At 50.9% G+C, this 72,089-nt stretch overlaps 2 long non-coding RNA genes across 2 annotated transcripts; both read right to left on the reverse strand.

Moving 5' to 3' along the window:
- Window positions 1–9,501: 9,501 nt before the first annotated feature.
- LOC123989094 lies at window positions 9,502–10,126 on the reverse strand. Its single transcript, XR_006830437.1, has 4 exons — window positions 9,973–10,126; window positions 9,814–9,903; window positions 9,668–9,731; window positions 9,502–9,568 (listed from the first exon to the last, which is right to left on the reverse strand). It is a non-coding gene; the product is annotated as an uncharacterized LOC123989094 (long non-coding RNA).
- Window positions 10,127–11,233: 1,107 nt separating this feature from the next.
- LOC123989095 lies at window positions 11,234–13,626 on the reverse strand. The gene is made up of 3 exons (XR_006830438.1): window positions 13,345–13,626; window positions 13,152–13,270; window positions 11,234–11,517 (listed from the first exon to the last, which is right to left on the reverse strand). It is a non-coding gene; the product is annotated as an uncharacterized LOC123989095 (long non-coding RNA).
- Window positions 13,627–72,089: the final 58,463 nt, after the last annotated feature.

Below are 72,089 nucleotides of genomic sequence, written 5' to 3' on the forward strand. Positions count from 1 at the left end.
CAATAAGGTCGCGCGTGGGGACTTGAATTCCTCCGCCAGGTCCTCAGGGTCCGGGAGGGACCTGCTACCCCGACTCGGTTCTACAGGGTCCTCGTTAGGATCGAGCACCCTCCTCTCCTCCAGCAGGTCAAGTTCCCGGCGCTGGACATCCAGGACTCACTGCTTAGCCGCCGCGAGCCACACGTACTGGCCCGTGGTCGGCGGACGACCCATCTTGCTCGTGCGCCGTGCCTCCAGAGATACTGCCGAGGAGAGTGACTCGTCCGAGTCCAAGTCCACCTCACTCTCTCTGGATCCGGGGGCATCAGAGGCCGCCGGGGAAACTCCGGCCCCTCCTCGTACCGGCCTCAGGGGAGGCCACTCCACATCCGCCCTAGTTAACCGGACGTATAGGCGGCGCGCATCCGTTACCCTGCTAGTGCTAGGCTGCGCCATATCCTCCGCGCCCGTTTCCCGTCTCGCGTCCTGTTGAACAGCCGCAGTCGTCGTCGGTACGTCCCATGCAGTGTTTGTTGTTGTTGTTGGCGTTTTTAGTTCCAAGTCATCCATAGTGTTTCCACGAGTGGGTCGCTCTGTGGGTCCAGCAGGGCAGAGCCGCCTTAGCCGGGTAAGGCTAGTACACCCGGTGGGTCGCCAGATACCCCGGGGTTGGCCGCTAGAGACTGATGCACCCATCAGCCACCCCTGGCGCTGACTCCTGGGTCGCCCTCATTACCGCGTACCACAGCTTGGGGCCAGAGATTTTTTACAGCGGTTGTCATCCTCGCGGGCCGGCCAATGAAGGCATGCCCCCCGTCACAGCGAAACGTGACCACTGGGTTACGGTGTAATTGCTTGACCACTCCGGGTTCGCTACCCGCACCCTACCGCCACGCAGCCTAGCCCCTGAAGAACTGAACGACGCTGCAGCCACCTTGTCGCCTCTCCGACCCAGGCCTTACCGGCAAGGGAGGCCCTGCCAGGATCCGTAGATCCCACCGACATCGCCCCGGGTCATCTGCGAGGCTACTTCGACAGCAGCAAACGCCCCCCTTTCAGTCGCTTTGTACGACAGGCAGGCGTTACCGTGTCTGTATTCTATCCCCCTGTCACAGGGGAGGTTTTGATGGGTTTTCCTTCCTTTGGTGTTTGGTCCGCGGGAGCTATTTTATTTCACTCCTACCCTCCATGCACTCCGAAAAGTGCATGGCGAGCATTCCCCTATCCGCCACCTGGGGAGGCGCCACGTCGGGATATCACCTCCCCGCCCAGCCAGTACACTTGGCCAGGTCCGTGGGTCCCCCTGAAACCTTTGTTTTTTTTGTTTTTTTTTTTGGTTCAGTTGGAAGAGGTAATGCGTTTGCGCACGCGCGGGTTCGTTCCCCTTTTCGTCTATTAGGTTAGAGGGGACCCAGGCAGTGTGCGACTCATGTCCGCCCTGAAGGGGCAGCCTGGCGCCCGTGAGGTGAGGGCAAACCCAAAGAGGCAACGCCAGAAAGGGGCAACCTGGCAACCCAACCCTTAAGCGTTGAGTTTAGCCCAAGAGTAGGCCACAGCCCTGAAGTGGCGACCTAGACGGGCAGCCCAGAGTGGGCACTCCCGAGACTGGACATACTACACACTAAAACCTCTCCCCTAACGTGGGCCGCCGGCACCTTTTCACTCGTTAGAATTCATAATGGAATACCAGCGTATAGCCACAACGACGCTTCGGCACTTCAACGCATTTCGCGTTATTGCGGCCGCGCGCAAAAACGCCATGCACTAGGCACATGGGGCATCTGGGGATACACGCCGTTGCACCTCCGATCCAGCGGTAGGACATTTTCACCCTGTACGGTAAGGCACAGGATTTTTCTTCGGCCACGACCAGGAACCGAAGTTAGCCCATTCCGGGTGGTCGCGCCATGTGTTCACCTGCCAGGGCAGGAGCTTGCTCTTCGACACGGCCTGGAACTGGGACATCGTGTCTCCACAGTTGGCCGTGTCCATCTTCGTCCACCATGGTTGGTTGATAATGATGATGTGGCTTATCCTGGCAGTCATCACGCCCACCTGACCTTCCACGAGGACAGGCCATTTTTCTTCGGCCACGACCAGGAACCGGAGCTCCTGCTCAACGGGTGGTCGCGCCATGTGTTCACCTGTTTTAACAGGGCTTGCTCTTCAGCACAGCCAGGGCCCGGGGCGAGTCCTTTCCCCGGTTGACTGTGCCACATCTTGGTAGGCTGCAATCCTCGATGACCTGTCCCATACATACTTTACACACACACACACACGCTCATGACAAGCATAGCGCTTCGAGTAGCGCTTCGAATGCCCCAAATATGCAACGATAAATAATGAATGAATAATGAGTAAAGAATAAATGAATAAATAAATGAATAAATGAATGAGTGAATGAATAAATAAATAATGAATAATGAATAGGAATTAATAAGCACATGAAGCCCATGAATAGAATAGAGGAGCCCATACATTCAATAACTGCTGTCATAATAAGCATACTAAACATACTAAACACACTAAAACTGGTTAAATCAAATCACAAATACAACGGGAAATAAATATATATATGCATCTAATGCATCTAATGCAATAGAGCAGTTAATGAACAGTTAACAGTAAAAGAAACAGTAAGCAATATGAGAACGTGAGAAACTGTGAAGTAAACATAAGTAGTATTGCACGCAAGCAGGCAAGCGAGCATATGTGAAATGGACATAAGCAAATGACCAACAAATCCTCCAAAACCTAAAACGTCAAACATGCATACATACAGCCGAGCAGCTAAATAGCAGAAGAGGAATATTTAACATTCAACACTAGCGCACAATATGATCACATAAAATTAAACTCAAGATAAACCATAAATTTGAGATGAAATAAACCAAGGATGTGAACCGTAAAGTAAAAAAACGCGCCAGACAGATAGCAAATAGCAAGCCAGCCATAAGAGAAGAGAAGCAAACAGAACATAACATAGAATGCTACTAATTATTATCAGAGGTAAAGGTAAATAAGGTACAGTATAAAATATAGAATATAGGGTATAACCAGAAAGTAAGCTGGGAAGAAAATAAATAGGTGAGCGTAATGTAATACTAATAATTGAAACCATTCATTGAAACTATTAAGTTACTTAAATTTACTTGCAGGAACATTTACGCGACCACAACCTCAACGTGGTTGGCAAGCGAACATGATGGAGTACGATCAATGATCAAATGAAGGCAATAAAAACAATTAGACATTATTGCGAGCAAATCATCAATAAAGATAAGTAGCAACATATACCTCATAATGAGAATAATAGGAAGAGACAGAACTGTTAACATCAGAAATTAACCATAGTATTAAATGTAAAATGTAACATAATCCTAGTCTATTTGCAGGAAGCCCTAACGCCAGCCAATGGAAGTGGAGGTAGAGTGTAATTAACGGATAACAGGAGAAGAGAATACCCATCTGATATAATATGGGGAGCACATGAGACCTAAATCGGCATAAACCATAAGACAGATCAAACAATTCAAATAGTTATAAATTGAGTAGATTAGATTGTTACTGGATTATAATACCGCTCCGATAAGTATGGTATTAATATTAATACTGATACAGGTAAGTCGATGCAATACAGCGAGTGGTGAAAACTAATCAATAATAATCCCCACATACAACCATATTACTACTAAATCATAATATAAAGGTACAAGAAAACTAAACTACACTACAATAGATCAAAATTACTATGAACATATGTGTATATATAATATGTAACGAAAACACTCCAAATATAATCAATTTAATAAGTATACCGATGTAGATAATTAATTAAACTCCTCATACCATAGTCAGTTTAAATGATGCAGTTCCATTAAACCACCTTTAATACCAATTAATAGAAAAGGCATATAGGTGCTAAACCAAGCCAGCCACTTCTATAAGAAAGTCATATGAGATCCACGGTCATGAAATTCAAAGAATTTAAGGAACCATAACGCATATATGTATGTTGTAACGTGGTGACACCCGTGCCCCCCCTTTACAATCGCTGCGCTTCCTCCACTCAGACACCCACCTAGCGATAACCTCTAACCCTCCCCCCACCTCACGCCTTTCCTCCCACCCACCGGTGTCGGACAGATGGAGGCGACGGACTGACACACACCGAGGACCACCCTCTCCAGGAGCTTCGAGGCCGGCGACAGACCCACCCCTCCAATAATCGGAGCAACGTGGAACTCCCAAGGAATCTCCCAGAAGCATGAGATGATGCGCCTCAAATTGACGCAAACGTCCACCCGGAGCCATCTGTCGCCGAGCCCGAAGACCTCAGTCCACCCGTCACCGAAGGAAGTCCGTCAGCCCCATCGACCCCGATCACCGGTGTATCGAAGATCGATAATCGATCAGTCCCGTGCCGAAAAAGGCCCGCTTCCAAAACCCCATCCCCTCCCCCCCCAAAATATCCCGCGACGGCCTCGTCGTCGCAGCGGCGACGACGAGCCATGATTGAGCCTTAGGCTAGCGATATAGAGAGTATAGAAATTTTATAGAGAGATAGCGAGCGTTAGCGAGAGTACTAAAGTGATTTTGAGACAGAGCGATTTTAGAGTATTGTGTGAGTGAGGTGCGTGAAGCGTGTTGGTAAGCCCTTTTGATTACCATTCTTTCGATAAGCTGTCCGAGTATTGGCAACGAACCCCTTCTCGCTTCGAACCCCTTTTTGTTAACCCCCCTTTTTTCGTAAGCTACGCGTAACGTAGAGACCTCCGCGAGAACCCATCCCGACCCTGTACCTTTCCACCCCTAGCTATTTCCTCCTTGCGTACTCCCCCGCGAAACTGTGCGGACGTAAGTGCCCGAGACCCCTCCGTTGTGAATCCCCCAATACCCCTTTCTCTCTCTTTTTTGATTTCGATTGCCACATTACGTGGCTGGCGCCCAACAAAATTGTATTGTGCGACACCCCTTTTTATAGAGTGAACCCCCGAAAGGGTCACAATGTATAGAAAACCATAAAGACATTGTATCATGCAGGACGGACTACTGCAGCGTATGCCTCCCTGAGCACCAGCCGTATTAACCAATACTGAACTAACACTTTCCAAATCAGAATCAAAATCAGAATCAGAATTGTAATGAAGAAAGGGTAATTAATGTACAAAAGATTGCATGATGTACCGTAAGTATTCAAAATACACAGATTCACAACTGTCACAGCTGCACTAGAATTGAATTAAACATAGTATGCAAAACATTATCCTGAGGGGGGGTACGAAGAGCTACAAAAGAGCAGTGAATAATATTCTAGGAACATGGAACGTAAACCGTAATACTCAATTGAAGAAGAAGTCACTGAAACATGTCAAGTGACCAAGAATAAAAAAAAGAAAAGAATAAGGATAGTGAATAGTGAACGGCGAACAATAAACCAATAAACCAATAAACCAATGTCGTTACACGTCATTCATATCTAAATTGCTAAAGGATATATCATACATCTTATAGTCTACAATTAATTAACAATGCCTGGGAGCCCAAATAACCCTCGAAGGCTTAGAAACAATGCATGGTACTACAAGAGGAACTAAGGAGCTAAGAACTAAGAAACAAGAAACCAGAATCAGAATCAAACCCACCCTTAAAATATGCAAAGGGATTATAAACGCAATATACGCATATGATATAAACTCATTAATCCATCCGTCCAGATAGACTCTTCTAAATTCCATAATACAAGACCCATTAAACTAAGTCAAATAAATATAACCGCAAATATAATCGCATATATAATCATCACAGATATAACCACAGCTATAATCACAGCTGGTAAAATAAAGCAGACACATATTAATAATCTGTATCAAGTAATTTAATTCAATGCAATTCGATATGCCATATGCCATTGTTAATTACTCTGTACATTTACTTACTCAATTATAATAATATAATGGAATAGAAAGTTAGGAAGTTATATAAGAATAATGCAAAACAATACAATTTAATACAGAATACTGGTTAAGTATAGCCTAACATAGCTAACTAATATAGCTGAATAACTGGACACAATCTAAGGTCTAAAATAATAATATTATAATATAACATATAATATATTCAATGCCTAAAATGGTCACAGATTGAACGCAGGCTGAACGCAATTGAACGTAGATTGAACGTAGCTTGGATGTAATAACATTAATAACATAAATAAAATAATACAATATGATCATGGTATAATACAATACAATAACAATACTATAATACAATATTATAACATAATACAATATAACATAATATAATATAACATAATACAGCATATAATATATAATATATAATAGTAAGTAATATAAATGCACCGAATGCATAAATTGCACAAAACGGAGCTAATGATACCACATTAACAAATACACTGCAATTACACTACAATACAATACCTGCGAGCGTAGCACATTAGTACGCGCACTGTCACAGCAATCACATCCGCCCGAATAAATACAAAATTTAAATTAGAAAATTCAAAATTCAATAATTTCAATAAATTCAATTCAATTAATTAATTAGTTCAGTTCAATTGACACTTATCACTTAACACTTCGTATCACATCACATCATAGATGACCGATGACCACGTCAACGTCAACTAAGATAGGAAACCGGGCGAAGTAAAATAAAGAGCGCGACCATAAACCATAAAGAACATAGATACCTAGTGTTCGAATTCCATAGTCGATACCATAATAATTATCGACCATCAAATTAACCACCAAATCATCAAATTAATCAACTAATTATACAGAATATATAAACGTTCAAAAGCGAAAAGCGGAAATAAAAGCGAAAATACTTCAACAACTTTCAATAAATCACAGCGATGAAAACCAGAAGTAAGGTACCTACGAAAGATAACGATAGCAAAACGCATCGTGATAAGTAAAGCATGCAATACTGCCCGAAGATAAGCCGTAAAGCTATCCCTAGTCGGTAACCAACCGCAGCACCAGAGATATTACCAACCGCAAATATTCTATCCACCACATAATACTCGGCCGCTCGCTCCGTAACGGTTCCGTAACGGTTATCCACAGACCAATTATCTGCCTCGCAGCAATTACCTACCGCGCGCCAGTTACCCGGTACACACAGTTATCGACTGCAAAACCATCCATCGTGCAGCCGCGCAATCCTAGGAATTCATACTTACCATCAAACTTATCATCAAAGATAAGTCTGATATACAGTACTTTCACGAAGGTATAAAGCACACGAACATCAAATCAAGCTTCCAGACAGATCAAGATGGAGGATAAATCAGTTAGTAAAATCAATACTACGGTTATTTATTATGTATAAATATGAATCATACGTTTGTAATAGGGTGGAATGAAATAAATATAAATTACATATAAATTACAAATTACAAACAATAAGGAAAAATAAAATGAAATCAAATGAATCAACCCGAATAAGATCCACAGATTGCGCAGATTGCAGGACACACTGTATTACTACATATCGCGCCGCAGAAAACAGATTATACAAAACAACAGAGCAACAGAACAACAGAATCAACGGAATCAGGAATCGCCACAGAACGAAGGGCCTAATAAATAAATAGAATAAAACATTTAACTTAGACAAAATCAACCAGTAAAGTCAAACAACGTCAACAACGCATGCGATCAGGAAAGTCCCGTGAGCCCAATAAAAACAACTCTCGGTCAAATAATATTAGTTAGTAAAATAAAATAATAAATCAATGAAACTAGAATAAATCATGGTAACAGGTAACTAGCAGAAATGAAATATGAAGCAGAAATGAATCAATAAATCAAGAAAAATCGAATCAGATCAATGTATAGCTTTAATCAATCAACATCAAAATGAAGGAATGAATGAATAATAAATGAATGAATGTACGTAAACTGAATGCAGGTAAAACAGCTGAGGATATTCACAAATTGGGAACTATAGAAAGTGTGTAACGCGCAACATACGTAACCAACATAACCGACATACATAGCCGATATAATGTAATGTAATGTAATGAAATGTAATATAATGTAAAATAATAAATACAGCAAATGAGTTATATTTCAACTGAATAAAACTGTAGGCCTTATTGGCTCAACCCCCCCTACTTTATAAATTATAGATTATACGGTTATATGCCATAGTGTTCGAAAATGCGTTGATTTCAACCGTCGCCGCACGAACCGCGGCAGCACTCTTCAGCGCGACCGGCAGCCACCTTGGATGCCGGTCAGGCTGACCAATCACCAAGCTTGACGTCACCGGCAAGAAGCCAACGACTCTTGCTACGACGAAGCCGGTGGTTCGGCCATTACGGTTTTGTATCATTACGGTAAACACGTGCAGTACTGACTCCGAGCTATGGCAAAATGTTAACAACCGTTTTTTGTAGGGAATTAAATTCCCTACTATTTATGTTCTATGACATTTTTTGATCAGATGCGTAGTTTTCGAGATATATCGAGATATTTAAAAGTTCCGAAGCCTTCCCATTTTATAAGGAAGAAGACACACTGTGGCCCCTTTCTTTGAGGTAACTCTGCACTATTCTAAGCTGTATTCACTATTCCCAGCTGTAAATGCCACTTCCAGCGCAGCTGTGCAGAAAAAGAACAAGAAGAAGAAGAAATATCTCAGAATATGTGCGTGACGCTCCTTTAGCGCCTCGCTCCTCATTGCCCGTTTATTACCCATCACCTACTTTATCGCCTACCCTACCCGACACCTGGTACAGCTTAACTCCAAATGTACCGTATGCCGCTTTACAAACTTTCCGCTTACAGCTGTTTCTGGCTGTTTTTCGTTGTTCTCTACCGTCCTTTTTCCCTATTCCTCCATTTATTTCTTTATTTATGTTTTTATTTCTCCACTATTTTCACCTTTTACATTCTGCTCAGGATCCACACCCATTCTTACTGTACACATCTGCTTCTACTTTTAAACTTTCAGTTTCTATGTGTTATGTTATCTTAATTCCAGATTCTCAGAACCCCCTTAATTTCAAGTACAATTCTTCTCCCTGATTACCCATTTTAGCCTCCCTGTTCACGGATGCGTCGCGAAATTACCACAAAAATTCTAATGCTCTCGGTCGATAACGAACGAGAGCGCCGTTAGCGACTTCACCAACATTTTAAAGATTAACAGTCGCAGCGGCGACTAGAGCGCCGCGATTACCGATTCCCATGTGGAACTGCCGAATCCGAATTATTAGTGTGAAAGCAATCAAGGCGATAACAGCGACCAAATATCCAAACCAATTATAACCAGTTCATCTTTAGTAAAGTTCAGTATAAGTTAACAGTTTTGTTTCAATCAACAAATAAATTGACGAATGGTAAATTATACGCACGACGAGTAATATCTTTATTAAATACACGAATTACAAGTGAAAGTGTTTTTAAATTCCTCCTCGAAGTTCCAATTCAGTGATAAGAATTTATCAGTGCCTTTCCACTACCAATTCAAACAAATTTTCCACTCAATCGCCTACATAAAATTGGTCCTTCGAGCCGGATTGGGATCGAGGAAAATCAACCAGGTACTCGTCCACCTACAATTCGAAAATTAAACCGTTAACGGCCATGAGCACTCTCGAAGAACTACTGCATAAGCAAATGCAAACCATGCGCTCAATTGACCGAGCGCTCACCAATTTCAAGAAGCTGGGGCAAACCAAGATGACCGCAGCAACAACCCAAAACCGGATGACCATGCTGAAAGAAGCGTATCAACAAAGTCAAGATCTGGACTCAAGGATCACCGCCTGTATCGATCAAAAGACGAGGTCCAGCCTACCGTACTTCGTTGAGAATCATTTTATCCAGGCCGAGGAGCGGTATCAGGAAGCAATGGACTTCATGGCGGAAATGCTAGCCCAGGTCACACCTACAACCGAGCCATCAGCAAACGTAAGTTTTTCAAATTCAGTGACGTCACGACAAACGGCTCACTTACCAAAGATACAATTGCCGTCCTTCGATGGAAAGTTCACGGAGTGGGAAAGTTACCGTGACCGTTTCACCTCCATGGTGATCAACAATGCTTCCTTAACGAACGTTGAACGTCTCCATTTTTTGTGCTCCTCGCTAGCGGGCGAAGCGAGCGAAGCCGTTAGTCACCTACCTGTAACCGAAAACAATTTTGAAGTCGCGTGGAAAATAATAACAACGCGCTACGATAACAAACGTCGGTTAATATCAACCCATTTGAATACCTTGTTTTCGTTACCATCTGTTTCGTCCGAAACACCGCATGATTTGAAAATGTTACGTGACAAAATAAACGTTTCGCTTCAAATGCTCCGAAATTTAAACCGCCCGGTTGATAATTGGAGTGACGTAATTGTTTTTCTCGGAGCTCAAAAATTAGATCGCGCGTCGCGAAAAGCATGGGAATTCACTCTCAGCGATAATACCGATTTTCCCACCTACGACGAATTCGATGCGTTTTTGCTTAAGAGAATTCGCGCTTTAGAAAGTCTACCGGAAACCAAACGCGACAAACAAAGCGAAGCGGAAAAATATAAATCGATCAAACCAAAAAATATATCTGCGCATTCCACGACTTCGACCAAAATAATCTGCCCCGTCTGTCGGCAAAATCATTTAATATATCAATGTCCGTCATTTCTTTCAAAAACAAAATCTGATCGCTTCAATTTTATTAAGCAACAGAAACGGTGCGTAAATTGTTTTTCAATCAAGCATGCTGCCGCACATTGTAAGAGCCCTCATCTTTGTAAAGAATGCAACCAACGGCATAACACATTATTACATTTTTCGACCGCCAAGGACGTTGCACCGCCAATACCGCAGACGAGCTCCGCTACTTCCGAAACCGAAATCGAGATAAGTACAAATGTCGCTTCTGGTACGCTTACTAATGCAAGTATTCTTCTCTCGACAGCACGCGTCCGAGTACATTCTAGCCAGGGCCGATGCATCAGTGCTCGAGCGTTGCTTGACCAAGGCTCAGCCGCGACACTCATAACGGAACATTTAGCTCAGTCGCTCCGTCTTGATCGCACTAGGCAGCACACACGCATTACCGGAATCGGTGAAAACCATTCTCATGCTACTCAAGTGGCTGCTATTATTATCACGCCGGCTGAATCGAATGAACCTGCATATTCGACCACCGCTATTATAATGAAATCGTTAACCAGGTATGTACCCGCGCGAACCCATGCACAAGCTAATTGGTCTCACCTTGCAGATTTGAACCTTGCGGACAAGGAACCGATGAGCTCGGACCCAATTGATATCATCATTGGAGCGGATCTTTATGGCCAACTTTTATTGCAAGGGGTGAGAAAGGGCCCTGCGTGTAATCCTGTCGCTCAAAATACCACGATAGGATGGATACTCTCAGGTCCGATCCAATGCCAATCCTCGTCTTCCACAGTCGGAATTCACCACCTTTCAATCCTCGAAAACCTCGACCAGGATCTACGCCGGTTCTGGGAACTTGAGGACGTTTTCACTCCTACGATCCTGACTCCTGAAAATAAGAATTGCGAATCACACTTCCAATCCACGCATTACCGCGCACCAAATGGACGCTATATCGTTCGACTACCATTTAAAACCAAACCTCCCATTCCGTTAGGAGAATCACGATCCGGAGCATTAAAAAGTCTTCATTCATTAGAGAATCGTCTTCGTCGCGACTCATCCAAAGCAGATGAGTATAAAACCTTCCTTGCAGAGTACCAAGCTCTCGGACACATGAAAAAAGTCAATTCTCTTCCACCAAATACTCGAAATTGTTATTATATACCGCATCACGCTGTTATTCGTGAAAGTAGCGCCACAACTCGCCTTCGCGTTGTTTTTAATGCATCACGCAAAACGTCTAACGGGACGTCACTTAACGATCATCTTTTCACCGGGCCGAAACTCCAACAAGATCTGGTATCCATATTAATTCGATGGCGTCAATTCCAATTTGTTTATACGGCGGATGTTGCAAAAATGTATCGCCAGATACTAGTCGATCCTCAAGACCTCGATTACCAAAGAATTCTTTGGCGCGATTCTCCACATGGGGCCGTTGAGGAATATCAACTCCTCACAGTCACTTATGGGACTGCTCCAGCTCCGTATCTTGCCTTGCGAGTTTTGCAACAGCTCGTCGAGGATGAGGGATCGAGTTTTCCCGACGCAATTTCAATAATCCGGGACCAAGCCTATGTTGATGATTTTCTTTTTGGTGGCGATAGCCTCGAATCAGTTCGCCAATTGCGAAACCAAATTAAAACGCTTCTCGCCAAAGGTGGCTTCTCGTTACGAAAGTGGGCCAGCAATGACCCAGCCTTGCTCACTGATATGAATCCAGAGGATCACGGCCTCGCAACCAGCAAATCCTTGCAAGTTCATGAAATAATTTCGGTCCTTGGAATAATTTGGAATCCCGCTTTGGATCAATTTCGTTTTAAAGTTTCAAACCAAATCCTTACAAACAACCCAGCCAACACTAAACGAACAGTCCTGTCAACGATAGCGAAACTGTACGACCCTTTAGGGTGGATCTCTCCAGTCATCATTGTAGCAAAAATTTATATCCAGAAACTCTGGTCACTTCGTTGCGATTGGGATGATATTCTTCCAGCTGCCATTCTCACTGAATGGCAGAAATTTTGTATTCAGCTTCCCGAATTGGAAAAACTATCCATACCGCGAAAAATCGCTCCAAGAACTATTCGAACGCAGAGCCTGCATGGGTTCTCAGATGCCTCAACCAAAGCTTACGCCGCGATAGTTTATTCACGAAGTATCCTGTCTGATGGTACCGTTACTGTCTCTCTATTAATAGCCAAAACGCGGGTCGCTCCACTTAAAACGATTAGTATTCCTCGATTGGAGTTGTGCGCCGCACTTCTTCTCGCCCAACTTTTAAAATTTGTATCCACCGCACTAAAAGAGCAATCGATCGAATGTCATTGTTGGACGGATTCTCGCGTAACTCTCGCATGGCTGAATCAATCAGCCACTCGATGGAAACCGTTCGTGGCAAACCGCGTTGCAAAGGTACAAAATCTTGTGTCACATGCGCAATGGCATTACGTGCCCACCAATGAAAATCCAGCCGATTGCGCTTCGCGGGGAATGCCAATCCAAAAATTAAAAGATTACCTGTTATGGTGGTCTGGTCCGCAATGGCTAAAAACGTCCTCGTGGCCCACCGACAGGAACTTATCGTCTCCAAACACGTCGCTTGAAGAAAAACAGTCGAGCCTCCAGAGCATGGCTACCTGTGTTGATCAATGGGAATTAACATTTCGATATTCTTCATGGTCGAAACTATTGCGAGTAACGGCATACTTACTTCGCTTCATCCAAACCCTTCGCGTAAGAATTAAAAGTCAACCTGACCAAAACCTTCCCACGAGATGTATTAAGGCATCTGCTTCATCAATAATTCTGACTCCAAATTTAGTTAAGCAAGCCAAATTGTACTGGTTAAAAAAGTTGCAACAAGAGGCCTTTCCAGAGGAGAGGAGAGCCTTAAGGTCATCCAAACCAATCCCAAAAACAAGTCCTCTCCTCTCATTAACTCCGTACTTAGATTCGGAAGGGTTAATTCGAGCACGGGGACGGCTAGCAAACTCCCAACTAGAAAAAAATGCAAAGACACCGATCATTCTTCGATCACATCCACTCCTAACCTTATTAATTGAGAGCACACACCGCAATTTGTTACACGCAGGTCCGAAACTCACGCTTGCACACTTACGCAACGAATACTGGATTATTCGAGCACGCGCTACAATCCGCAGTGTTTTATATAAATGCGTGGCGTGCACTCGGGAAAAAGCTGTAGTGCCGTCCGAGCTCATGGGAAACTTGCCCGTCTCTCGAGTCACCAAGGTAGAACGACCATTTATTAACACCGGGGTCGATTATGCAGGCCCAATTCAGGTCCGAACAACATCCGGTCGCGGTCACAAAGCTCACAAAGCTTACATCGCGGTTTTTGTTTGCTTGACAATTAAAGCAATCCACATTGAGCTCGTCAGCGATTATAGCTCCGCAGCGTTCATGGCCGCCTATCAACGATTTGTGTCTCGCCGCGGCCTTCCGAAAACAATGTATTCTGACAACGGAACCACATTTCAAGGCGCGAATCGTGAGTTAACCGCTGCTTTTCGCTCGGCAACTAAAAACCCCGATTTTGGCAACCAATTAGCAACCGACGGAGTTGAATGGCATTTCTTGCCCCCGAACGCTCCCCATTTCGGCGGATTATGGGAAGCAGCAGTGAAAAGCGTAAAACACCATCTCAAACGCACTATTGGCTCGCATACTTTAACGTTTGAAGAAATGCTAACCTTATTATGCCGAGTAGAAGCATGTCTTAACTCACGACCGCTCGGTGCCGAATCCGATTGTCTCGACGATTACAACACGTTGACACCGGGACATTTCTTAATCGGAACCGCTTTACTAGCGTCACCAGAACCGACCGTATTTGATGTCCGGGACAATAGATTATCGCGCTGGCAACTTGTACAAAAAATCACCGAAACATTCTGGAAAGCGTGGCGCAACGACTATCTACACACCTTACACCAACGACCGAAATGGAAAACTACGCAAAATCTTACCAAAGTAGGTCAGCTTGTCCTGCTTCGTAGTCAGAACCTTCCACCAAGTCGATGGGAACTCGGACGAATTACTGCGTGTCATCCAGGAGACGATGGCCTCGTCCGAGTCGTCACACTAAAAACAGCGAATTCCGAATATAAACGTCCCATCTCCAAACTATGTTTCCTTCCGATCGCGATCAACGCCGAAGTCACAGAATCTACGACGCCAAATAGTAATGCGTAGTTATATTTTCACGATACCACGATTAATATCAGTTAATGTATATCCGAGCGAATTCTTAAATTGTAATCACATAATTATTTAAACTTACCTTTATCGCCGACACCATAATCATTGTTAAGGTTCCACATTCCAATCACGAGTAATTTCCAATCACGTTCACTATATTGCATCACTCTTGTTGAATGAATTCATTCAACGGGGGGCGGCGTGTTCACGGATGCGTCGCGAAATTACCACAAAAATTCTAATGCTCTCGGTCGATAACGAACGAGAGCGCCGTTAGCGACTTCACCAACATTTTAAAGATTAACAGTCGCAGCGGCGACTAGAGCGCCGCGATTACCGATTCCCATGTGGAACTGCCGAATCCGAATTATTAGTGTGAAAGCAATCAAGGCGATAACAGCGACCAAATATCCAAACCAATTATAACCAGTTCATCTTTAGTAAAGTTCAGTATAAGTTAACAGTTTTGTTTCAATCAACAAATAAATTGACGAATGGTAAATTATACGCACGACGAGTAATATCTTTATTAAATACACGAATTACAAGTGAAAGTGTTTTTAAATTCCTCCTCGAAGTTCCAATTCAGTGATAAGAATTTATCAGTGCCTTTCCACTACCAATTCAAACAAATTTTCCACTCAATCGCCTACACTCCCCATAACTTTAATTCTAAGATAACGAGCATTTATTCGTCTACATCGCATCCGCACAAATTATATTTAATTACTTTTAGACTACGATTCCCGCGATCAACTCTACCCTCAATTTAAAATCCAAATCCAGAACTCCTCCCGGGTCTCAAGTCTAACATCAACACAATTTCACAACCCCAAATCATAAAGCTTAATTTGTCACTAATCTTAAACCCTGGAAACTTCTAGTTCTAACACATTTACTGTGGAAGACTACATCCCATCCTCCCCTGGAGGCGGGGGGTTACAGAATACGTCTCCAGTCTCCTTGGCTTGTCGTAAAAGGCGACTAAAAAGGAATCGCGCGCGAAGCCCCTTCAGATCGGCAGTATCGGACCCTTTGTACACGAACACGGTTCGTTCGCACCCCCTTTAGACGCCGACCGACGGCTGACCCATTGACCCAGTTTCGGCCGCTACCTCCGAGCGGGTGACGTAATCCGTGCATCACCCGTTAGTACGCGCCTTCCACCCGCCCAACGAGGCGCTTAAAACTGCTAGCTTTCGTGCCTAATCTAAAATTCAAAATTCGAAAATCCCATTTTAATACATGCTACATTTCCCGAACATCTACCGCTCTCTTCGACAATTAATCTTGAAAGCAATCTGCACCAACTTTCTTTCGCGAAAATTGTATTTAATTACCTTTAAAATTAATTTTCATGGTAAATTTAAAATTGAAGGTTTTGGTTCGTATGAATTCCTAATTATAATATTAATGTGGTTCTTCAAACACGACACATCAATTCTAGTTTTCTGTAAATTTTAGATTTTGATAAATTTTGAATTTTATTACATTGTAATTTTTTTACGTTTCATCAATTTAATTAAATTCAATTAAAATCGCATTAACATGACGCGCGATCCCCAATCAGTGACCTCTAATCTCGGACGCATTACGCTCGCGTCTCGGCTCTCTCCCGGATTCCGACCCGCGGCTTCTTCTTTGATCCCCTCTCTCGCGCTCGCTCTTCACAGCATCCCAAGCTCGATCTTTCCCTCTCACTGTACCTGCCGGGCAGTGGATCGAGACCGGCCAGCCTGAACCTTCCTCTCGCTGGCCGACTCTCGGCGAACCGCGACCCTTCTTACTCTTCTCCTTAGGTTCTCTGATTGCATCCGCACTATACGTAGCGTTCTGCTTACGGTGCCCTTACACACTTGTAGTATAGAATTGAATGAACTGAATGGATGGATGAATGCATGTGACAAACGACAGGAGCATACCGAGCGCTACCGCGTGCTCTCGCGTGAGCATTCCTTCGTTCGAAAAATTTTTCGCGTCCTCTCCCACGTCCGGAATTCGCCCATCGACAGATTTAGCTCACCCAAATGTGTGTTGCGGTCGATGGTGTCCAGGCAACCCAAAACTTCCTTTCGCTCGCTATCATGCGTGCATTCCTCAGTGCGCGTAACCAATTCCAGGCCCGAAATCCGCCCATCGAGAGGCTTAGCTCACCCAAATGTGTGAAGCGGTCGCTGGTGTCCAGGCGGCTCGGGCTCTCCTCTCTCTCGCATTCATGCGAGCACTCCGTCGTTTTCGCGACCTCTCCCAGGCTGATATCCGCCCATCGAGAGGCTTAGCTCGCCCAAATGTGTGTTGCGGCCTCTGGTGACCAAGCGGCTCAGCTCAATCCTATACATCTCCTGCGGAAACATACGGGTAGGGAAAAATGACTCTGCAAGGATAATGCACAGTTCCGGCGGTGTGTACGCACAGCGGCTGTAGAGTGTCCACCAACGCACTCTATACCTTCTGTGGCTAAATGAAGTCACCGTCGGTCAAAATAGCCTGCGTTATAAGCGGAGGTACGCTGGGGCTTACCCGTGACGTTCTTGGACGACTGAACGCCTTTAGGTCGTCCAAGTCGGTCGATGTGTAAGCAACATCGTGGCTACACAGAATGCTCTCCATTAAAGCCCTCTGGGGTTGCCGGAGGTATCTGTGGCTGATACGGAGCAAGTTTTTAGTGGGTATTGGGGTACTGTAACGATCCAATTCAGGGAAACTTGTTTTGATATGTACCTTTGAGTCCCACATTGCGCGAGACCTCTCCTAACCCGACGGGTTCCTCCCTTACGTAAATGTATTTTCTTGCTGTCAAAATATAAAACAAAAAACAAAAAAAAGGTTAGGTTAGGTTAGGTTAGGTTAGGTTAGGTTAGGTTAGGTTAGGTTAGGTTAGGTTAGGTACCCCCAGTTCTTGGGCCAGGTGGTGAACACGTTGTTTCCTCGTGACGACGGTAGCCACCCCTGGCCCCCGCCGGCCCAAGTGGAATGGACCGACGACATGGGGGTCACAGAGGGGGAGCTGGCCGAGGCCGTTAGGCGCATGGGGGCTCGGAACACCGCTCCGGGCCCCGACGGCGTCTCCGGCCGGGCCTGGGTATTGGCCCTGCGCGTCCTTGGACCGCGATCGAGACGCCTCTTCAGCGTCTGTCTTAAGGAGGGTGTATTTCCCTCCGCATGGAAGGTTGGACGACTGGTCCTGCTAAGAAAGGAAGGACGGCCCGCGGAGAGTCCCTCCGCGTATCGGCCCATACTTTTTCTCGACGAGGTCGGGAAGCTTTTAGAAAGCGTTATAGCTGACCGCCTCGAAGAGCACCTACCCGGGTAGGCCCTGATCTGGCCGGGTCGCAGTACAGTTTTAGACGGGGGCGCAGCACCATCGATGCGATCGACTCGCTGCGCTCCCAATGCGACTCGGCCACGTCCCGGGGCGGGGTGGCGTTGGGCGTTTCCCTCGACATAGCGAACGCCTTTAACACCCTGCCCCATGAGGTGATAATGGGGGCACTCGCTGAACATGAAGTGCCCCCAGTACTGAGAAGGATGATCGGGGACTACCTACGGGATAGATTCATCGAGTATGTGGGCCGGGACGGACGTGTCTATCGGAGGGACGTCGATGAGGGTGTACCCCAGGGGTCCCGTTTGGGGCCCCCATTGTGGGATGTGGGGTACGACCCAGCTTTGCGGGTCGTGGTCCCGGACGGTGTAAGCATTACGTGTTTAGCAGACGACACACACATGTTTGCCACCGACCGGGACTGGGGCAGGACCAGTCGTCTAGCGGAGGTTGGCGTGGCTGCCGTCGCAGCGGCGATCCGGACTCTGGGGCTACGGATAGCGCCCCACAAGACCGAGGCAATGTGGTTTTACTTGCCTCGGCGTGGGGTTGCACCGCCGCCCCAGTCTTGGATCCGGGTAGGTGACACCAGGGTCCAGGTGGGTGAGGGGTTCAAGTATCTTGACCTCCACCTGGACAGCCACTGGCACTTAGAAAGGCATTTCGACCGTCTTGCCCCCCGATTAGACATGGTAGCAAACGCCCTTGGGAGGGTGCTGCCCAATATCGGGGGGCCGAGCGAGAAGGTTCGCCGCCTTTACACGGGGATCGTGCGGAGCGTGGCCCTATATAGCTCGCCCATATGGGCTGAGGCCCTGATGGCGTCTCGCCGCAGCCAAACTGTGCTGCGGCGAGTGGAAAGGAGGATGGCCATCAGGGTCGTGAGGGGATACCGCACGATCTCCCACGCAGCGGCGATGGCTCTGGCGGGTCTCGTACCATTCAAGTACGAGGCGGAAGCCTGCGCCACGATTTTCTGGCGCTTGAGCGGCCTCCGCCGGGCTGGAGAAGACCCGCCTGAGCGGGCGGTCGAACGGGAATGGAGGTGCTAGGCCCGATAGGATACCCTGGACCGGTGGCGTCGCGAGATAATCGCGAGTGGCGCCGCCGGCCAGCGAGCGGTCGGGGCGGTCCTGCCCGTCATCAAGAAATGGCGGGACCGCGGCATTGGTCGGATCACCTTCCGGACCACACAGGTGCTCACCGGACATGGTTGCTTTGGTGACTTCCTGTGCCGGATTCGTAGCGTGGCGACGGCTATATGCCATCACTGCGGGGCGGGGCGGGACTCCGCGCAACACACACTGGAGTACTGTCCAGTGTTTGCGCGGGCCCGTCACGCCCTGCAGTGCGAGTTGGGGGTGGATCTCTCGCCGGCGAGCGTGGTAAGAAATATGCTCGCCGGCGAGGATCAGTGGAGGTACAACCCAGAAGAGGGGCTCACAGAAGGAGGTCATCGCCTTGAAGGAGGAGGCGGAGCGGGGTCGGCAGAGAGCCGACCCAGACCCCGCCCGCAGGAGACGGCGCCGTCGGGGGAGGCCCCCCGACGGCACAGTGAGCTGAGGAGGACGGGGCGGTGGGCCTTGATAATCCTGCCCACCGCCCCTAACAAGAGGGGGGGGGGGGGGCTTCGGCCTCCCCCAGGGTGATAGGTTGCGGGGGGAGTTTTGGCTCCTCCCCAAGGCAGATGTCCTCCCCAGGGGGATTGGATGAGGGAGGGGCTAGCCCTCTCCCCCCATCACACATCTAGCGGCTCCCATTTGGAGTCGCTGGGCCGCAGGTGGCCGGGGCTGGGGCCCCGGTCGCCATTGCACGCGGCCCGAGGAGTGGCCAGCGTCGGGTGTGGCCCCTGACGTTGGCGGAGCAGGCACTTAGGGGGAGGGTCAAAGGTTAGATCCTCCCCCGAGATGGGGCGCTATGCGCCAAGGATGGGAGGGTCCCGGTGTTATTCGATAGTGGTCCCGGGGCCCTTACAACAGCCCTGTGCAGGTCACCGTGGGGGTTTTAGCCGGTATAAATCCGGCACTGCCCCGGACCCTCCCCAGGGGGGCTGGGGGCGTCTTTGTAAGATTTCCCCCACGAAAAAAAAAAATGTTAGGTTAGGTTAGGTGAGGTTAGGTTCCACTGACCTGGCCAAGTGTACTGGCTGGTCGGGGAGGTGATACCCCGACGTGGCGCGTCCCCAGGTGGCGGATAGCGGAATGCTCGCCATGCAATTTTCGGAGTGCATGTAGGGTAGGAGTGAAATAAAATAGCTCCCGCGGACCAAACACCAAGGGAACGAAAACCCATCAAAACCTCCCCTGTGACTGGGGGATAGGATACAGGCACGGTAACCCCTGCCTGTCGTAGGAGGCGACTAAAAGCGGGGCGCTTGCTGCTGTCGAAGTAGCCTCGCAGATGACCCGGGGTGATGCCGGTGGGATCTACGGATCCTGGCAGGGCCTCCCTTGCCGGTAAGGCCTGGGTCGGAGAGGCGAAAAGGTGGCTGCAGCGTCGTTCTGTTCTCCAGGGGCAATGTTGCGTGGCGGTCGGGTGCGGGTAGCGAACCCGGAGTGCCCAAACAATTACACCGTAACCTAGTGGTCACGTTTCGCTGGAATGGGGGGCTTGCCTTCATTGGTCGGCCCGCGAGGATGACAACCTCTATAAAAAATCCCTAGCCCCAAGCTGCGGTGCGCGGTGAGGACGGCGTGCCCGGAGTAAGCGCCAGGCATGGCTGATGGGTGCATCAGTCTCTAGTGGCCAGCCCTGGGGTACCTGGCGACACTCCGTGTGTACTGGCCTTACCCGGGTAAGGCGGCTGTGCCCGGATGGACCCATAGACCGACCCTCTCGTGGGACCATTATGGATGGAATTACTAAATCAACAAATAAACAAACTGGACTGGATTTAACAGAAACGGAACATGGCTACGAATCAGGACGTGAGACAGGCAGCTAGCGAGGTGGACCTGGTGCTGCCCGGCACTAGTAGAGCGACGGATGCGCGCCAGCTATCCGTTCAACTCTCTAGGGTGGACGCGGAATGGTCTACCTTGAGGTCGCAGCGAAGTTGGGGCGGGGTCTCCCCGGCGGCCTCGGACGCCGCTGCATCTCGGGACGGCGAGGACTCGGACGAATCAGTCGCTTCGACTGTGTCCTTGGAGAGACGGCCGGCGAAGAGGAGTGTAGTCGCAACTCGCCGCGGCGAAGCAAATGCTCCAGGAGGTACAACGCCAGGAGCTGGAACTCGCGGAGGAGAAGAGGGCACTGGACCCTGCCGAGGACCCTCCCGAGCCGAGTCGAAGTAGCAGGTCCCTCCCCGATCTTGAGGACCTGGCGGAGGAGTTCAGCTATGTCCCGACCGCGCGACCTAGCCGCCCCGGCCCTGGAATTCTGTAGGGATGTGGAGAGGGTAGCGGGCGTTTCCAAGGGCCTCAAGGGAACGCTCGTCAGGAAACTAAGGATGGCCGCACGCCAGTTAAAGGCCATCCATACGGAGACGGCGGTTACGGCCGCCCCCGCTAGGGTAGGTAAAGAGCTGGAGGAGCTCCGCCGCCATCTAGAGCTCCGAGAGGAGCAGCTGGCGGCCCAGACAGCGCAGTTCAGCATCCTCCAGCAAAGCCTGGCGGAACTCACATGCTGGGTCGCGACCACGGAGACGCCAGGAATCGCGGGCCCGAAGAGGGTCGCGCGGCCCGACTCGCCATTGTCCGGCGAAGAGGCGGGCTGGAAGAGGAGGAAGGGCGAAGTCGAAGTTCTCGACTTGCCGTCTTGCCCGCCTGAATGCCCCGTGGTGCAGGTCCCGATCCCAGCTGCTGCACCTAGAAAAGAGGAGGGGATGGTTGGTGGCCCTGAGCCCGATCTGACGAGGTGATTTGCGGCTCTCCTCGAGAAAGATCTGTCGGGGCTCAGGGCGGAGTTCAAAGCCGCTATTGCAGCTGTTCAGCCCCCGCCTAAGAGGGCGGAGCGTGTTAAGGGGGGAGCTACGGCTGCGACCATCCCCCTGCATCCAGGAAGGAAGCGGAGAGGTGGGTGCGGAATAAGTCCCTGCCTGCCACGGAGTCGTTGCCAGGGCCCTCCTCAGCACCGGACCAGCCGGCATCATTTGTGGAGGCCAGAATGGCTCGGATTGTTGAGGAGCATCGGAGGATGGCGGATGGGACCTGGGTGACGGTGGTTGGCCGCCGCGCTAAAGCTGCGGAGAAGAAGGCGATAGCGGAGAAGAAGGCGGTAGCGGCCAAGGCCCTTCCCTCCCAGGGCTCCAAGGTGGTTGCCCAGAAGGGTCAGACGAGAGGGGCGGCACCGGCGGTCAAGGGGTAAGGGGCCCAATCTGCCAGGCAGAAGGCCCCCCGCCCTCCTCGTACAGCGGCGGTCACCATCAACCTAGCTCCCGAGGCTAAGGTCTCATACGCCGAGTCCATGTTCATGGCAAGGGAGCGGGTCAAGTTGGAGGAGCTGGGCATCACGGCGTTGATGCCCAGAAGAGCTCGGACCGGTGGCTTGGTCCTTGAGATACCTGGGGAGGACAGGACGGACAAAGCGGCCAAGTTGGCTGACCGACCCCGCCAGGTGTTTAGCGGCACTGAGGTCAAGGTTGCCCGCCCCATAAAAATGAGCGAGGTGAGGGTGACCGGTCTCGACGACGCGGTCACCCCGGTGGAGGTGGCGGCCGCGTTGGCCGCTGCGGGGAGGTGCTCCGCTGAAGAAATTAAAATTGGGGAGATTCGCACCACCCCCCAAAGGATGGGGACTGTCTGGGCGAGATGCCCTCTAGCGGCACTCAAAAAGTTATCCGTCTCTGGGAGCGTTCTGGTCGGGTGGTCCTTGACCAGAATACAGGCGCTGCCACCACTGCCATTGCAGTGCTATCGCTGCCTGACAAGAGGGCATGTTAGGCGGCGATGCACTTGCGAAGCTGATAGGTCCGACCGCTGCTATGCGTGCGGAGAGTCGGGCCACGTGGCCAGCAAGTGTAGCGCCACCCCGCGGTTCCCCCTCTGTGCGGACCTGGGGCGGCCCGCGGGGCATCGATTGGGGGCAAAAGGTTGTGCCCCCTCCTCCTCCCAGAGGAGAAGAAGAGTGCCGTTGAAGGGACAGGAACAGCCCCCAACGAACAGGTATCAAGGATCAAGCCTGCGAAGTCGAAGAAGGGGGGCAAGAAAAATCCCACTGCCAAGTCGGCGAGCAAAAATGCTGCGGAGGCGGCTCGTAAGGCCTAGGTATGGGGCCCAAGGGCCCTATACTTCAGGCCAACTTGACCCACTCGGCCAGGGCGCAGGACATGTTGTTCCAAACCCTGGCCGAGTGGAAGGCTGGGTTGGCGGTGGCCGCAGAGCCGTACCGAGTCCTCGACAGACCAGATTGGTTCGGGGACGAGGACGGCTCCGGGGCGATTATTGGCACCGCAGTACCCCCACACCCCGCCCCACTGGAACGGGGCCGGGGGTTCGTCGGCGTGCTGTGGGGTGAAATAGCGGTGGTGGGCCTCTATGCCCCGCACAGATGGCCTCTCGCGCAATATGAACAGTACCTGGACCGGGTGGGGGACTTTGTCTCCCGTTGTTCCCCCCCCCCCCCCCCAGTGCTAGTCCTCGGGGACTTTAATGCCCATGCGTCACTTTGGGGCTCCCCGAGGACAACCGCGAGCGGCAGGGCGGTCGTAAATTGGGCGGCGGGGCTAGGACTCCACCTGCTCAATGTGGGGTCCGTTAGCACCTGCGTGCGTGCCCAGGGGGAGTCTATAGTCGATTTGTCTTTCGCGACTCCCCTGGCCGCGCGTATGGTGCAGAGATGGAGGGTTGTTGGAAGAGGCGGTCACACTTAGTGACCATCTATACATCCGCCTCGATCTTACCACCACCGCCCGCCACCCTTGTGGACCACCACCGCTACGGTGGGCGCTGAAGATGATGGACGAGGACGTGCTACTGGCTGCAGCCCTCGCTCTGGCCTGGCTGCCAACACCTGCCGGGCCGGTCGCGGACATTGGGGAGGAGGTATAATGGTTCCGGGGAGCCATGAAGGCGGTGTGCGACGCCACCATGCCCCGGGCCAAGAACCTCTCCAAGCGGGCCGCCTACTGGTGGACGGGCGAAATTGATGATCTGAGAAGAGATTGTCTCGCAGCCCGTCGCCAGTGGCAAAGGGCCCGCAGAAGAAGGACATTCCGCGACCCAGCGAGGGCGGAGGATCTGTGCGGTCAGTACCGAGTTTTGGAAACTGCCCTGCAGACGGCCATCAGGGAGTCTAAATCCCGGGCATGGGACGAGCTCCTAGGCTCTCTCCAGAAGGACGCATGGGGGCGCCCATACAAAATGGTGATGGGCAAGCTTAGGCCCTGGGCGCCCCCGGTCACAAAGTGCCTCGACCCCCGGTTTTTAGGGCGGGTAGTCGACACTTTGTTCCCACGAGAGAGGGAACAGACCCGCCCCCCGCCAGACCACGAGGAGGTGGTTTGGTCCGACGAACTGGGGGTCACGGAGGAGGAGCTGGCCGGGGCGATTAAACGGATGGGGGCCCGAAACACTGCTCCGGGCCCCGACGGCGTCCCCGGCCGTGCCTGGGTGAAGGCTCTACGCATCCTCGGTCCGAGATTGAGACGCCTCTTCAGCGCCTGCATTAAGGAAGGTGTCTTCCCAGAACAGTGGAAGACGGGGCGGCTAGTCCTCATCCGGAAGGATGGGCGACCCGCCGACAGTCGCTCGGCCTACCGGCCCATCGTGCTGTTGGACGAGGTGGGGAAGTTGTTCGAGCGGATTCTGGTATCCCGCCTCTTCCAGCACCTGTCCCAGGAGGGTCCCGACATGGCCGAGTCGCAATATGGCTCAGCGCTATTGACGCAATCCAGTCGATGCGCTCCCGCTGCTACTCGGCCACGTCCCGGGGCAGGGTGGCGTTAGGCGTTAGTATAGACATCGCCAACGCCTTCAACACCCTGCCTCACGGGACGATAAGGGGGGCGCTGATACGCCACAAGGCGCCCCCCCTACATGAGGAGGATCGTCGGCGACTACCTCCGGGACAGGAAGATAGTGTACAGGGGCCGGGATGGCCAGATGCACGTGAGGGGCGTGGACTGTGTCGTACCCCAAGGTTCTGCGAAAGGTCCCACACTTTGGGACCTGGGGTACGACCCGGTCTTGCGGGTCGAGCTCCCGACCGGTGTGAGCCTCACGTGCTTCGCAGATGGTACGCACGTGTTGGCCGTCGGTCGGGGGTGGAATAGGACTAGCCGCCTCGCCGAGATTGGCGTCGCTGCCGTTACCGCGGGGATCCGGCGGCTGGGGCTTGAGCTAGCTCCCCAGAAAACCGAGGAGATGTGGTTTTACTAGCCTCGGCGCGGGGTTGCGCCACCGCCCCAGTCGGTGGTCCATGTGAGTGGAGTCGACGTCCAGGTAGAGAAGGGCCACAGGTACTTGGACCTCCACCTGGACAGCCACTGGCGCTTCGAGAAGCACTTCGGTCGTCTGGCCCCCCGACCAGACAGGGCAAGCAACGCGCTTGCCCGTCTTCTGTCCAATATCGGGGGGTCCAACGAGAAGGTGCGCCGTCTCTACGTGGGGATCGTGCGGAGCATGGCCCTCTATGGTGCGCCCATATGGACGAGCGCCCTGATGTATTCCCGGCGCTGCCAGCAACTGCTGCGCCGGGCTGAGAGGAGGATAGCCATCCGGGTAATCAGAGGATACCGCACGGTCCGCTACGAGGCGGCGATGACCCTGGCGGGGGTTGTCCCCTTCAAGTTCCAGGCAGAGGGTGACGCCAAAGTCTTCTGGCGTCTGCGTGCCCTTCGTCTGGACGGGATCCCGCCAGAAGAGATGACCGAAGCTGTTGCTAGGATTAGGCGCCAGGCCCGACAGAGAGCCCTGGGTCGGTTGCGACGCGAGCTCGTCGAGAGCGGCGCTACCGCCCAGCGCGTAGCCGGGGCGGTCCTTCCAGTTCTCAAGAAATGGAGGGACCGCGGCCACGGAAGTCTCACGTTTGGGACCACGTTAGGTACTCACCGGACACGGTTGTTTCGGTGAGTTCCTGCACTGGATCCGGGCGGAGGGGACGGCAGCATGCCATCACTGCGGCGGGAGCTGGAGGCTCTGCGCGAGAGGCCCCCGGCGGTAGAAGCCCCGGCCGCCCCCGGCACCAGGAACGCGTCGCGGCCGCCGTCCACGTTGGAGCAGGAGGCCCGGCCGAAGAGGAGCTGTCGGAAGGCTACCACGTTGGAGGAGACGGAGGACCCCGTCCCGGTTCGTTCACCGTCGCCTGCCGCGACCGCAGGGGGGCGGGCCGTGGACGACTCCACCGAGAACGGGGCCCCAGCCGCCAAGGGGGGAGGGCGGGGCGTCGGGGACGGCCGCGCTCATGGATGGCATCGCTGCCCTCGTCGCGCGGAGCGTGGTCGACCTCCGGCGGGAGCTCGTCGGGGAGCGGGCTCGGCCCCGCCGCCCGGCGGGCGCCGCCGGGTGCCCCCCTCCTGCCCCCTCTGCACGGCAGGGGAAGGGGCAGAGGTAACAGCGCGGGGATCCCACGACATCCGGGGAACTCCGCAGCCCCAGAAAAAGGGTTCGGGGGCGGCTGGGACTCGCGCGCCTTCCCGACTTACGACCTCCTCCGGCTCGTTCGTTGCCGACAGGATGGCAAAAATCCAGGAGGACCACCGCCAGGAGACCGAGGCGTGGTCCAAGGTGGTAAGCCGCAAAGCCAAGAAGGCAGAGGCGGCGAAGAAGAAGGGTGTGGAGATGGTCCCCCCTCCGCCGCCGGCGAAGAAGACGGGGAGAAGGACGACGGCCGGGACGACAAATCCCCCGGCCGCACGAAAGAAGGGAACCGCGGGGGGCCAGGCGACAAAGGAGGCCACAAAGAAGCCCCGCGTCGCCCGCCCCGCTAAAACCACGGCGGTCACGCTAACGGTCACGCCCGGGGCGAAGACCACCTGCTGTGAGGCCATGATCAGGGCCAGGCATGAGGTAGACCTCGCGGAGATCGGCATCACCGATCTCCGGCCCAGGCGCGCGGCCACCGGCGGTCTCGTCCTGGAGATCGCCGGGTCGGAGAGGGCGGCAAAGGCGGCGGCCCTGGCTAGCCGCCTCCAAACTGTGTTCCGCGGGTCCGATGAGGTTAGGGTGGTGTACCCATTTAAGATGGGCGAGATCCGCCTCATCGGGCTCGACGATTCGGTCACTCGGGAGGAGGTTGCAGCGGCAGTGGCAACCGGAGGAGCCTGCACCGCGGAGGACGTCAAGGTGGGGGAGATTCGCGCCCCACTCCGTGGCCTGGGGAGGGTCTGGGTGAGGTGCCCCCTCACCACAGCCAACAAGGTCGTCGACACGGGGAGGCTGAGGGTCGGCTGGTCCTCAGCACGGGTCGAGGCCCTGGCGGCTCGCCCCCTGCAGTGCTACCGCTGCCTGGAGGCTGGACATGTCAGGTAGCGGTGTCCCTGCGGGGTCGATCGTTCGGATCGCTGCTTCAACTGCGGCGATCTGGACCATCTAGCCAGTGGCTGTACGGCCCCGCCTCGGTGCCCCCTGTGCACCGATTCAGGGCGGCCCGCGGGGCACAGGATGGGGACCAGAGGATGCCCGTCGGTCTCCGCGAAGAAAGGGCGGAAGAAGTCCGCCAAAAAGACGAGCGCGAAGCAGTCCCCGGCTGCATCGCCCACTGGGGAAGCGGGCCCCAGCAACGCAGGAGCAGCTGTGGAGGCAGCGGTGGAGCCGGCGCGCAATGGGGCCTGAGGGTCCTTTCCTGCACGTCAACATCAACCACTCGGCCGGGGCGCAGGACCTTTTGCTACAAACCCTGGCCGAGTGGCAGATTGAGGTTGCGGTGGTGTCGGAGGCGTACCGCGTACTGGACCGACCCAACTGGTTCGGCGACGCGGCGGGCTCCGTCGCCATCGTCCTGGGGGGTCGGCACGTCCCCCCGCCTGCCGATGTCTTAGCACGGGGGCGGGGTTTTGTGGCCGTTCACTGCGGGGGCGTAGCAGTGGTGGGCGTGTACGCGCTGCCCAGCTGGTCGCTGGAGCGGTTCGTGGAGTTCCTGGACCATGTGGGGAGCGTTGTGGTTAGTTCCCACACCCGTCCGACGTTGGTCCTCGGGGATTTCAACTCCAAGGCCGAAGCCTGGGGGTCCCTGAGGACCGACGCGAGAGGAGGGGCGGTACTGCGCTGGGCGGCTGGCGCGGGCCTCCTGCTCCTGAACAGGGGCTCCGCCAGCACCTGCGTTCGGGCTCAGGGGGAATCCATTGTGGATCTGGGCTGGGCGTCCCCTGTGGCCGGGCGCATGGTTAAAAATTGGAGGGTGGCGGCGAGGGAGACGCTGAGTGATCATCTATACATCACATTCAGCTACTCCCTCCCCGCCGCCCCCCGGCCGGCGCGTGGGCCGCCACTGCGTCGCTGGGTGCTGAGGAGGCTGGACAAGGACATGCTGATGGCCGCTACCCTTGCCGTGGCCTGGCCAGCTCTTCGGACCGGGCCGGTCGTGGACGTTGAGGGGGAGGCCAAGTGGTACGACACCGCCATGCCCCGGGCCCCGCGCCTGTCCACCCTGAGGGCGGGGTACTGGTGGTCGGGCGACATTGCAGATCTCCGATCCAAGTGTCAGCACGCCCGGCGCCAGCGGCAGCGCGCCCAAAGGGCTCGAGTCCGCGACACGGCGAGGGAGGATCTGCTGAGGGGCACATACCAGGTCGTCGTGGTAGCCCTGAGGCAGGCCATCAGGGACGCGAAATCCCGGGCGTAGGAGTAGCTCCAGGGCTCTCTGGACGAGGAATCGTGGTTGCGCCCTTACCGGATGGTCATGAGCAAGCTCCGCGCACGGGCGCCCCCGGTCTCGGAGAGCCTGGACCCCCAGCTGCTGACGCGGGTAATAGACACCCTCTTCCCCCGTTTCGGAGGAACGTCGCACCCGCGCCATCAGCAAGGGCCGGCGGAGCCCGTCGCCTGGTCCGCCGACCTGGGGGTCACAGAATAGGAGCTGGACGATGCCGTCAGAAGGCTCGGGGCCAAGGACACCGCCCCGGGCCCGGACGGCATCCCCGGCCGCGCCTGGGTTATCGCGTCCGGCATCCTAGGTCCGAGGCTGTGCCGCGTCTTCAGCGCCGCTTTAGAGCAGGGGGTGTTCCCCTCGATTTGGAAGGAGGGGCGGCTGGTCCTCCTCCGAAAGGACGGACGGCCCGTAGATTCTCTCTGTGCGTACCGGCCTATTGTGCTGTTGGACGAGGTGGGAAAGCTCTTCGAGCGTGTCATCGCAAACCGCCTCGTCCACCACCTGTCGAGCGTTGGCCCCGATCTGGCCGACATCCAGTTCGGGTTTCGCGAGGGTCGCAGCACCATCGACGCTGTCCAGCGGGTGCGCACCCTCGCCGAGTCGGTCACGTCCCGGGGTGGGGTGGCGCTGGGCGTCTCCTTGGACGTTACAAACGCGTTCAACACCCTGCCCCGTGGGACGATGCGGGGGGCGCTGGTTCACCACAACGTCCCCCCGTATCTGCAGAGGATCATTGAGGCCTTCCTGGATGGCAGGTGGATACTGTACACGGGCCAGGACGGTACGCTGCACTGGAGGGAGGTCGACTGCGGAGTGCCCCAGGGGTCCAAACTGGCCCCCCCTTATGGAACGTGGGGTACAACGCGGCGCTGCGGGCGATCCTCCCGCCCGGGGTGTTGGCCGCGGTATTCGCCGATGACTACTACCTGCTGGCCACCGGGCGGGAGTGATTGAGGACCTGCCGCCGTGCCGAGGTGGGGGTCGCCATCGTGCGAAGAGCGATCCGGGCGCTGGGTCTGGCGCTGGCTCCTCACAAGACCGAGGCCATGTGGTTCTTCGAGCCTCGGCGTGGGTTAGCCCCTCCGGCCCAGCTCTGGCTCGAGGTCGACGGGTGCCGGATCGTGATCGGCCGGGGTCTTCAATACCTCGCTCTGTATCTCGACAGCCACTGGCGGTTCGATGTTCACTTCGACCGCCTGGGTCCCCGATTGGAACAGGTGGCGACCAATCTTGGCCGCCTGTTGCCCAACCTCAAGGGGCCGGGAGTGAGGGTTCACCGCCTATACGTGGGAATCGTCCGGTCCATAGCCCTATACGGGCCTCCGATATGGGCCGGCGATCTGGCGGTCAGCAGGCACAGTTGCACTCTGCTGCGGTGGGTGGAGCGCCGGCTGGCCATCAGGATCGTGCGGGGCTACTGCACGATCTCCTACGAGGGGGCGATGGCCCTGGCGGGTCTCATCCCACTCCGGTACCAGGCGGAGGTCGAATCTAGTACATACTGGTATTCGCGAGCCCTCCGCTAAGCCGGGGAGGACCCACCGGGGCCCACGGTCGAGGAACACCGGAGCCAGTCCCGACTGGTCGCGGCGGAAAGGTGGCAGAGATCCCTAACAGAGGGGGCTGCCGCCGGAACCCGCACCGTCGGGGCGGTCCTGCCGATGATATCGGAGTGGCGGGACCGCGGCCACGGCGCCCTGTTGTTCCGGGCCACGCAGGTGCTCTCCGGGGTGTCCGCACACGCTGGCGGAGTGCCCGGTGTTTGCGGTGGCCCGCCACGCCCTGACGGCAGAAATAGGGGAGGATCTCTCGCCGGCATGCGTCGTGAGACAGATGCTTGCCGGCGAGACAGGATGAAGGGCCGTGACCACCTTCTGCGAGGAGGTCATGGCCCTCAAGGAGAGGTCGTGGACGTGGGACGCGACGACGTCGCAGGGATCCGCCGCGATAAGGGGGGGGGGGGGGGGGAGGGCGATGGCGGCTTTCGCTACTTGCCCCCCCGGCGTGACGGATGCGGGACGGGGTAGTGTAGCAGGAGGGCCCGCGTGCCCCCCCGCCTCCTGGGGAGATTTTACGGGGGGTGTTTCTTGTGGGGGTGGGAGGGTTAGCGGTGCACCCTCCCGCCCCGGACGAAATGAGCCCGGATCCCGGCCGGACCCGGGGGCGTGCGGGAGGGGACCCCGTTCTCAATCTGGGGCCCTTCTCCGTCCGCCTCTGGGGAGCCGGGTGACTCCGGGCGGAGAGTGGCGTCTCCCTCCCACGCTGGGAGTGGCGCTGGCCCCCGCAGGGGGCTGCAGCGGCGTCGAAGGTGTCCCCCTGGAGGGTGGCCGGCAACGGCTCACCGCAGCCCACAGGGGGAAGACTCGGCGGGCCGCAGGCGCCCTGTTTGGGCGCCATTGCACGCGGACCCGGGGTGTAGCCGGCACCGGAACCCGGCGAAGCGAAGGACAGGGCCCGACCTTCCACGCGGGCGGGCGGGGGGTTGCTCCTCCCCGTAGCCTATGAGGAGATCGTGGCGCGGGGACTGCGGCGGTACGGGCTGGGGGGCCCGGCCGCCATTGCACGCGGTTCCCCCCTGATGGAGCCGGCCCCGGGTGCGACACCTGGTGCCGGCTGGGGGAGTTGTAACTCCCCCGGTGAGGGGCGCTTTCAGCGCACGGCGGGGTGGGCTCCGGAGTTATAGTAATCAGGTCCCGGAGCCTCTGCCATACGCCAGAGGAGGTCGCCGTGGGGTTTTAGTCAGTAGGAATCTGACACTCCCCCGCTGCCCTCCCCCAACGGTGGCGGGGGGTCTTATGTAAGATTTCACCACGAAAAAAAAAATAAAATGGTTGGATTCCCGCTTGACGCGTCGAGTAGAGCGGACGTGTTTCGTGGTCGCTCCGTGGTTAGATTTTCAACGCGGTGGATAGCGGCTTAGTTATTCGCGTTTTATGGTAAAATCATTTTTATTATGTGTTCGGAAGTGCTATTGTGTCGTTTTTTGATTACATATTGTGTTAATTTATTGTTAAATAACGAAAACGTGACGTGCGTGTTACGCGGCATTTCGACGTCGTGTTTCCGGTGTTCGGGGTGTTAATTATAAACATTGGACATTATTTAAGGATAATTTTCGTGAATTGGAAACGATTCGCAGTTAAATTCCTCGTTTTTTGGAGCCACAGCTCCAAAACAACGGGTCTGATCATAAAATGTCGTACAACATAAATAGTAGGAAATTTGATGTCCTACAAAAAAGGTGTGTTAACATTTTGTCGTAGCTCGCACCGTTTCTGAGATATTTGCAGATTTACCTCAAACAAAGGGGCGTCACGCACATATTCCGAGATATTTCTTCTCCTTCTTGTTCTTCTCCACAGCTGCGCTAGAAGTGGCATTTACAGCTCCGAATAGTGAATACAGCTTAGAATAGTGAAGAGTTACCTCAAAGGAAGGGGCCACGGTATTTCTGCATCTTTATAACGTGTGTACGTGTACGAATTTCGCACTTCAAACTCGTCCGAATATCTCGGTCGGTAACATGGATCGATAACCCCGTCTTCACCAAATACGTAAAAGCAATCGCTGCTGCGCTGTCCAACCACCGATCCGAGCGCTCGCCAATATTAAAACTCCTAAATTCGAACAGTTACGGCATTAATGCGAAAGCAATTCAGAGAGCGATTATCAAGCGACAGCAACGACCAAGAGCTTTATCTTTACTCGAGTTTAGAGAATTTTTAATTTCAATTCAGTGCCTTGCACCGCGAAGTCTGTGAATCGTGTAATTCCAAATTAAAACACAAGTGTGATTTTTGTAGTGCTTAATTCACGACTCATTGTGTAAAAATTGTAAGTTATACACAATTAGTGACCGCTAAGCTGTGTCGTTCATCTTCTCCTCGACGCCCACGTCTTTGAAAAGACGGAATCCACGCCTTTTCCGAAAACTCTAATTCTCGCGGAGAACACATTATTTCTAATGTGAATATAGTAATAATGATATTGTTATTAAATGTACACTGATCTGTAGGAAGGTATCAGTATATGACATTATATCTAATGAAGGTATAGTAATAATGATATTGTTATTAAATGTATATTACATATATAATGCTGATATAGTAATAATGACATTGTTATTAAATGTATATTACATATCCAATGCAGATATAGTAATAATGATATTATTACTAATTGTACAGTGAACTGTAGGAAGGTATCAGTATATCACGTTATATCTAATGTACATAAAGTAATAATGATATTGTTATTAAATGTACATTGATCTGTAGGAAGGTATCAGTATATTACATTATTTCTAACGTAGATATAGTAATAATGACATTCTTATCTTTATATATATATTTCTTCTGTGCGCGTGTATGTGACCGAACTCCTCTTAAACATTTTTTGATCAGATGCGCAGTTTTCGAGATATATCCAGATATTTAAAAGTTCCGAAGCCGCACCAACATTATAAGGATGAAGAAACATGTAACGGGGTCGGGCTGTTCGGTGCGCACGGCGTTGCGCACCGCGGACGGTTTCCCCGTGCCAGGGTTCGCAAGGGAACAGGTCGGTAAATAATGAGGCGTTGATATGTTAGAAAAATATAAATTTATTCAAAGAATACTGAAGCTACTGGTGGACTACGTGGATACAGGGCGGCGGTCCTAGCCTCGCCGCGCTGGAAGCCGGGCGGTGGTCTCCGGCCTTGGATACTGCAATCAAAATATCGTCTGGTGATTAGACGCGTGGAGCTATATTACTTAAGACTAGAGCACAGTTCTTACGTACTACGGTCGGAACCCGGTCCGTCACAGAAATTACGCGGAACTTATGCCTAACGCTCTTACAAACTACTACGGTCGCTACCGCCATACAAGCTAAATGAGTACGGACGCACGCTGGTGTACGCGGAGCGCGGACGCAAGCGGAGCGCGAACGCGAACAATCTAGCGAAGGCGCCGAGGCACTATCGAGTGCCGAGGAAGTCAGGAAGAGGAAAGACCCGATTGGGCCGATGGTATTTTATTCAATCACGCTGCGGTGTTTCGCGCTGCGGTGGAGTCGTTGCCCGTTTGCCTCACGCGGCTCGTCTTCTCGTACGCCGAGGTAGAACCGCACTAGCTTGGTCACCCCGGGTCAACCACGGGTCTGACGAGGTTAGGCGCCTACGGCCGCTGGACCTACAGGAGCTGCCAGGTCGTAGCGTAGTGCAATGCTACGGCCCGTTGGCCAGAGATCTCTTCGCCAGGAAACCCATGGCGTAGAGAGCTCTGGTGCTCCGGTCTGGAAATCCTAGGAGGTCCCCTCGGGGCCGAAGCCCCGAGGCAACTCATCGATCATCGCATCGATCGGTCCTACTTATAGTCTAATCGCACGGGAGTGGTGATGCCGCCGCGGTGGGCGCCCGCGATGCGCGACGCCGATCTGCGGCTGTCGTCGCAAACACTGTGGCCCCTTTCTTTGAGGAAACTCTGTACTATTCTAAGCTGTATTCACTATTCCGAGCTGTAAATGCCACTTCCAGCGCAGCTGTGCGGAAGAAAAACAACAAAAAGGAGGAATATCTCGGAATACAGTATAAACTCGTTATAAGCTAAAAAGATCTCTACGTTAATTGCAAAGAAACTATCCCCACCACTGGGGAGTATACCCCTCGAGACGCTACGAAGTTTGCTCGCCGAGTACCGTAACATGATCTGGGATCAGATATCGGTGATGCAACACTAATGCAAGTACCTAACTTTGTTATTTTTCATTTTTCTTTATAATACATTTTCCGTGATATTTCTGAGATTTTTCTAATCGCAATGATACCAAACACGATATAATTCGAACCATATTTACCGTGTAGACTCGTTGTAAGTAAAACGTTCGATATCGGACTTTTGCTTATAACGTGTAGTTCCACTATTGTTTGATGTTAGCCGACTGCTTCGAACGTAGAAAAGGACCTTTAGTGAAAAAGAGGACGGAGCGAAAACAAACCGTTCTATGTCGGTGAGACAACTTAACTTTTTTATTTTTCATTTTTTTTTTATAAAACTTTTTCCATCATATTTCTGACATTTTTTTCGTGAAATGATACCAAACACGATATAATTCGGACCATATTTACTTGAAACAACTTATTATGTATCATTATCATTTCTATTAAATTAGAAAAAAGTTTTATCTCAAGTATCTGGTCAATCAGCTACAGTATCACAATAACCAGTTTTTATTAGATTATATAAATATTTGCATTTCATTATAAAATTATAGTTTCATTTTATTGGTAGTCTTATTAATAAAATGAAACTGTCATTTTCACCAAGTAAATATGGTCCGAATTATATCGTGTTTGGTATCATTTTAATGAGAAAAATGTCAGAAATATCATGGAAAAAGTTTTATAAAAAAAAAATGAAATATAACAAAATTCAGTTGCTTCATCGACATAGAACAGTTTGTTTTTGCTCCGTCCTCTTTTTCACTCAAGGTCCTTTTCTACGTTCGAAGCAGTCGGCTAACATCAAACAATAGTGGAAGTACATGTTATAGGCAAAAGTCCGGTCCCGTGCGTTAAGTTGTAACTAGTTTACACGGTAAATATGGTCCAAATTATATCGTGTTTGGTATCATTTTAATTAGAGGAATGTCAGAAATTTCATGGAAAAAGTTTGATACAAAAAAAATGAAAAATAACAAAGTTACGTTGTAGCATTAGTGTTGCCTCACTGATAGAGAACGGTTTGTTTTCGCTCCATCCTCATTTTCACTCGCTGTCCTTTTCTACGTTCGAAGCAGTCGGCAAATATCAAACAATGGTGGAACTACATGTTATAAGGAAAAGTCCGGTCCCGAGCGTTTTGCTTATAACGAGTCTATACTGTATGTGCGTGACGCCCCTTTCCTTGAGGTAAATCTGCAAATATCTCGGAAACGTTGCGTGCTATGGCAGAAGGTTAAGAGAACTTTTTTGTAGGAAATTAAATTTCCTACTATCTATGTTGTATGACATTTTTTGAACAGATGCGTAGTTTTCGAGATATATCGAGATATTTAAAAGTTCCGAAGCAGCACCAACATTATAAGGATGAAGAGACACTATGGCCCCTTTCTTTGAGGTAACTCTGCACTATTCTGAGCTGTATTCACTATTCCCAGCTGTAAATGCCACTTCCAGCGCAGCTGTGCAGAAGAAGAACAAGAAGATTTTTATGTAACATATTGCCATAGTTCGCACCAGTTCGTAGATATTTGCAGATTTACCTCAAGGAATGGGGCGTCACGCACATATTCCAAGATATTTCTTCGTCTTCTTGTTCTTCTTCTGCACAGCTGCGCTGGCAGTGGCATTTGCAGCTGGGAATAGCGAATACAGCTTAGAATAGTGCAGAGTTACCTCAAAGAAAGGGGCCGCAGTGTTTCTTCATCCTTATAATGTTGGTGCGGCTTCGGAACTTTTAAATATCTCGATATATCTCGAAAACTACGAATTTGATAAAAGAATGTCATAAAACATAAATAGTAGGAAATTTAATTTCCTACAAAAAACGTCTCTTAACATTTTGCCATAGCTCGCACCGTTTCCGAGATATTTGCAGATTTACCTCATGGAATGGGGCGTCACGCACATATTCCGAGATATTTCTTGTTCTTCTTGTTCTTCTTCTGCACAGCTGCGCTGGAAGTGGCATTTACAGCTCGGAATAGTGAATACAGCTTTGAATAGTGCAGAGTTACCTCAAGGAAAGGGGCCACAGTGTTTCATCATCCTTATAATGTTGGTGCGGCTTCGGAACTTTTAAATATCTCGACATATCTCGAAAACTATGCGTCTGATCAAAAAATGTCATAGAACATAAAAAGTAGGAAATTTAATTTACTACAAAAAAGGTCTGTTACAATTTTGCCATAGCTGGCACCGTTTCCGAGATATTTGCATATTTACCACAAGGAAAGGGGCGTCACGCACATATTCCAAGATATTTGTTCTTCTTCTTGTTCTTCTTCTGCACAGCTGCGCTGGAAGTGGCAACCAGTTGCCTGGTTGTTGAAAAGTCCCTGTACGAGAGTGTATACAAGCCTGGTTATTTACGGCCGGATTTGCGCGCGTGGCGGAAACTTGGATGCTTGCGAGGCGTGCTTTGATTTATCCTTATACATCTTTCGGTGTAAATTTTTATTCCTTTTGCATTTGTATGGACGCAATCGCTTACAATTTACAATTTGCAATTTACAATTTGCAATCTATGTGTTCAAAAGTGTCCGAGATTGTAAGGATGTCTTGAGCTTGCGATTGTGAACCGGTTCGGGATGTAGGATCGGCAGTGAGACGGCAATTGAAAATGAATGCACTTGGGATTGCACAAAACAAACAATGTATATTTACAGGCACAAATACACTATGTACAGTATTAACAATAAATTGTGCGTTGCACGAATTTATGATGATCGTAGATCGTGAAGATTCTCCCGCGTCGCGGAGAATTTGCAATTGAGATTGCGTTGTATTAAGACCACGTGTTGGTTCAACACGTGGTCACCGCGAAATTCTACTAATTTCGTGGATTTGCACGAACTAGATTAACCGCGAGTTCGCGTTGGCCGTCGCCACAGAATTCGCGTTGCGATGCTGAGTTCTTTAGAATCGAAATTCGTTAATTGCACTAGAAATTTTTGGAATCAGTACTGCACGTGTTTACCGTAACGATACAAAACCGTAATGGCCGAACCACCGGCTTCGTCGTAGCAAGAGCCGTTGGCTTCTTCCCGGTGACGTCAAGCTCGGTGATTGGTCAGCCTGACCGGTATCCAAGGTGGCTGCCGGTCGCGCTGAAGAGTGCTGCCGCGGTTCGTGCGGCGACGGTTGAAATCAACGCATTTTCGAACACTATGACTTATAACAGTATAATCTATAATTTATAAAGTAGGGGGGATTGAGCCGATAAGGCCTACGGTTATATTTAGTTGGAATATAACTCATTTGCTGTATTTATTATTTTACATTATATAACATTTCATTACATTACATTACATTATGTCGGCTATGTATGTCGGTTATGTTGGTTACGTATGTTGCGCGTTACACACTTTCTGTAGTTCCCAATTTGTGAATATCCTTAGCTGTTTTACCTGCATTCAGTTTACGTACATTCATTCATTTATTATTCATTCATTCCTTCATTTTGATGTTGATTGATTAAAGCTATACATTGATCTGATTCGATTTTTCTTGATTTATTGATTCATTTCTGCTTCATATCTCATTTCTGCTAGTTGCCTGTTACCATGATTTATTCTAGTTTCATTGATTTATTATTTTATTTTACTAACTAATATTATTTGACCGAGAGTTGTTTTTATTGGGCTCACGGGACTTTCCTGATCGCATGTGTTGTTGACGTTGTTTGACTTTACTGGTTGATTTTGTCTAAGTTAAATGTTTTATTCTATTTATTTATTCGGCCCTTCGTTCTGTGGCGATTCCTGATTCCGTTGATTCTGTTGTTTTGTATAATCTGTTTTCTGCGGCGCGATATGTAGTAATACAGTGTGTCCTGCAATCTGCGCAATCTGTGGATCTTCTTCGGGTTGATCCATTTGATTTCATTTTATTTTTCCTTATTGTTTGTAATTTGTAATTTATATGTAATTTATATTTATTTCATTCCACCCTATTACAAACGTATGATTCATATTTATATATAATAAATAACCGCAGTATTGATTTTACTAACTGATTTATCCTCCATCTTGATCTGTCTGGAAGCTTGATTTGATGTTCGTGTGCTTTATACCTTCGTGAAATTACTGTATATCAGACTTATCCTTGATGATAAGTTTGATGGTAAGTATGGATTCCTAGGATTGCGCGGCTGCACGATGGATGGTTTTGCTGTCGATAACTGTGTGTACCGGGTAACTGGCGCGCGGTAGGTAATTGCTGCGCGGCAGATAATTGGTCTGTGGATAACCGTTACGGAACCGTTACGGAGCGAGCGGCCGAGTATTATGTGGTGGATGGAATATTTACGGTTGGTAATATCTCTGGTGCTGCGGTTGGTTACCGACTAGGGATAGCTTTACGGCTTATCTTCGGGCAGTATTGCATGCTTTACTTATTACGATGCGTTTTGCTATCGTTATCTTTCGTAGGTACCTTACTTCTGGTTTTCATCGCGGTGATTTATTGAAAGTTGTTGAAGTATTTTCGCTTTTATTTCCGCTTTTCGCTTTTGAACGTTTATATATTCTGTATAATTAGTTGATTAATTTGATGATTTGGTGGTTAATTTGATGGTCGATAATCATTATGGTATGGACTAGGGAAGTCGAACACTAGGTATCTATGTTCTTTATGGGTTATGGTCGCGCTCTTTATTTTATTTCGCCCGGTTTCCTATCTTAGTTGGCGTTGACATGGTCATCGGTCAACTATGATGTGATGAGATACGAAGTGTTAAGTGATAAGTGTCAATTGAACTGAATTAATTAATTAATTGAATTGAATTTATTGAAAGTATTGAATTTTGAATTTTCTAATTTAAATTTTGTATTTATTCGTGCGGATGTGATTGCTGTGACAGTGCGCGTACTAATGTGCTACGCTCGAAGGTATTGTATTGTAGTGTAATTGCAGTGTATTTGTTAATGTGGTATCATTAGCTCCGTTTTGTGTATTTTATGCATTCGGTGCATTTATATTACTTACTATTATATATTATATATTATATGCTGTATTATGTTATATTATATTATGTTATATTGTATTATGTTATAATATTGTATTATAGTATTGTTATTGTATTGTATTATACCATGATCATATTGTATTATTTTATTTATGTTATTAATGTTATTACATCCAAGCTACGTTTAATCTACGTTCAATTGCGTTCAGCCTGCGTTCAATCTGTGACCATTTTAGGCATTGAATATATTATATGTTATATTGTAATATTATTATTTTAGACCTTGGATTGTGTCCAGTTATTCAGCTATATTAGTTAGCTATGTTAGGCTATACTTAACCAGTATTCTGTATTAAATTGTATTGTTTTGCATTATTCTTATATAACTTCCTAACTTTCTATTCCATTATATTATTATAATTGAGTAAGTAAATGTACAGAGTAATTAACAATGGCATATGGCATATCGAATTGCATTGAATTAAATTACTTGATACAGATTATTAATATGTGTCTGCTTTATTTTACCTGCTGTGATTATAGCTGTGGTTATATCTGTGATGATTATATATGCGATTATATTTGCGGTTATATTTATTTGACTTAGTTTAATGGGTCTTGTATTATGGAATTTAGAAGAGTCTATCTGGATTGGATGGATTAATGAGTTTATATCATATGCGTATATTGCGTTTATAACCCCTTTGCATATTTTAAGAGTGGGTTTGATTCTGTTTCTGGTGTCTTGTTTCTTAGTGCTTAGCTCCTTAGTTCCTCTTGTAGTATCATGCATTGTTTCTAAGCTTTCGGGGGTTGTTTGGGCTCCCAGGCATTGTCAATTAATTGTTGACTATAAGATGTATCATATATCCTTTAGCAATTTAGATATGAATGACGTGTAACGACATTGGTTTGTTGGTTTATTGTTCGCCGTTCACTATTCACTATCCTTATTCTTTTCTTATTTTTATTCTTGGTCACTTGACATGTTTCAGTGACTTCTTCTTCAATTGAGTGTTACGGTTTACGTTCCATGTTACTATAATATCATTCACTGCTCTTTTGTAGCTCATCGTACCCCTCTCAGGATAATGTTTTGCATACTATGTTTAATTCAATTCTAGTGCAGCTGTGACAGTTGTAAATCTGTGTATTTTGAATACTTACGGTACTTTATGCAATCTTTTGTACATTAATTACCCTTTCTTAATTTCAATTCTGATTCTGATTTTGATTCTGATTTGGAAAGTGTTAGTTCAGTATTGGTTAATACGGCTGGTGCTCAGGGAGGCATACGCTGCAGTAGTCCGTCCTGCATGATGCAATGTATTTATGGTTTTCTATACATACATATATGCGTTATGGTTCCTTAAATTCTTTGAATTTCTTGACCTTTCTTATAGAAGTGTTTGGCTTGGTTCAGCACCTATATGCCTTTTCTATTAATTGGTATTAAAGGGGGTTTAATGGAACTGCATCATTTAAACTGACTATGGTATGAGGAGTTTAATTAATTATCTACATCGGTATACTTATTAAATTAATTATATTTGGAGTGTTTTCGTTACATATTATATATACACATATGTTCATAGTAATTTTGATCTATTGTAGTGTAGTTTAGTTTTCTTGTACCTTTATATTATGATTTAGTAGTAATATGGTTGTATGTGGGGTTTATTATTGATTAGTTTTCACCACGCGCTGTATTGCATCGACTTACCTGTATCAGTATTAATATTATTACCATACTTATCGGAGCGGTATTATAATCCAGTAACAATCTAATCTACTCAGTTTATAACTATTTGAATTGTTTGATCTGCCTTATGGTTTATGCCGATTTAGGTCTCATGTGCTCCCCATATTATATCAGATGGGTATTCTCTTCTCCTGTTATCCGTTAATTACACTCTACCTCCACTTCCATTGGCTGGCGTTAGGGCTTCCTGCAAATAGACTAGGATTATGTTACATTTTACATTTAATACTATGGTTAATTTCTGATGTTAACAGTTCTGTCTCTTCCTATTATTCTCATTATGAGGTATATGTTGCTACTTATCTTTATTGATGATTTGCTCGCAATAATTTCAAATTGTTTTTTATTGCCTTCATTTGATCATTGATTGTACTCCATCATGATCGCTTGCCAACCACGTTGAGGTTTTGGTCGCGTAAATGTTCCTGCACGTAAATTTATGTAACTTAATAGTTTCAATGAATGGTTTCAATTATTAGTATTACATTACGCTCACCTATTTATTTTCTTCTCAGCTTACTTTCTGGTTATACCCTATATTCTATATTTTATACTGTACCTTATTTACCTTTACCTCTGATAATAATTAGTAGCATTCTATGTTATGTTATGTTTGCTTCTCTTCTCTTATGGCTGGCTTTCTATTTGCTATCTGTCTGGCGACTTTATTTTACTTTACGGTTCACATCCTTGGTTTATTTCATCTCAAATTTATGGTTTATCTTGAGTTTAATTTTATGTGATCATATTGTGCGCTAGTGTTGAATGTTAAATATTCCTCTTCTGCTATTTGGCTGCTCGGCTGTATGTATGTATGTTTGACGTTTTAGGTTTTGGAGGTTTTGTTGGTCATTTGCTTATGTCCATTTCACATATGCTCGCTTGCCTGCTTGCGTGCAATACTACTTATGTTTACTTCACAGTTTCTCACGTTCTCATATTGCTTACTGTTTCTTTTACTGTTAACTGTTCATTAACTGCTCTATTGCATTAGATGCATTAGATGCATATATATATTTATTTCCCGTTGTATTTGTGATTTGATTTAACCAGTTTTAGTATGTTTAGTATGTTTAGTATGCTTATTATGACAGCTGTTATTGAATGTATGGGCTCCTCTATTCTATTCATGGGCTTCATGTGCTTATTAATTCCTATTCATTATTCATTATTTATTTATTCATTCACTCATTCATTTATTCATTTATTTATTCATTTATCCTTTACTCATTATTTATTCATTATTTATCGTTGCATATTTGGGGCATTCGAAGCGCTACTCGAAGCGCTATGCTTGCCATGAGCGTGTGTGTGTGTGTGTGTAAAGTATGTATAGGACAGGTCTTCGAGGGTTGCAGCCTACCAAGATGTGGCACAGTCAACCGGGGAAAGGAATCGCCTCGGGCCCTGGCTGTGCTGAAGAGCAAGCCCTGTTAAAACAGGTGAACACATGGCGCGACCACCCGTTGAGCAGGAGCTCCGGTTCCTGGTCGTGGCCGAAGAAAAATGGCCTGTCCTCGTGGAAGGTCAGGTGGGCGTGATGACTGCAAGGATATGCCACATCATCATTATCAACCAGCCATGGTGGACGAAGATGGACACGGCCAACTATGGAGATACGATGTCCCAGTTCCTGGCCGTGTTGAAGAGCAAGCCCTGTTAAAACAGGTGAACACATGGCGCGATCACCCGTTGAGCAGGAGCTCCGGTTCCTGGTCGTGGCCGAAGAGGAACCCCTTTCCTGGCAATAGTGCTAGGCAGGCGAAGACGTGGCGCGGTCACGCCGGGAAGATGTCCCCCCGGTGCCGATCGTTGCTGAAGAAAAATGGCCTGTCCTCGTGGAAGGTCAGGTGGGCGTGATGACATCTAGGATAAGCCACATCATCATTATCAACCAACCATGGTGGACGAAGATGGACACGGTCAGCCGTGGAGATACGATGTCCCGGTTCCTGGCCGTGTCGAAGAGCAAGCTCCTGCCCTAGCAGGTGAACACATGGCGCGACCACCCGGAATGGGCTTACTTCGGTTCCTGGTCGTGGCCGAAGAAAAATCCTGTGCCTTACCGTACAGGTTGAAAATGTCCTACCGCTGGATCGGAGGTGCAACAGCGTGGATCCGCAGATGCCCCATGTGCCTAGTGCATGGCGTTTTTGCGGGCGGCCGCAATAACGCGAAATGCGTTGAAATGCCGAAGCGTCGTTGTGGCTATTCGCTGGTATTCCTTTATGAATTCTAACGAGTGAGAAGGTGCTGGCGGCCCACGTTAGGGGAGAGGATTTAGTGGGTAGTATGTCCAGCTTCGGGAGTGCCCACTCTGGTCCGCCCGTCTAGGTCGTCCCTTCAGGGCTGTGGCCTACTCTTGGGCTAAACTCAACCCTTAAGGGTTGGGTTGCCAGGTTGCTCCTTTCTGGCGTTGCGTCTTTGGGTTTGCCCTCACCTCACGGGCGCCAGGCTGCCCCTTCAGGGCGGACATAAGTCCAACACTGCCCGGATCCCCTTTAGCCGACTAGACGAAAAGGGGAACCAACCCGCGCGTGCGCAAACGCATTTCCTCTTCCAACTGAACCAAAAAAAAAAAAAGGTTTCAGGGGGACCCACGGACCTGGCCAAGTGTACTGGCTGGGCGGGGAGGTGATACCCCGACGTGGCGCGTCCCCAGGTGGCGGATAGGGGAAAGCTCGCCATGCACTTTGCGGAGTGCATGGAGGGTTGGAGTGAAATAAAATAGCTCCCGCGGACCAAACACCAAGGGAAGGAAAACCCATCAAAACCTCCCCTGTGACTGGGGGATTGAATGCAGACACGGTAACGCCTGCCTGTCGTACAAGGCGACTGAAAGGGGGGCGTTTGCTGCTGTCGAGGTAGCCTCGCAGATGACCCGGGACGATGCCGGTGGGATGTACGGATCTTGGCAGGGCCTCCCTTGGTAAGGCCTGGGTCGGGAGGCGACAAGGTGGCTGCAGCGTCATTCAGTTCTCCAGGGGACAGGCTGCGTGGCGGTCGGGTGCGGGTAGCGAACTCGGAGTGCCCAAGCAATTACACCGTAACCCAGTGGTCACGTTTCGCTGGAACGGGGGGCTTGCCTTCATTGGCCGGCCCGCGAAGATGACAACCGCTATAAAAAATCTCTAGCCCCAGCTGCGGTTCGCGGTGATGAGAGCGCCCCTGGAGTCAGCGCCAGCGGTGGCTGATAGGTGCATCAGTCTCTAGCGGACAACCCCGAGGTATCTGGCGACACCCCGGGTGTACTAGCCTCACCCGGGTAAGGCGGCTCTGCCCGGGTGGACCCACAGACCGACCCACTCGTGGGAACACTATGGATGACTTGAAACTATAAACGCCAACAACAACAACAAACACTGGACGGGACGAACCGACGACGACTGCGGCTGTTCAACAGGGCGCGAGACGGGAAACGGGCGCGGAGGATATGGCGCAGCCCAGCACTAGCAGGGTAACGGATGCGCGCCGCCTATCTGTCCGATTAACTAGGGCGGATGTGGAGTGGCCTCCCCTGAGGCCGGTACGAGGAGGGGCCGGAGTTTCCCCGGCGGCCTCTGATGTCCCCGCATCCAGAGAGAGTGAGGTGGACTTGGACTCGGACGAGTCACTCTCCTCGGCAGTATCTCTGGAGGCACGGCGCACGAGCAAGAGGGGTCGCCCGCCGACCACGGGCCAGTACGCGTGGCTCGCGGCGGCTAAGCAGAGTCCTGGATGTCCAATGCCGGGAACTTGACCTGCTGGAGGAGAGGAGGATGCTCGATCCTAACGAGGACCCTGTAGAACAGTGTCGGGGTAGCAGGTCCCTCCCGGACCCTGATGACCTGGCGGAGGAAGTCAAGTCCCCACGCGCGACCTTATTGCGCAGTCCTTGGAGTTCTGTCGCGACATCGACAAGGTCGCGGGCGTCTCCAAGGGACTGAGAGGGACATTTCTTCGCAAGCTGAGGATGGCCTCCCGCTACCTTAAGGCTATCCACACGGAAGCGAGAATCAGGGCTGCACCTGCCAGGGCCGATAAAGAGGTGAAGGAGCTTTGCGAACAGCTGAAGCTGCGGGAGGAACAAGTGGCTGTCCAGGAGGCCCAAATCAACATCCTGCAAAATAGCCTGGCAGACATTACGTGCAGGGTCGCTGCCACAGAGGTGCCGGCGCCTGAAGGCCCCGGCCCATCCAAAAGGTCGGCGAGGCCCGGCTCGCCGTTGTCTGGCGAAGAGGCGGGCAGGAAAAGGAGGAAGGACGCAGTCGAGCTTCCGGCTTACCGTCTTGCCCGAATGAATGTCCCGTGGTGCAAGTCCCAATCCCAGCTGCTGCACCCGGAAAAGAGGAGGGGAAGGATGGTGGCCTCGAGCCCGACCTGATGAGGGGATTTGCGGCTCTCCTCGAAAAGGGCCCGTCGGGGCTCCGGGCGGAGTTCAAAGCCGCTCTTGCAGCCGTCCAGCCCCCGCCTAAGAGGGCGGAGCATGTTAAGGGGGGAGCTGCGGCTGCGACCATCCCCACTACATCGAGGAAGGAGGCTGAGAGGCGGGTGCGGAATAGGACCCTGCCTGCCACGGAGCCGTTGCCGGGGCCCTCCTTAACACCCGACAAACCGGCATCATTTGTAGAGGCTAGAATGGCCCGGATTGTCGAAGAACATCGGAGGACGGCGGATGGGACATGGGTGACGGTGGTCGGCCGCCGCGCTAAAGCTGCAGAGAAGAAGGCGGCAGCGGCAAAGGCCCCTCCCTCCCAGAGCTCCAAGGTGGTTGCCCAGAAGGGGCAGAAGAGAGGGGCGCACCGGCGGTTAAGGGGCAAGGGGCCCAACCTGCCAGGCAGAAGGCCCACCGCCCTCCTCGTACTGCGGCGGTCACCATCAACCTAGCTGCCGAGGCTAAGGTCTCATACACCAAGGCCATGCTCATGGGCCGGGAGCGGGTCAAGTTGGAGGAGCTGGGCATCACGGCGTTGATGCCCAGCAGAGCTCGGACCGGTGGCTTGTTCCTCGAGTTACCTGGCGAGGACAGGACGGAGAAAGCTGCCAAGTTGGCTGACCGACTCCGCCAGTGGTTCAGTGGCACCGAGGTGAGGGTTGCCCGCCCCATAAAAATGGGCGAGGTTAGGGTGACCGGTCTCGACGACTCGGTCACCCCGGCGGAGGTGGCGGCCGCATTGGCCGCTGCGGGGGGTTGCTCCGCTGAAGAAATTAAAATGGGGGAGATTCGCCCCTCCCCCCAAAGGATGGGGACTGTCTGGGCGAGATGCCCTGTAGCGGCACTCAAAATGTTATCCCTCTCTGGGAGGGTTCTGGTCGGGTGGTCCTCGGCCAGATTACAGGCGCTACCACCGCGGCCATTGCAGTGCTATCGCTGCCTGGAAAGAGGGCATGTTAGGCAGCGATGCACCTGCGAAGTTGATAGGTCCGACCGCTGCTATGCGTGCGGAGAGTCGGGCCACGTGGCCAGCAAGTGTAGCGCCACCCAGCGGTGCCCCATCTGTGCGGACCTGGGGCGGCCCGCGGGGCATCGATTGGGGGCAAAAGGTTGTGCCCCCTACTCCTCCCAGAGGAAGAAGAATAGTGCCGATGAAGGGGCAGGGACAGCCCCCAAGGAACACTCATGAAGGACCAAGCCTGCGGAGTCGAAGAAAGGGAGCAAGAAAAATCCCCCTGCCAAGTCGGCGAGCAAAAATGCCGCGGAGGCGGCTCGTAAGGTCTGGGTATGGTGCCCAAGGGCCCTATACTTCAGGCCAACTTGAACCACTCGGCCAGGGCTCAGGACATGTTGTTCCAAACCCTGGCCGAGTGGAAGGCTGGGTTGGCGGTGGCCGCAGAGCCGTACCGAGTCCTCGACAGACCAGATTGGTTCGGGGACGGGGACGGCTCCGTGTCGATTATTGGCACCGCAGTACCCCCACACCCCGCCCCACCGGAACGGGACCGGGGGTTCGTCGGCGTGCTGTGGGGTGAAATAGCGGTGGTGGGGCTCTATGCCCCGCCCAGATGGCCTCTCGCGCAATATGAACAGTACCTGGACCGGGTGGGGGACTTTGTCTCCCGTTGTTCCCCCCGGCCAGTGCTAGTCCTCGGGGACTTTAATACCCATGCGTCACTTTGGGGCTCCCCGAGGACACACGCGAGAGGCAGGGCGGTCGCAAATTGGGCGGCGGGGCTAGGACTCCACCTGCTCAATGTGGGGTCCGTTAGCACCTGCGTGCGTGCCTAGGGGGAGTCTATAGTCGATCTGTCTATCGCTACTCCCCTGGCCGCGCGTATGGTGCAGAGATGGAGGGTGATGGAAGAGGCGGTCACACTTAGTGACCATCTATACATCCGCCGCGACCTTACCACCAAAGCCCGCCGCCCCTCTGGACCACCTCCGCTACGATGGGCGCTGAAGAGGATGGACGAGGACGTGCTGATGGCAGCAGCCCTCGCCCTGGCCACGCTGCCAACACCTGCCGGGCCGGTTGCGGACATTGGGGAGGAGGTAGAATGGTTCCGGGGAGCCATGAAGGCGGTGTGCGACGCCGCCATGCCCCGGGCCAAGAACCTCCCCAGGCGGGCCGCCTACTGGTGGACGGGCGAAATTGGTGATCTGAGACGAGATTGTCTCGCATCCCGTCGCCAATGGCAAAGGGCCCGCAGAAGAAGGACATTCCGCGACCTAGCGAGGGAGGAGGATCTGTACGGGCAATACCCAGTTTTGGATACTGCCCTACAGGCATCCATCAGGGAGTCTAAATCCCGGGCATGGGCCGAGCTCCTAGGCTCTCTCCAGATGGACCCATGGGTGCGCCCATACAAAATGGTGATGGGCAAGCTTAAGCCCTGGACGCCCCCGGTCACGGAGAGCCTCGACCCCCAGTTTTTGGGACGGGTAGTCGACACTTTGTTCCCACGAGAGAGGGAACACTCCCGCCCCCCGCCAGACCAGGAGGAGGTGGATTGGTCCGACGAACTGGGGGTCACGGAGGAGGAGCTGGCCGGGGCGATTAAACGGATAGGGGCCCGATGGCGTCCCCGGCCGTGCCTGAGTGAAGTCTCTTCGCGTCCTCGGTCCGAGATTGAGACGCTTCTTCAGCGCCTGCATTAAGGATGGAGTCTTCCCAGAACAGTGGAAGACGGGGCGGCTAGTCCTCATCCGGAAGAATGGGCGACCCGCCAACAGTCCCTCGGCCTACCGGCCCATCGTGCTGTTGGACGAGGTGGGGAAGTTGTTCGAGCGGATTCTGGTATCCCGCCTCGTCCAGCACCTGTCCCAGGAGAGTCCCGACTTGGCCGAGTCGCAATATGGCTTCAGGCGGGGGCGCAGCACTATCGACGCAATCCAGTCGATGCGTTCCCGCTGCGACTCGGCCACGTCCCGGGGCAGGGTGGCGTTAGGCGTTAGTCTAGACATCGTCAACGCCTTCAACACCCTGCCTCACGGGACGATAAGGGGGGCGCTGACACGCCACAAGGCGCCCCCCCTACATGAGGAGGATCGTCGGCGACTACCTCCGGGACAGGAAGATTGTGTACAGGGGCCGGGATGGCCAGATGCACGAGAGGGACGTGGACTGTGGCGTACCCCAGGGTTCTGCGAAAGGTCCCACACTTTGGGACCTGGGGTACGACCCGGTCTTGCGGGTCGAGCTCCCGACCGGTGTGAACCTCATGTGCTTCGCAGATGATACGCACGTGTTAGCCGTTGGTCGGGGGTGGTAAAGGACTAGCCGCCTCGCCGAGATTGGCGACGCTGCCGTTGCCGCGGGGATCCGGCGGCTGGGGCTTCAGCTAGCTCACCACAAAACCGAGGCAATGTGGTTTTACTCGCCTCGGCGTTGGGTTGCGCCACCGCCCCAGTCGGTGGTCCATGTGAGTGGAGTCGACGTCCAGGTGGGGAAGGGCCACAGGTACTTGGGCCTCCACCTGGACAGCCACTGGCGCTTCGAGGAGCACTTCGGTCGTCTGGCCCCTAGACTAGACAGGGCAAGCAACGCGCTTGCCCGTCTACTGCCCAATATCGGGGGGCCCAACGAGAAGGTTCGCCGTCTCTACGTGGGGATCGTGCGGAGCATGGCCCTCTATGGTGCGCCCATATGGACGAACGCCCTCATGGATTCCCGGCGCAGCCAGCAACTGCTGCGCCGGGCTGAGAGGAGGATAGCCATCAGGGTAATCAGAGGTTACCGCACGGTCCGCTACGAGGCGACGATGACCCTGGCAGGGGTTGTCCCCTTCAAGTTCCAGGCGGAGGGTGACGCCAAAGTCTTCTGGCGTCTGCGTGCCCTTCGTCTGGACTGGATCCCGCCAGAAGAGATGACCGAAGCTGTTGCTAGGATTAGGCGCCAGGCCCGGCAGAGAGCCCTGGGTCGGTGGCGACGCGAGCTCGTCGAAAGCGGCGCCACCGCCCAGCGTGTAGCCGGCGCGGTCCTTCCAGTGGTCAAGAAATGGAGGGACCGCGGCCACGGAAGGCTCACGTTTAGGACCACACAGGTGCTCACCGGACACGGTTGTTTCGGTGAGTTCCTGCACTGGATCCGGGCGGAGGGGACGGCAGCATGCCATCAATGCGGGGCGGGGCGGGACAACGCGCAACATACCCTGGCGCACTGCCCAGCGTTTGCGCGGGCCCGTCACGCCCTACGGTGCGAAGTTGGTGGTGATCTCTCGCCGGCGGCACTTGTCAAAGAGATGCTCGCCGGCGAGAATCAGTGGAGGGCGGTGATCGATTACTGCGAGACGGTCATCCGTGACGGTGGGCAGTGAAGATGTTACATACCAGGTCCACCGCCCCCAACGGGGAGAAGAGGATGGGGGGAGCAACCTGCCCCCCTGAAGAGGAGTTCCGTGGGGGGACACCAGTCACCCCCCGGAAGAGGAGCACCGGGGAGGGGCGAACGCCCCTCCCCCAACACCGATCGCGCGGCCCCGCGAAACTTATGCGGGGCCGCAGGACCGCAGGAGGCCGGGGCTGGGGCCTCGGTCCCTATTGCAGGCGGCCCGAGGAGTGCCGTCATCTGGTGTGGCGCCCGATGGCGGCGGAGTTTTGCACGTAGGGGGAGGGCCAAAGCTAGACCCTCCCCCGAGCAAGGCGGCTTCAACGCGCCATGGGTGTTTGGGCCCCGGTGTTGTTCGTCATAGGTCCCGGGGCCCTCCCCAACACACAGCGTAGGCCACCGTGGGGGTTTTCGCCGGTAAAAATCCGGCACTACCCTCGGCTCCTCCCCAGGAGGGCTGGGGGCGTCTTTCGAAGATTTCCCCCACGTAAAAAAAAAAAGGTTTCAGGGGGAATCCATTGTGGATCTGGGCTGGGCGTACCCTGTGGCCGGGCGCATGGTGCAAAATTGGAGGGTGGCGGCGAGGGAGACGCTGAGTGATCATCTATACAGCACCTTCAGCTACTCCCTCCCCGCCGCCCCCAGGCCGGCGCGTGGCACGCCACTGCGTCGCTGGGTGCTGAACAGGCTGGACAAGGACATGCTGATGGCCGCAGCCATTCCCGGGCCGGTCGCGGACGTTGAGGGGGAGGCCAAGTGGTTCCGGGAGGCGATGACCGCAATATGCGACACCGCCATGCCCCGGGCCACGCGCCTGCCCCCCCGGAGGGCGGTGTACTGGTTGTCGGGCGACATTGCGGATCTCCAATCCGAGTGTCAGCACGACCGGCGCCAGTGGCAGCGCGCCCGAAGGGCTCGAGTCCGCGACCCGGCGAGGGAGGATCTGCTGATGGGCACATACCAGGTCTTCGTGGTAGCCCTGAGGCAGGCCATCAGGGACGCGAAATCCCGGGCGTGGGAGGAGCTTCAGGGCTCTCTGGACGAGGACCCGTGGGGGCGCCCTTACCGGATGGTGGCGGGCAAGCTCAGCGCACGGGTGCCCCTGGTCTCAGAGAGGCTGGACCCGCAGGTGCTGACGCGGGTAATAGACACCCTCATCCCCCGTTCCGGGGGAACGTCGCACCCGCGCCACCAGCAAGGGCCGGCGGAGCTCGTCGCCTGGTCTGCCGACCTGAGGGTCACAGAGGAGGAGCTGGACGATGCCGTCAGAAGGCTCGGGGCCAAGAACACCGCCCCGGGCTTCGACGACATCCCCGGCCGCGCCTGGGTTATCGCGTCCGGCGTCCTAGGTCCGAGGCTGTGCCGCCTCTTCAGCGCCGCACAGTGGTAAAATTTCTAATTCTAGGAGGACAAAAATGATATTTCTGAATTAATTCAAAATGGATTTGAATGAAATGATGTATTAACATATATACTAAATAAATAATTTCAATAATAATATCTCAGTCTTTCCTTTGTTTCACCCATTATTACCATCCAAATGTCTGAAACTGCAGTGTATGCTGTAGGCAAATTTCTCCATGGTAATGACCACGCAACAACCCAAACGTGTTATTAATTGAAATAGTTATATAAAGTGAATTTTTTTATTACATGTAGCAAAATGGAAGGTTAGTAAATGTAAAATTAATGCACATTTCCTTTTTTCACCTTAAAACTTATAGAAAGATGTAAATTAAATGAACCGCAATTGCAACCTTTTTATTTTACTCAGTGAAAAGTAATATAAGGTTATATCTCGACTCAAGCATGCTCAAGCTGTAAAACTGTTTTATATTGTTTCTATATGAATTACTTAACAATGCCCAAGAAAAATTAGCTGCTACAATCTGCACCTTACTGAGAAATTATCAATTTCAGGTGCATACGCAATTTCGCGGAAACACTTGTTCGATGTATGGCTGAACGAATCGAAGAAAGAGGCGAAAATTTCACAACTTGTTTATCATGTTTTGAATTATTTTAATATTAATGATGTTCGAGAGAATATGGAAACCGTTATAATGGACCGTATTAGAAAATTAGATTATATTATGTCCCAAAAATGGACGGAGAGCCACCGCGTGAAAGAAAAATTTATAAAAAAGAATTCGTTGTGGTTGCAAGGGTTCACATACTTTCCTGAATTACAAAAAAGTGAGACCGAACAGCAGCCTTCAACATCTAAAGGTCCTGGTCGCCCTAGAAAAATATTTCATGAAGTAAGTGAAAAAACCAAAAAACGCCGAATACAATCATTATTAGAAACATATAGTAATGACGAAATTGTGTATGCTGCACAAGTAAGTTTAACATCGGAAGAAAAGCGTGATGCTGATTTTCTAGTGAAAACAGCAGCATGTAGATCTCCTGAAGGGCGAAGGGTAAAACGAATGAAAAAGAATTTTCAAACTTCACAGGCTAAACCAGAAAAACTTAATAAGGAAGAAGCACTAGCTGCATTTTTAGATGGGAAAATGACGAAACGGGCATATGAGGCGGTACAACAACGTTTAAAAATGCATGGTTTTAATGCGTTTCGTTCGTATCCTTTTGTTCTCGAAGCAAAAAAGGAATGCTATCCGGACGAAATTAAAGTTACGGAAATTTCTGCTGAGGTACCATTACAATCTATCATTGACCATACCATTAAACGAATTTGTAAGGTACAAGAACCAGTATTACACCACGCAAAAGACAAACTGAGTGATATTGAAATTATATTCAAATGGGGATGTGATGGTACTTCTGGCATGAGTAAGTATAAACAACGGTTCAAAGAATCCAATGAAAAACAAGAAGACAGCTCGATGTTTGTTGTCTCAGTGGTACCATTACAAATGTATTATAAAGAAGATGGTAATAAACTAATATTATGGCAAAACACGACACCATCGAGCACTAGATTTTGCAGGCCAATAAAATTACTATTACAATCTGAAAAATCTGAACTAATAAAAGCTGAAACAAAAAAAATAGAAGATGCAATAAAAACATTAACTTCCACAAAATTAATGATAGCAGCGAAGCCAATCGAAATAAAACCAATTCTCGTTTTTACTATGGTTGATGGTAAAATTTGTAACAGTTTGATGAATATGTCTACCCAAAAATGTTTTATATGCGGATGTGGACCACGTGATATGAATAAATCGATTAACTCAGCTACATCCTCGGTCGTGATCGATCCAACAACTTACAGGTTCGGACTATCCCCTCTGCACACGAGAATTCGATGCTTTGAGTGCTTGTTAAAAATTTCATATCGTTTAGAAATCAAACAAAAAGCAATAAAATCAGAGAACAAAGAAAAAGTAGCAAAACGAAAGGACAAAATACAGAAGAGATTTTGGAATGAAATGGGTCTGCTAATTGATATTGTGAAGCCTGGTTATGGTACTTCAAATGACGGGAATACGGCTCGTCGATTTTTTGAAAATCCAGTGCAATCAAGTGCCATAACAGGCATAGATCAAAATTTAATAACCCGTTTTTGTATATTGTTACAAGCTATTTCATGTGGATATGAAGTGAATGCAGATAAATTCGAAAAATATGCCACAAACACATTAAAAAAATTTGTACAATTATATCCTTGGTATCTCCTCCCACCAACCGTCCATAAATTGCTTGTGCATGGCTCTGACGATATTAAAAATACTTTGCTACCAATTGGTCAGCTCTCCGAGGAGGCACCGGAGTGTAGGCATAAAGAAATAAAAAAATATAGAGAAGGAAATAGTAGAAAATTTTCACGGGAGTCCACAATGAGAGATATATTTCAGATGCTATTGGTTTCCTCTGACCCTTTTGTAAATAATCATAGAAAAAAAACAATTAAGTCAAATTCGAAGCTATCAACTGAAGTCTATTCGCTATTAACTGATTCTGACAGATTTAACAGTAGTGAACATGATATTGGGGACAGTGATTCTAGTGATAATGAATCACTAACTGATAGCGATTAATTTATAATTCCGTTAAATTCTTAATTATAGTATACATTAAATTATAGTATGTTTAACATTATATTTAAGTAATTTAATTATTTTTACGTTTATTACTTTTTATAAGTAATAAATATATAAATTTAAGAAAAAAAAAATATTTTTATTATAATTTCCACCTCCAATTCTTTCAATATAACAGAAATATATATTTTAACAATGAGATTGTAATTATTAACCCTCGAGAACTTATAAATTATTCCACAATAATTTTGTCCACCTAGAATCGAATCTTTTACCACTGTGCGCCGCTTTGGAGCAGGGGGTGTTCCCCTCGATTTGGAAGGAAGGGCGGCTGGTCCTCCTCCGAAAGGACGGACGGCCCGCAGATTCTCCCTCTGCGTACCGGCCCATTGTGCTGTTGGACAAGGTGGGAAAGCTCTTCGAGCGTGTCATCGCAAACCGCCTCGTCCACCACCTGTCGAGCGTTGGCCCCGATCTGGCCGACATCCAGTTCGGGTTTCGCGAGGGTCGCAGCACCATCGACGCTATCCAGCGGGTGCGCACCTTCGCCGAGTCGGCCACGTCCCGGGGTGGGGTGGCGCTGGGCGTCTCCTTGGACGTTACAAACGCGTTCAACACCCTGCCCCGTGGGACGATACGGGGGGCGCTGGTTCACCACAACGTCCCCCCGTATCTGCAGAGTATCATCAGGGCCTTCCTGGATGGCAGGTGGATACTGTACACGGGCCGGGACGGTACGCTGCACTGGAGAGAGGTCGACCGCGGAGTGCCCCAGGGGTCCAAACTGGGCCCCCCTTATGGAACGTGGGGTACAACGCGGCGCGGCGGGTGAACCTCCCGCCCGGGGTGTGGGCCACGGTATTCGCAGATGACTACTACCTGCTGGCCACCGGGCGGGACTGGTTGAGGACCTGCCGCCGTGCCGAGGTGGGGGTCGCCATCGTGCGAAGAGCCATTAATTGGGATGCCTGTCTTTCTAGCCTAAATGTAAATGAGGCACTGACTTTTTTTATTCTAAGCTCTCTCAGGCCATTGAAACATATGTTCCTTATAGGCTCTTAGCACCTCATTCTTACCCACCTTGGTTCACTGGTGAACTTATCGCACTCATTAGGGCAAAGAAGGCAGCTCATCTTGTCTACAAAAAGCATTTGTATCACTGTGATTATCTATTTTTCAGCGAACTCAGATCCAAGTGTGTTTCTTTGACCAAGAAATGCTACGCAGAATACATGCAGAAAACGGAGGCTAAGATCCGCCGCAATATTAATTCCTTTTGGAACTCCGTAAACTCCAATAAACTCTCACATGCTCTGCCTTCCTGTATATCGATCAATGGATCTGAGTCCTCTGATGCGCAATCCATAGCCGACATGTTTGCGGACTGTTTCGAATCTAATTACAGCGGAGGTATTAACCTGCAGTACCAAGCGACTAGTCAGCATTATTCAATGGTAACTCATAACATAAATAATCTATGTATAAATATATCTGAGGTCTATAATGAAATTAACACTCTTGATCTTAATAAGAGTCCAGGGGAGGATGGTTTACCTACAGCCTTGTTCAAGAATTGCAGCTTTATCATTGCCAGACCACTCTGGCTGATATATAACGCTTCACTTTCTTCTGGTGTTTTTCCAACTAAATGGAAAATTGGTCTTATCACACCAGTGTATAAAAAGGGTGACAGCCGACCCGGGGTGTAGCCGGCACCGGAAGCCGGCGGAGCGAAGTGCTGCGCCTGATCTTCCTCGCAGGCGGGCGGGGTGTTGCTCCTCCTCGTAGCCTGTGAGGAGATCGAGGCGCGGGGACTGCAGGCGGTACGGGCTGGGGAGCCCGGCCGCCATTGCACGCAGTTCACCCGCGATGGAGCCGGCACCGGGTGCGACCCCTGGTGCCGGCTGGGGGAGTTGATACATCCCCGGTGAGGTGCGCCTTCAGCGCACGACGTGGGAGGCTCCGGAGTTATAGTAATTAGGTCCCGGAGCCTCTGCCATACGCCAGAGGAGGTCGCCGTGGGGTTTTAGTCAGTAGGAATCTGACACTCCCCCGCTGCCCTCCCCCAGTGGCGCGGGGAGTCTTATGCAAGATTTCTCCACGAAAAAAAAAAAGGTTAGGTTAGGTTAGGTTAGGTTGGAGTCTTGTGCTGGCTGCCGAGCTGGTCGGACGTGTCATTCGAGGGTCCCGTGGCCTGCCAGGCATCTGGCGCTGCGAGGTTGCATCGTTCTTTGTTTCCTTGATTTTTCTTGATTTTCTACAACTTCTTCGGTTTTTCTTCGGTTTTGCAACATCAGTAATTCCTACGATTTCGCGACCTCTGCGGCCCTTGCTGTGCTTCGCGGCGCCTCACGACTATGTGGATACTAAGTGCTAGGTTATCTTCTTTGGTGCATGTGTGTGCGCGTTCATTTTGTGTCTCCCCGTAATCTGTGCGGTTCTATAAGTGTTACGGAAGTGTACCAGTGATACGAGCTCGCTTCACTAATGTTTTACTGCAAGCGTGCTTTGCGGTTCTATTTCGTGGCTGCGACGTACATTCATCGAGGACCTCGAGTGTTATGGGCATTGCTGATGCAGCCTCCTTATCTTGGCGACTGGTCCACCCTGATCTGCCTCACCAAATCTAAATTGACATCTACCCAACCCGACTCACGAGATGAGAACTGTGACATGAGGTTTTGAGAGAACCAAAGGAAGGTTACGTGCACTGCTGCCATTGTTGATGCTGCCTTTTATCTGGACGGCTAATCAACCTGATTTGGCATATCAATCAAGTTTGACACCTTCTCAGCCTGTCTTACGAAAGGGCAACTGCAACACACATTGCGAGCCGCCCACGGTTGTCATAATGGTATGTCACTCCCGCACAAATAACCGAAGGAAGGGTAAGTTTGAACCAGGAAATTTTAATTTCAATCTCAGCCTCAACCCTAGTCTCAATTTCAGCTTCATACATTATAAACTAATCAAACGCAAACACAATTGCATAATCTAATTCAAACATAGTTTGCTCTATGTTAATTACAAACCGGCGATGGCTTCTGGAAGCTGTCGTCTGCTCACCAAGTATCGGGCTCTCTGTCAGAAATATGCAAACGATTGTGCTAAACCCTCATGTAACCAAGTATAGCCTAAATCTATGAATGCTTCTTTCATATCTCTTATATCTCCTGTGGCACTATGGCTCGTCTGTCCGACCAACTAGCAAAGTAGAGAACTGTATTAATTGAATTGAACTCCCTTTGGAGGCGGGGATTGTTGAACCCGTCCCCAGCTTCCTTGGCCCGACGTCGTTAAAAATGAAGCAAAAGGGGTTGCGCGCGAAGTCCTTATTATAGCTAACAGCGGGTTTCACGTGCATGGGCGCGACTTGGCCACACTCCTTGGACGTTGACTGATGGCTGATCCACTGACCTGTTATTATCATCACCCGCAAGCGGGCGGCGGAATTGGCTCGTCGCTCGTCCGCACGTTTCTCCCATCTCTCGATGAGGCGCTTCGCCTCCAACGAATGGCTCACGCGGTTCGGGTGACCTCTGACCTGCTGAAGTCTCAATTATACTCTAACTTCAATTGTGCACCTACTTGGGCAAGCAGCTAGGGAATTAACCAACTGCGATTACCGGCTCATCAACGGTTGAATCCATCCAATCTTAAATCTAATTTCTAGCTCACATATGTACCTAAAACCAGAGTACGAAACCTCTCATAACTCTAATGTAACCTTTCACTCTGTGAACATCGTTTCTAGCATTCTGCTGATCCTAAATCCTGAAATAGTGATCAGCAGCCTATTTTGTGAACTTACATTTATGGCCCCTTAGCTTCAACTCCCAGGTTAATACAAAACTCAATTTACGAATCCCTCTCAACTTCTAATCACTAGTATAGATTCATAATTATGAATTATGAATTATCAACTCTAGCTCCCTGTTGTCCTTAATTTGGAAATGTTGAACTATAACATACTCTTTTATGCAAACTACATTCTATCAACCTACATATAATTGCATTTCCTGCGCTGCACGACTGTCGGCAATCTCAAACTCCAGGCTCATCACGTTCGTGTCCTGGTTGTTTGCTGGGCTATGATTTGAAATATGGAATTGAATTTTCCCTGGAGGCGGGGTTACAGAATACGTCTCCAGCCTCCCTGGCTTGTCGTAAAAGGCGACTAAAAAGGGACCTCGCGCGTAGTCTCTCCAGATTGGCGCCTTCAGGCCGTCGTACACGGACGCGGCTCGCTTGCAGTTCTTCTTACATCGGCCGATGGTCGTCTCATCGACTTAGTTCTGGACATTTCGTGCGAGTGGGCGACTTAATATGCTCATCGCCCACCGGTGCGCGCCTTTCACCCGCTTGACGAGACGCTTAAAACTTCTAGCTCTCACGCCTAATTTTAAATCCAATCATGAAAACTCAACTCTAATACATGCTTCATTGTTCGAATACCTACCTATCTCCCTGGCAAGGCTTAATTTTGAGAAAGATCCGCATCAATTGCCTTCGCGGGACTGTATTAATTGCCTCTTAATTTTATTCTTATGATAAGTTAATTCAAATCTACGACTCTTCTCAATTCTCAATCATAATACTAACATAGTCCTTCAACTACGAATCATTGACCCTGGTTCCTTGTCAACTTTAGAATTTTTGACTATTTCAAGATTGCGTTTCATCAATTTAATCATAATTGCATTTTGCACAGCATGATTTTCAATTGATGACCTCGAGTTTCAGGCGAATTAAGCTCGCGTCTCGACCCTCTCCCGGACTCCGATTCGCGGTTGATTTTCCTTACCATACTCCCCGTGTGGGCCCTTGCCAACTGCTATTTGCCAAAGGTGACGGAACTCGTTAAACCGGCTTCGGACTGCCTGGCCTGCATACTGCACCCATTAAATTTTTAAGTCGGATTTTGTATGGCTTGGCAAGTTGCCCGTGCGGAAGTGCTCCTTCGCGGCTCCCCTTCCTCCCTTCTCTCGCTCAGCGTGGCCTCACGAGTACGACTTCGCCTCCATTTTCCAGACACGCGAATAATATACTTGGCATCGATTGTGCCGGTAATGATCAACTCAATGAGTGAACCCTACCTTCGAACTTCTGTGTATGTGCCCTATTTTATGACACCAGTACAGCATTCCTATTACTGGACTGGTAAACACAAACATTAAGTTATGATCAAGCAATAATGCCTGCAAGGCATCCATTTATTAATAACATTCTACGTAACTCCTTACCTTCCCTTACAAATGTTCTCTTGACATATAAATTCACAGATAAACTCGCAGATACAATAATACACATACTAAACTCACATACTTAACTCACATACTCGCAAACATAATTAGGTGGTCGGGTTGAGTACGTGCGTGCGTTTGGCTTGACCTCATAATGCCATTAATTTCGCCGGTCTGGCCTCACCGGCGCCCGCGGCCGCCCGTCGCCTGGGATCCGCGTGTGCCGCGGGAGTGACGGGAGTCTCGCCGGCGGACTCGACGAGGCACCATTAACCCTGCGCGTTCTCTTGCTCTCTCCACACTCTCCTTTTTGGTCATCAGCTCGGTTACAAACGATATAAGAGAGCGTCGCCTTCGTCTATCCAGAAGACAGCTTGCAAACGACTCTGGAGTCAACTCCCCTACCTCCAGGTATAGAAGTGTTCGTTGCACTGCCCAACGATCACTCACAAACACTGTGTGGCACGCATCATCGTGCACTGGAGGATCGCAAAACCAGCAGCTCGGGGACGGACTTCTTCCTATCCGATGGAGATAATGAGCAAAGCATCCGTGACCTGTCATCACCTGCGCCAGATTATAGGTTAGGTAACGTGCTCTATTGCTCTCCACCCACGCCTCGATGCTGGGAATCAGCCTGCGAGTCCAGGCGCCGCTCTCCGAGGTTGTCCATCGAGTTTGCCAGCGATCAAAGGTGTCATATTCCACCACCTGCGGCAGATTCACGCGCTCTTCCGGGTCCTCCGCCTCCTCGTACCCATACAAAGCGGCCCTGGCCCTTATTAACAAGTCCCACGGCATGCAACCTGACAGCGCGCACAATGCCTCTGATGAAACGGTACGATACGCGCGTGTCACGCGCAGTAACCCCAACCGCTGTGTCGATGTCAATCGCTGTCTCACACATCCGTACTCCACCGCCTCGCTCCATACCGGAGACGCATACAAAACTATAGATTCTAGCACTCGGTAATACAGCAAACGCGGTTTCGGACCGCATCCTCGTGGATTCGGTAGCAGCCACGAAAGGTGCTGCGCTACTTTCACTGCCTTCTCACGTACCCGGCTCATTTGACTATGAAAGAGTCTGCTATTACTGAACATCACTCGAGCGCGATGTCCTGATTATCGCGGCCTCGTACGATAATACAAGTCCGTCGGGTACGCGCCGCCCAGTTAAGAGCACTGCTTCAGTTTTCTCTTTCGCGAGAACCAGTCTCTCTCTCGTACCACGCCCCCACCACACGTAGGGCATGTTCTGCCAGCTCGCGCACTCTGTCTAATGATCGGGCTACTTTAAGCAGCGCCATATCATCCGCGAAACCCACGGTTGTCACGCCTGGTGGCAGCAGCACCTCCAGCAGCCCCTCGTACTATAGGTTCCACAACAGTGGTCCCAACACTGATCCTTGTGGCACCCCACCAAATACAGCTGCTTCCACCCACTCACCGCTTGGCGTTCGGGTTCCCACTCTTCGCTCGCTTAAATAGCTACGTAACATATCCATTATTATCGTCGGAAACCCACGGCGCTCGGCTGCAGCCAGGATGCGGTCCCAACGCACTGTATTAAATGCATTTTTCACATCCAGGGTAATTAGCAGACAGTGATTTCGCCCTCTGCGCGCACGATCCCACTCCGACATGACCACCTTCATCGCCTGATGAGTTGATCTGCCCTCCGTGAACCCAAATTGACGCATCGACAGCCCTCCAGACAGGCGAATCGCTTCTAGCATTAACACGCGCAAAGCATATTCGAAACACTTCCCCATGTCTGACAGCATGCAAAGCGGTCGAAGGTCGGAAAGAGAATTACAGGCTTTCCCGGCCTTCGGTATTAAAGCCAGACGCCCTACTTTCCAAGCCCTTGGAAAGTATCCTAGCCTCAGACAGGAATTGAAAAGGGCACAAACCCAGCCGGATGCAGTGTTACGCAGAACGTGAACGGCCTCGCCAGGGATTTCATCTGGACCCGGAGCTTTTCCTTTCTTCAACATCCCCATTGCGTACCTCACATCTTCGTTCGTGAACACGTCCCCCTGGCGCGAGTTGCCCTCCCCTGGGCTTTAGCATCTCTTTCTGGTGTTAGGAGGAACAGCGCTTGACCCTGCGGCTACCCCCGCGATCTCGCGTGCGTTGGATGCCGACGACGTTGACGCTCCTTCCTGACGAGGCCAGATCAATGAAGCCTGCGCTGCTTCTTCTCCTCTTGCTTCGTCTTCCTTCTCTTCTTCTACTGCACTACTCCTTGGGATGGCAGCCTCTTCTTGTTGCTCCTGCTCCACCACGAAAAGCGCGGACACCGTTGCGTGGAACTCCTCTCGGTTGAGGCGAACCAGGGGCGACTTCCCCTTCAGACGATTCATGACCGCCTTGTAGGGTTTCCTCCACGGATCTTCTTCGATAGTCGAGACCATCTCACTCCACGATGCCTCTTTAGCTCGACGCAATGCCAAGGATAAGGCACGTCGGCTTTCCAGCATCTCCATGCGATACGGGTGCGCCTGCTGTCGTGCTGCCGTCGGGCTCCGGCGAGCCAGCTTCTGCCAGCGGTGGCGGAGACGCTTTGCTTGGAGGCAAAGATCTGCTATCTCCTGGCTCCACCGTGGTACATTTTGTATTTTCCTCCTCTTGCGGGTCGGCAATGGTGGACGCGGTTGACTGAAAGAGCGTCTCTAACTCCTCAATCATCTCATCAATTTCGGCCACGGTGCACAGCGGCGGTAGCGCGGACTGTTCCGATGGACCGGCTGCTGCAGCTCCTCTCTCTTGACTACGTTGAACTGTTGGATCCAAGGATCCTGGCATCGGTAACAGGCCGCTCACTATTTCCCTCCACGCCTCCATGTCCGGGCGACCTAGTCTCGCCTCCCAAAGAGAATCCTCGGGCGAACCAATAGCCTCTGGTCTCGTTTTAAATCGATGAATAAGATAGCGATGATAGGATAGCGCGTGGACACTGTGGACCTAGATATTCGATCGTGGAGGCTGCGGCTACCCGCAAGGGCATCGATTCGAGAACCCACGCCACCACGCTCGAATGACGGGCCTCCGTGACTTGCCACGGGCATCAGCCCTGTTTGCTCGGAGAGCGGGCATTGAAATCCCCGGCGATTATAATCGGTTTCCTAACACTTGACAGACATGTCGCAAGACCCCGTAATTGACCTTCAAAGCTTTCTATAGTCAGTGATGGTGAGAAGTAACAACTCACTATCACAAACTCGCGAGTCTCCAATGCCACGCATCCGTCTGTCTCAAACACCTTTCTAGTCACCCCCATGTCGCAGCTAGGACGATTCGTATACCACACGGAGGCTGAGCTGCTCCTGTCCTGATGCCAATTCGGATGAGGATTAAACGGCTCACTGATGACGACTATATCCGCGCGAAACTCGTTCACGGCCTGCCACAAGAGATCCTGTGTCGCGCGGCATCTGTTTAAATTGATCTGCAGTACGCTGAACGCAGACATGTTTTTCTCTTCTCTTTCTTCTTCGGCTCGGAGATTTAGCAGCACAGTAACGTAGCTATCGGAACAAAAGGAAACGGGCACTCTTAAGTACAAGGATCTACATTTAAGTCGAACTGAACTGACATGGCAGTGATCAACACTTACTGCGACTTGTAACGGCAATGACAACCCCGGTTATGACCCTCACGGTACAAGGATCCTAAACCACAGCAAATAATGAGTAACATGGGTTCGGAAAGCGAAGCAAATGACTTATGATCTATAACTTAAGGGGGGCGTTTCATTTTTTCGGCGGAAAAAAACGAATTTTTTGGGAATTTTTTTCAGCAAAACTACGCAGTATATTAATTTCATCTTTGGTGCATCTTTTGACAATATATTTGTGTACTTAAAAATATTTTTATTATTAAAAATATTACATTGTGTTCGTTGTAAACTTGGATGCCGCGAGGGGTGCCTCTTTTGCTGGCGTGCACGATATCAGTTGTTACGATTATCTGAAGCCAATAAATCCATTGGTATTTTGTTCTGTATACATGTAGTTCTCGCATGAACTAGAACTATGAAAAAAAATGGTTTTTGAGCAAATGGCAGCTTGTCAAACTTGGATGATCGATTTTACTCTTAAAATTGGTAACTGTTATTGCGATAAAAAGAAATATATACAATGTATCACTTTTTCCCTAGTTCAGACGATAAAGGGATGTTTTGTGAACATACAGTTAAAATTTCAAGTCAATCGATTGAATAGTTTTTTAGAAATCACGACCGCCAGTTGTAGAAAACCTGTTTCGAGAAAAACGCGTTTAAAGTTGCTGCGCGCTCCATAATATACCTGCGTGCCGAGTCGGTTTACTGTCTATAACTTTCACAATTTAATTAGTTTTGAATTGAAACTTTGTATAGATATTCTCAAGACTTCAAACTACAAAATTACGTAAAAAAAAAAAAATCGATTTTTTTCACCGAAAAAATGAAACGCCCCCCTTAAATCTGAATCAATAGGGGGAAAAGAAAGGAAGGGAAAGAGAATAAGAGAAAGGAAGGAAAAAGGGAAGGGAAAAAAAAGGGGGAAAGAGGGGGAGAAAAGGGAACAACTGTAGCACGGAAGGGATTGTTTCAACTGACTCGCATCAATCTGCGTGCATCGCCCTCCCTCTCCGCCCTGCCCTATCAACTTAATTCAACTCACGCAACCCAATCCAAGGATGAAGCGCGACAGCGGGCTGACCTGACCCGACTTAGAAACAAGTCATGGAACCACTCGACAACGTGAAGCGAAGTCAAGCCAAGCCAGGATTTAACTGAATATATTTAAGTAATTAAGCTAGTCAAGATCGAAATAATTCAATCAACTTCATGAAGAGTAAGGATAGAACTAAGCAATTAGTATCAGGACACCGGCAAACCGAACAGCTACTTACAGTCGGCATTCGGCCAATATCCAGCATGGTTGACAATCAAGGACTAACCAGCTACGTATTAATAGGAGCAACGGCAGCGGAAGTAACAGCAACATCAGCAACAATGGTAGTGTTTAAACGGGCAGGCTGAACAAACAAGGATGGTGCGATAAACGTTAATCGACAAATGATCACTCAATACTTACTTACTCAGCGATGCTTGTCGTAGGATGACTGATAGTGATCGGCTGCGTCGCTCTTCCTCTGTTTTACTCCTCCTTCCTCTTCTTCTTCACCCGCCTCTGCTATAGACGCGTTGGCGCGTGGGCGTTGACGGCGACAGCGGGTCCTTTTCGCTGCGAGGATGAGCAATGAGCTGTGGTGTGTTGTGCTGATCTGCTGCGCTTAGTTATGGCCAATAACCCCTCACTGCACCACGGCGCACGTATCGACGCACGCGCATTGCTCCAAGCTTCGATTCGGAGCAGCACAAACAGCGCGAACTAGCGACTTCCCCAGTTAGAAATGTACTAAATGAAGGCCCCTACGAGGTGCCCGAATTTATATCCAGAGCGGCCGGCAATCGTTGTGGCTGGGGGAACCTGCGAGGGGTAGTCCCTCACCCTTGAGCCCCGCTTTCGAGACACGCGCTTCGGCACACTCCCCTCGCTTTCTCGCCGCCCCTCGATCGAAGCAGCGGTCTCGTGGTCGTCTTCAACAAAGCTCGGCAACCCAAAACTTACCAAGCCTTCGGTGAAAGGACCTAATCAAGTCAACATTAATAACGTGAATAAATTACAATTAAATCAATTGCACTCACTGATCAATAACGGTCAAGGGTGTTGACTTAATAAAGCATAGACTAGACTTTCGATTATATCAGATCCTATTTGCTGTGGAAGTATAGAATCAAGTCTCCCCTGGAGGCGGGGGTTACAGAATATGTACGTCTCCAGCCTCCCAAGCCTGTCATCAAAGGCGACTTAAAAGGCACCGCGCGTTTAGCCCCTCTAGATAGGCAGCAACAAGCCGACATGCACGGATGAGGCCCGTTCGTATCCCTTCGGACACCGGCCGATGGGTGACTCGTTGACCCGGTTCCGGCCGCTACCTGCGAGTGGGTGACGTAATCCGCTCATCACCTGCTCGTACGTGCCTCTCACCCGCCTGACGAGGCGCCCTAATACTTCTAGCTCTCACGTCTAATCTTAAATTCCAATCTTGATAACACAATTCTATGATATGCTCCTTTTTCCGAACACCTACTTCTCTCTTTGGAAACAAATTTTGAAAGCAATCCGCACCAACTTTCTCTCGCGGAAATTGTATCTAGTTACCTCCGTATTTAATGATAAGGTTAAAATTCAAGGTTTGACCCGTATCAACTCTCAATTATAATATTATCGCGGTCTTCAACTGCGGATCACCAATTCTAGTTCCCTGCCAATTTTAGATTTTGTTGAACTTTGAACTCTATTACATTTTTCAAATTACATCTTACTCAATTTAATCAAATTTAATTTAAATCGCATTTTCTGCGGCGTACGATCTCCAATCAGCGCCCTCGAATCTCGGACGCATTCTGCTCGCGTCTCGGCTCTCCTCCGGATCCCGACTCGCGGCTTCTTCTCTGATCTCCCCCCCGGCGCTCGTTCTTTGCGGCATCCCGTGCTTGATCTTTCCCTCTTGCTGTACCTGCTGGGCAGTGGAGCGAGATCGATCGGCCCGATTCTTCCTCTTGCTGGCCGACTCTCGACGAACCATGACCCTATCTTCTCTATTTTTTTGGACCCTCCTGCTGTACGAGAATATGTAGCTCCCTCCATGCGGCATCTCCTACACACCCACTACACCTTGATAGTCAGGCACGGGTACTTTTCCGACATGACTCCCGCGCCCGTCAGCGTGCCCCTGCATATTTATTTTTTGTCAGCTACGCTTCACGTGAACAATACATCTCCGACTTCTTTATTTTCCTTATTGTTTCCATTCTCCTTTGTCTCCATCTGGTCGCTCGAGCAGGCCTCCTAGTTTATGCTACTGCCTTACTCTGCTTTACTGCTTCACTGTACTTACACTCTATTACTCTATTATTCCTTGCGGACTCGCACCGCTTTGTCCCTACGTCGCCTCCTTTAGCGCCTTGCTCCTCATTGCCCGTTTATTACCCATCACCTACTTTATCGCCTACACTACCCGACACCTGGTACAGCTTAACTCCAAATGTACCGTATGCCGCTTTACAAACTTTCCGCTTACAGCTGTTTCTGACTGTTTTTCGTTGTTCTCTACCGTCCTTTTTCCCTATTCCTCCATTTATGTTTTTATTTATGTTTTTATTTCACCACTATTTTCACCTTTTACATTCTGCTCAGGATCCACACCCATTCTTACTGTACACATCTGCTTTTACTTTTAAACTTTCAGTTTCTATGTGTTATGTTATCTTAATTCAAGATTCTCAGAACCCCCTTAATTTCAAGTACAATTCATCTCCTTGATCACCCATTTTAGCCTCCCCATAACTTTAATTCTAAGATAACGATCATTTATTCATCTACATCGCATCCGCACAAATTATATTTAATTACTTTTAGACTACGATTCCCGCGATCAACTCTGCCCTCAATTTAAATTCAATTTAAAATCCAAATCCAGAACTCCTCCCGGATCTCAAGTCTAACATCAACACAATTTCACAACCACAAATCATAAAGCTTAATTTGTCACTAATCTTAAATCGTGGAAACTTCTAGCTCTAACACATTTACTGTGGAAGACTACATCCCATCCTCCCCTGGAGGCGGGGGGTTACAGAATACGTCTCCAGCCTCCTTGGCTTGTCGTAAAAGGCGACTAAAAAGGAATCGCGCGCGAAGCCCCTTCAGATCGGCAGTATCGGACCCTTTGTACACGAACACGGTTCGTTCGCACCCCCTTTAGACGCCGACCGACGGCTGACCCATTGACCCAGTTTCGGCCGCTACCTCCGAGCGGGTGACGTAATCCGTTCATCACCCGTTAGTACGCGCCTTCCACCCGACCAACGAGGCGCTTAAAACTGCTAGCTTTCGTGCCTAATCTAAAATTCAAATTTCGATAATCCCATTTTAATACATGCTACATTTCCCGAACATCTACCTCTCTCTCCGACAATTAATCTTGAAAGCAATCTGCACCAACTTTCTTTCGCGAAAATTGTATTTAATTACCTTTAAAATTAATTTTCATGGCAAATTTAAAATTCAAGGTTTTGGTTCGTATGAATTCTTAATTATAATATTAATGTGGTTCTTCAAACACGAAACATCAATTCTAGTTTTCTGTAAATTTTAGATTTTGCTAAATTTTGAATTTTATTACATTTTAATTTCTTTACATTTCATCAATTTAATTAAATTCAATTAAAATCGCATTAACATGACGCGCGATCCCCAATCAGTGACCTCTAATCTCGGACGCATTACGCTCGCGTCTCGGCTCTCTCCCGGATTCCGACCCGCGGCTTCTTCTTTGATCCCCTCTCTCGCGCTCGCTCTTCATAGCATCCCGAGCTCGATCTTTCCCTCTCACTGTACCTGCCGTGCAGTGGATCGAGACCGGCCGGCCTGAACCTTCCTCTCGCTGGCCGACTCTCGGCGAACGACGACCCTTCTTACTCTTCCCCTTAGGTTCTCTGATTGCATCCGCACTATACGTAGCGTTCCGCTTACGGTGCCCTTACACACATGTAGTATAGAATTGAATGAACTGAATGGATGGACGAATGCATGTGACAAACGACAGGAGCATACCGAGCGCTACCGCGTGCTCTCGCATGAGCATTCCTTCGTTCGAAAAATTTTTCGCGTCCTCTCCCATGCCCGGAATTCGCCCATCGACAGATTTAGCTCACCCAAATGTGTGTTGCGGTCGATGGTGTCCAGGCAACCCAAGACCTCCTTTCGCTCGCTATCATGCGTGCATTCCTCAGTGCGCGTAACCAATTCCAGGCCCGAAATCCGCCCATCGAGAGGCTTAGCTCACCCAAATGTGTGAAGCGGTCGCTGGTGTCCAGGTGGCTCGGGCTCTCCTCTCTCTCCTACACATCTCCTGCGGAAACATACGGGTAGGGATAAACGATTCTTCAAGGATAATGCACAGTTCCGGCGGTGTGTACGCACAGCGGCTGTAGAGTGTCCACCAACGCACTCTATCCCTTCTGTGGCTAAATGAAATCACCGTCGGTCAAAATAGCCTGCGTTATAAGCGGAGGTACGCTGGGGCTTACCGGTGACGTTCTTGGACGACTGAACGCCTTTAGGTCGTCCAAGTCGGTCGATGTGTAAGCAACATCGTGGCTACACAGAATGCTCTCCATTAAAGCCCTCTGGGGTTGCCGGAGGTATCTGTGGCCGATACGGAGCAAGTTTTTAGTGGGTATTGGGGTACTGTAACGATCCAACTCAGGGAAACTTGTTTTGGTATGTACCTTTGCGTTCCACACTGCCCGAGACCCCTCCTAACCCGACGGGTTCCTCCCTTACGCAAATGTATTTTCTTGCTGTCCAAATATTTAAAAAAAAAAACAAAAAAAAGGTTAGGTTAGGTTAGGTTAGGTTAGGTACCCCCAGTTCTTGGGCCAGGTGGTGGACACGTTGTTTCCTCGTGACGACGGTAGCCACCCCTGGCCCCCGCCGGTCCAAGTGGAATGGACCGACGACATGGGCGTCACAGAGGGGGGTAGCTGGCCGAGCCCGTTAGGCGCATGGGGGCTCGGAACACCGCTCCGGGCCCCGACGGCGTTCCCGGCCGGGCCTGGGTATTGGCCCTGCGCGTCCTTGGACCGCGACTGAGACGCCTCTTCAGCGCCTGTCTTAAGGAGGGTGTATTTCCCTCCGCATGGAAGGTTGGACGACTGGTCCTGCTAAGAAAGGAAGGACGGCCCGCGGAGAGTCCCTCCGCGTACCGGCCCATACTTTTGCTCGACGAGGTCGGGAAGCTTTTAGAAAGCGTTGTAGCTGACCGCCTCGAAGAGCACCTATCCCGGGTAGGCCCTGATCTGGCCGGGTTGCAGTACGGTTTTAGACGGGGGCGCAGCACCATTGATGCGATCGACTCGCTGCGCTCCCAATGCGACTCGGCCACGTCCCGAGGCGGGGTGGCGTTGGGCGTTTCACTCGACATAGTGAACGCCTTTAACACCCTGCCGCATGCGGTCATAATGGGGGCACTCGCTGAACATGAAGTGCCTCCAGTACTGAGAAAGATGATCGGGGACTACCTACGGGATAGATTCATCGAGTATGTGGGCCGGGACGGACGTGTCTATCGGAGGGACGTCGACGAGGGTGTATCCCACGGGTCCCGTTTGGGGCCCCCATTGTGGAATGTGGGGTGCAACGCAGCTTTGCGGGTCGTGGTCCCGGACGGTGTAAGCATTACGTGTTTTGCAGACGACACACACATGTTAGCCACCGGCCGGGACTGGGGTAGGACCAGTCGTCTAGCGGAGGTTGGCGTGGCTGCCGTCGCAGCAGCGATCCGGAGGCTGGGGCTACGGATAGCGCCCCACAAGACCGAGGCACTGTGGTTTTACTCGCCTCGGCGTGGGGTTGCACCGCCGCTCCAGTCTTGGATCCGGGTAGGTGACACCAGGGTCCAGGTGGGTGAGGGGTTCAAGTATCTTGGCTTCCACCTGGACAGCCACTGGCACTTCGAAAGGCATTTCGACCGTCTTGCCCCCTGATTAGACATGGTAGCAAACGCCCTTGGGCGGGTGCTGCCCAATATCGGGAGGCCGAGCGAGAAGGTTCGCCGACTTTACACGGGTATCGTACGGAGCGTGGCCATATATAGCTCGCCCATATGGGCTGAAGCCCTGATGGCGTCTCGCCGCAGCCAAACTGTGATGCGGCGAGTGGAAAGGAGGATGGCCATCAGGGTCGTGAGGGGATACCGCACGATCTCCCACGCAGCGGCGATGACTCTGGCGGGTCTCGTACCATTCAAGTAGGAGGTGGAGGCCTGCGCCACGATTTTCTGACGCTTGCGCGGTCTCCGCCAGGCTGGAGAAGACCCGCTAGAGCGGGCGGTCGAACGGGAATGGAGGTGCCAGGCCCGACAGGATGCCCTGAACCGGTGGCGTCGCGAGATAATCGCGAGTGGCGCCGCCGGCCAGCGAGCGGTCGGAGCGGTCCTGCCCGTCATCAAGAAATGGCGGGACCGCGGCATTGGTCGGATCACCTTCCGGACCACACAGGTGCTCACCGGGCATGGTTGCTTTGGTGACTTCCTGTGCCGGATTCGTAGCGCGGCGACGGCTATATGCCATCACTGCGGGGCGGGGCGGGACTCCGCGCAACACACACTGGAGCACTGTCCAGTGTTTGCGCGGGCCCGTCACGCCCTGCAGTGCGAGTTGGGGGAGGATCTCCCGCCGGCGAGCGTGGTAAGAAATATGCTCGCCGGCGAGGATCAGTGGAGGGCGATGACCTCCTTCTGTGAGGAGGTCATCGCCTTGAAGGAGGAGGCGGAGCAGGGTCGGCAGAGAGCCCACCCAGACCCCGCCCGCAGGAGACGGCGCCGTCGGGGGAGGCCCTCCGACGGCACATTGAGCTGAGGAGGACGGGGCGGTGGGCCTTGATAATCCTGCCCACCACCCCTTACAAGATGAGGGGGGGGGCTTCGGCTTCCCCCCCAAAGTAGGCAAAGTGGGGGGAGGCTTCGGCCTCCCCCAGGGTGATAGGTTGGGGGGGAGTTTTGGCTCCTCCCCAAAGCAGATGTAGTGGGGGAAGGCTGCGGCCTCCCCCAGGTGGTTTTGATGGGGGAGGGGCTAGCCCTCTCCCCCCATCACAGATCTAGCGGCTCCCATTTGGAGTCGCTGGGCCGCAGGTGGCCGGGGCTGGGGCCCCGGTCGCCATTGCACGCGGCCCGAGGAGTGGCCGGCGTCGGGTGTGGCCCTGACGTTGGCGGAGCAGGCACTTAGGGGGAGGGTCAAAGGTTAGATCCTCCCCCGAGATGGGGCGCTATGCGTCAAGGGTGGGGGGGTCCCGGTGTTGTTCGTTAGAGGTCCCGGGGCCCTTACCACAGCCCTGTGCAGGTCACCGTGGGGGTTTTAGCCGGTAAAAATCCGGCACTGCCCCGGTCCCTCTCCAGGGGGGCTGGTGGCGTCTTAGGTTAGGTTACGTTAGGTTAGGTTAGGTTCCACGGACCTGGTCAAGTGTACTGGCTGGGCGGGGAGGTGATACCCCGACGTCGCGCGTCCCCAGGTGGCGGATAGGGGAATGCTCGCCATGCACTTTTCGGAGTGCATGTATGGTAGGAGTGAAATAAAATAGCTCCCGCGGACCAAACACCAAGGGAACGAAAACCCATCAAAACCTCCCCTGTGACTGGGGGATAGAATACAGGCACGGTAACCCCTGCCTGTCGTAGGAGGCGACTAAAAGGGGGGCGCTTGCTGCTGTCGACGTAGCCTCGCAGATGACCCGGGGTGATGCCGGTGGGATCTACGGATCCTGGGAGGGCCTCCCTTGCCGGTACGGCCTGGGTCGGAGAGGCGAAAAGGTGGCTGCAGCGTCGTTGAGTTCTCCAGGGGCCAGGCTGCGTGGCAGTCTGGTGCGGGTAACGAACCCGGAGTGCCCTAGCAATCATACCGTAACCCAGTGGTCACGTTTCGCTGGAACGGGGGGCTTGCCTTCATTGGTCGGCCCGCGAGGATGACAACCTCTACAAAAAATCCCTAGCCCCAAGCTGCGGTGCGCGGTGAGGCCGGCGTGCCCGGAGTAAGCGCCAGGCATGGCTGATGGGTGCATCAGTCTCTAGCGGCCAGCCCCGGGGTACCTGGCGACCCCCCGGGTGTACTAGCCTTA

Source organism: Osmia bicornis, unplaced genomic scaffold, assembly GCF_907164935.1.
Source record: "Osmia bicornis bicornis unplaced genomic scaffold, iOsmBic2.1, whole genome shotgun sequence".
Lineage (NCBI taxonomy): Eukaryota > Metazoa > Arthropoda > Insecta > Hymenoptera > Megachilidae > Osmia > Osmia bicornis.